At 39.1% G+C, this 72,089-nt stretch overlaps 1 protein-coding gene and 1 long non-coding RNA gene across 4 annotated transcripts; one reads left to right on the forward strand and one right to left on the reverse strand.

Moving 5' to 3' along the window:
* Positions 1-645: 645 nt before the first annotated feature.
* Positions 646-21,450, reverse strand: PGRMC2 (progesterone receptor membrane component 2). Of its 3 annotated transcripts, none has more exons than XM_036932736.2 (3): positions 21,007-21,450; positions 5,818-5,973; positions 646-1,154 (listed from the first exon to the last, which is right to left on the reverse strand). In XM_036932736.2, the coding sequence occupies exons 1-3, from the start codon at positions 21,416-21,418 to the stop codon at positions 1,078-1,080; spliced, it is 645 nt and encodes a 214-aa protein (XP_036788631.2). In that variant the 5' UTR covers positions 21,419-21,450; the 3' UTR covers positions 646-1,077. The 3 variants fall into 3 exon arrangements, with proteins under 3 accessions (XP_036788631.2, XP_036788630.2, XP_036788632.2); XM_036932735.2 differs by lacking the exon at positions 646-1,154 and adding an exon at positions 2,304-4,429 and having other exon boundaries at positions 21,007-21,447; XM_036932737.2 differs by lacking the exon at positions 646-1,154 and adding an exon at positions 4,453-4,584 and having other exon boundaries at positions 21,007-21,449.
* Positions 21,451-21,571: 121 nt separating this feature from the next.
* Positions 21,572-51,704, forward strand: LOC118936021 (uncharacterized). Its single transcript, XR_005034091.2, has 3 exons — positions 21,572-22,034; positions 26,155-26,257; positions 50,887-51,704. It is a non-coding gene; the product is annotated as an uncharacterized LOC118936021 (long non-coding RNA).
* Positions 51,705-72,089: the final 20,385 nt, after the last annotated feature.

Raw genomic sequence — 72,089 nt, forward strand, 5'->3', positions numbered from 1 at the left:
TTTGAGTATGCTCTGGTCCCTAGCTTATTTGGAGAGGGAGATGTTCTTAACACACCATAGTAAATTCAGTGACACAAGTGTGTTATTACAGTGGCATGGAATGGGGACTCCCTGATTCAGTCTGCGGGTATTGAGTCTAAGCCTGAGTCTCTAAGACTGAGCAAATTAGGAGGGCAGTTAACTTGGGAAGGTGTGGCAAAGTGTATAATCCAAACTGACGAATGGAGTCGGTAAGCAGTTAGGGGTGCATTCTGCAAACTACATGCCCTTCCATGTAGCAGGCAGTGCTGTAGGAGCTGATGAAGACGGCCTGAGCCATACCTTGGTTCTTTAGGAAAGATGGAGCCACAGAAGGCCTTTCAGTAGGAAAATCAGGTATTTACACTTTAGATCACCAACAGGGAGGATGAATTTGATGAGAACAAAAAGGGAGTTAAGAAGACAAGTCAGTAGAGTACAGCAGTATCTCTCTGACAGGGAGCATAAGAGCAGGAGCAAGTTTTTGGGAGTGATGATGCATTCATTTTGAGATTCCAGGTAGGGACACCAGCAGTGACTGGATGGATATCTCAAGTCTGAAACTTTAGAGAATACACCGTAATCCTGTATAAATAGAAAGGGACTGGAGAGAGATGTAGGAAAAGGTTAATTTTACTTAATTTTTATTTTCTTAATATTTTTCTGTACATTAAGCATTTATTACTTTTTATAACCAGGCAAAAGAATATTTTAGTTTTTAAATTGTTAACCCAGTTTTCAAACTTTGCTTTCCTACTTTAACCAAATTGGCATTACACCATATACAGAATATCCTGCACTTTCACTAAAAATTATATTTGGGAACAATACTACATAGCCATTAAAATGCTTCCAAAAGAAATATGCAAGTATTTATCAGTCTTCTTACACCAAACTGCATGATTTGGCTTAGTTGGGTACTATGCAGGTACAGTATGATAGAAAAATCTCTTGAGAATAAACCAGTGTTCACAGCATGTCAAGTGCTCTCTTGGAGTCAGCAGGCAGCCCAAATGGTCTCAGTCATTAACAATGGTAGAACAAATGCAAAGCTGATATCTAGCTCAGTCTCTTCAAAGTCTGACTTGCATGAAGAAATACAGGCTTTTTGACATAGCCTGAGGATGATGTCTTGCCTAAAAACAGCAAAGGGAAGTTGGGCGGTCTTTATTTGAAAGCTGCCACAACAAGCAGATCATCATCTGTGATTAATATCATCTACCAAATTGATAGTTGACCTTAACGGAACATACACACTCCCAACGGTGCCTTTCAGCATTTGCCACTTTTAACTCATTAGAAGAAAACTACCACCACCATCACTATAATATCCAATGTCTGTTATTTCCACTATGCTCAGAACTTAAAAATTTTACAAATTCTTTATATAGTATTGCCAGCTTATTCTAAACCATTAAAGCTCTGTATGGTTATTCAATGAGTTAACAAGCCAATGGCATACATTTCTAGCAATTTGCTGCAATTCTCAGTTACCATTAGAGGTAATGGAATACTTGGATAAGGAGAGTCTGATTCAATGGCAAGTTTTCAAGAGAACACTTTTCTCCATGTTCAATGTTAACTTTAGCTAAAGATTGTGGGTAGGCAGGTGTAGTGCTGGATCTGCAGACTTAAAAACAAACAAAAACATGGGTAGACTTACCATCAGGAATAATAAAGGCAGCCTTAGCACCATAGTCAAGGTTTTAAAAACTTGATCTTGTATCTAAATGGGTTCATTTCCTAATGGAAAGAAACTGGCTACTACACACAGTATAGATTTGGGAGACATATGCTAACTTGAAGATGCTATCAAAAGATGAAAGTCTGAATCTTATTTTTAAAAATCACACTTTAGATTTTTATGTGAGGTCTGATTTTTAACTCAGAAACTCTTAAAGTTGTTTAGGGAATGATACAAAAAACCCCCAACAAATACAGGAATTAGACCATTAAATCATTTCAAGTGGATGACATAATTTAACTTGAAAAGATTACTGTGGTCTTCCTAAAATGTGGCTGATAAAGATTACTCAGGGCACTTCTCTGACAATAGAGGTAGTGACCCATTCTCCTTCAACTCTGGCTCAGAGGGTGTTAGGTTTGGATTGGGGATCAAAAATTTGTAGTTCAAGCACCTCAGATAGTTCTAGGTTCAAACAATCAGGCAAGTTAGGGAAATAGTGCCTAAGGGAGGAAACAGCAAAAATACCACAATAGCTCCCATCCCCTTTCTCAAACACTGCCCATCAAACTACCTGAGAATGAGAAACATTCGACTGAAATTGAGGAATTATTTGTAGAACACTGTTTATTTCAAGTCCCAAACACAAAAGTACTCATTTTTCTTAACAGACCGCATAATTTTTTTACTGCATGAATATTTAGGGTTTCTTTATTCACAAGTATAGATTTATTTCTGAACTTTAGGCTCAAATGATTCCTATATAGAAGTATCAGTTTACTACAGAGGACATGTACTTTAACAATTTGTTTAGAAAATACTTTACACACATTTACCAACACTCTTCAGTCTTTACATCCAGTCTTCAGCAGAGATTTGGCTGAAGCTCATCATTTTCTACAAACACTCCAAGACTGCATATAATAGAATGTAATATTTTACATACTTCAGCTTATTATTGCAGTTAAAAGTTCCCCTTTTTTTGATGGCTTCTGCATCATTTATACTCACAAAGCAGGAAAAGTCTTATTCTTCAACTAGTGAGTTGTTAAAAAAACTTTTTTGGTGTTAACTTGTCCTCAACCAAAAACCTGAACAGTCTGGTGATGATAAAATCAAGTAACTGACATACATATAGGGCTTTTAGAAAGGGCTTTTCCAAACTAGCAATGGAAGAATACCTATCATCATAATATCCTTTACTGTTTTGTGTTCAATAACTACCACCTGGAGTGCTATTACTTCTAGTATAATCAGTTGGCATCAAAATATAAAGTAAAAATACGTACATTTTTATATCAATCCTTACCTGAATTACCTCAGATCTCAAGAATGTTCCACAAAGTGGAACATGTCTTCCTACAGTTACAATGAATGTGGTACAATGTGTACGACTTAGTTCACACCAGTGCCTGCTTTTCATTTCTGAGATTGTTCTGTATCTTGAATCAAATGCACAATCTTGACTACCGTGTCATAATGCACTGGCTTACAGTTTGTATATAAAGTCCAACTCAAGCTTATTTGGTTTATTGTACATGCTTTATTAAAACGGTACTGGTATTTACAGTATCTGCAAGTCCCTTCCAAGGCGCTCTCACACACAGACACACCCATACAACACCCATACTACAGCCCCATGAACCCACACCAGTGAGACGTGAGTCAGATTCCTAAACTTAGGCAGCTGTTGGGGGACAGAGGTGTTGATTTGTTTTTCAATTCTTTTGAAAAGACAAAAGCATGGGGGGAATGCATTTGGCCATTACAATGCTAATTAAGTTTGTGTATATTAACATATGGCAGTAACACTGAATATTCCTTTTACATTCTATATACACAGAATGACATCAAGGTTTTACAGTCAACAGAATATTTAAATTTCAGGCTTAATGCTGCTTGTAGTGACTTCTGAATTCACATAGGGGCTTTCCCTAAAAATAATTCAAGTCTATATAAGTGAAATAAGGCACAATTAATATTGATTTGATATAGGGGCAGGGAAGGAATAAACTAGTTTTAAATGTTCTTACTGTTGGGGAATAGCTTTCACTTAAATCCACTTGAAATCCCTTCTAATTTCCAAAGATTTAGAAATAAAGGTTTTTCCTTTTCCCTAACAAAACACAAAAAGAAAGTCTGGGAATTCACATTGTCATGTTTCAGTAGCCTAAACTACTCCAATGGATGTGTGCTCCCACGTCTACTGCCCAGGCCTCCTCTCACCCTCAATGTTAAAACAGAAATACAGCACATGGAACAGCAATCCCTTGCTGTTTTTTTTTTGAGGAGATTTGTACACTTAAGTAGCAAACACATATCTGGTTGTCTCTGATTTAAAAAAAAGAAAAGAAAGTAACCTAATGACTTTCTTACTCTTTAAAAAATCCCTGTCTCCTCCTTTTTAGGATGATGAAGGCCCACCAGACATTACAAACAACTGCAACAAGTGAGTGTGGCAGCAGAAATAAGGTCTAGTATTCAAATCTTCACCGGAGACTCATTTAGCTTGTACACAATATGTTGAATGTTTTTTGCAGCAGGTGAACCAACCCAAGGACGCTGGACATTCTGTGAAAGAGTAAGAGTTGCAGTTCTGAAGGCCCCTGACTTTGGTTGTTTACAAAGTTCAATCCTGTTTATTGTGATCCTTGGTATCTTCTTCATCTGTATATTCTGATGGTTCTTCCCCTGGTTTTAGGAGTCTGCCTACATAATCATATTTTTCTGAAAGATACATCAAAAGGAGATCAAAAGCAATCAAATGTGTTTCACTAGTCCATTATACAGCACAGAAGGTGTTTGCTTCTTTTAGAATTGCACAGAATAAGCCAAAATTTCTCCTATTGCTCACCTTGGCAGGTCTTTGTACTCATGTAAGGCTTGAACAAAAGAAAACAGGATTAGGGAATTTATAAAGCTTAGGGATTGTGCTTTGCAGGGATGTCCCACACTATGGTTCCTAACCAAGAGCACAGCAGCAGAATCGCCTGGAGAGCTTTTTAAAGAATATGCATGTCCAGGACCCACCTCAGACCTACCGATCCCAGGCTTTTGGGTTAGGTCTGGTGACATGTACTCTGACACTGGTCTAACTGTGATGTGCATTGTGAGTCTCAGAATAGTTCTTCAAATTTTATACATATACTGGATTTTGTATAGAACTGAGTTGCAATAAAATACAGGATTAATAGTTTGGATTGGAGAAGATCATAGAAAAAGAAATGGTGACTTTTTTGGTGCTAAGGAAGGTAGGGAAAAGAATACATAAGATGGAAAATCATATGATAAGTAGATCCTGGGGAGATATTCCTGGGGAGAAAATATGGCATATGCTAATAGTCCCCAAGAAAAAAAATCAAATGAAGAAATGAAGTCATTTGTTACTTAATATCCTGTGTTCTTTGAGATCTCAGTGTGAGGCCCCTGTTGGCACCACTATTATTTCTCCTATCAAACTCTCTTCTTAGATCTCTGTAATATTGCTTATTTTTATGTTGCCAGGTGTTTAATTTAGAATATAGTCAGATCTAAGGTGATATGTGTATAGTCATTTCTTGGTTAGGAATTTGAACCTGGGTTAAGTGATTAAATGATAAACCAAGAGGGTAAGAGAGGAGGACAGCTTCATAGGGCAGAACCAGTACAAGTGCCAAGAAGCCAAAAGAACTGTTTCAAGGGATTCATAGGTCATATAAATAGCTGTCCTGAGTGTCACACACGAGGTAATGTCACAAGGGTATACTAAAGGGGATGGCATTTTTTCTTTATGGTTTGAGGGTAAGATCAATAATTTTGGAATAAATTATAACTGTAGTATCAATATTAATCAATTCAGGTTTAAATAAGTCTATATTAAAAAAACTATACTTACTGAATAAGCCTTGTAAGACTAAAGATGTCATAATGTTTGTTAGACTTATAGTCTGTAACAAGTCAATTTTATAATATGGATTTATAAGTAACCATCATATTGATATTTAACTGTTTATCATAAAATAATGATGATGATGAAAACAGGTAACATCCTTAGGCTCTCAAAGAATGGGAAATAGTATACACTTTTTTTGGACATTAATTTAATACTCTGAAAGAACCCAACAAAATGAAGGTACCTTTAAATTGCATTTCCCATTCTCGCACACTCTCCATTTGTACAGCATTCAAATCTGAGAGATCATCATATTCCTCTTTAAGTGCATCTTTATCTAGGCAAAATGTTGCTAGTCCTCTGGAGGCATCCCTTCCAGCAAATATTCCATATGGACCAGCTGGGGAGGGGGGAAAAGAAATTATTTAGATTACCTAAAAATACTTTAGAAAGCCTCAAAGGAAAAAGCTAATAAAATAAACCTCATAATGCCTTATATTTGGTATACAGCCTTAATTTCAAAACATGTACAGATTAGATGGGATGACAAGAAATTTCTTAGAAATCTGCCTTTTGACCAAAGTAAAGCTTTTCACTGAAAATTTAAACCTTAAATTTCAATTATTTCAGATAACACAATTTGTATTCAAAGATGAAGACTGTAAGGTATTGTGGAGAAGAGGAAACTTAGAGAATTAGTTTGCTTAAGGAAAATTATACTTTACTGATTGCTGTTAATTGTGGCATCTATAAATTATCAATTGCCTATGAGCTGCTTTAAGGACTCAAGTGAATTGTGGATCTAAAACAATTTTCTTCCTCCTGTCCAATGCAGGTTGTAACTATGAGAGCAGACTATTATCATCGCTGAGCACCCAGTGGCTAGTTCAGTGACCAGCATGTATAGATGGTCAACAAATACGTGCTGAATGGTTTTATCAGAAATATGACCCATTTTCAAAATAAATATCATCTGTCATAATATACTCAGTTATCTATATAAATTATGAAAAATCATTAAAGAAAATAATGGTTTTCACTTGTCACAGCAAGTGGCTTTAAGGAATAGCTCTTCTGACTGATAGAACCCAATTAGCATTTTGTCCAAGGAACTGGGAAACATCTTCTCTAGAAAGGAATTGCATGATTTATATGCTGACAGAAGCGAGCCATTCTCAAAGTCTGTCCTTGACAGAAGCAACAGTCTTGCTCATTCTCAATGCCTAGCATGCTGCATGTAATGAAGTAGGAACATAAAATATTTCTTTCAAATGAAGAAATTTAGCTGCAATTCCAAATAAGGAAGAACTGTAAATTTTGACCCTTTACTTTAAACAGATTCACTTAGGTAAGCAAAATCTCCACCCAAATATATGATAAAAAAGACACTTCAGTTATTTAAAACACATACTACTAAAGAAAACTGAAACAATTCTAATTTTCTACATAAAGAAATTGGTTAAATAAATTATAGTACATTAAATTAATGGGGTAGTACACACCTTTCAAAAAGAATGAAGTAACTACATATACAGATAAAGAAGTCCGTGATATATTAACCAATAAAAGCAATTCAGAAGTGTATATATATATATATATATACACACACACACACACACACACACATACAGTAATATATACACACACACAGTATGTTACAAAATGATAAAAATATTATTTTTATTAATAAAAATCTTTTAAGAGTTATTGCTATCTTCATCTTAGGCTGCAGAGAAGACCATGTAGATTTTTCTGTGTAAAATATTTCAAGAATTAAGTGCTAATAAAAGAAAGAAAGAATTATGTGCTAACAAATAATTTCCAAAATGCATAATTTCACAAAAGAAAACATTTCTTTCCTGAGTCTGAAAGTTATCCACACACAACAAAAGTAATTTAGAGAAAATAATTTTAAAATCAGAATGACTGGCTTAATTATTACAACAACAGAGTGAGTGGTCAATAGGAGAGCTTATTATCCAGTTAATAGAGTATTGTCTAATGAGAAGTAGAAAAAAACTGGTACCTCCTTGATTCTTCAATGAGCAGAATAATAATTATACCTATATTCATATTTGAAGGCATTTAGGAAATTTAAAAGTATACATCAAAAACTGTACCTCTGAGAGTAGAATTCAAATTCTACTTAAGTAGGTAAAACCTAAATGTGTATGGACATTAATTTGACTTGCAGAAAGCAGTGCACCATAAAGTTGATTGGATGTAAGAAACCCACTCTCTGAAAAGTTTATGGCAATAACCATGGAATCAGAAGCAGCATTAGCAATAAACTTTAATAAGCAGCATTGTTATGTTATTGATATATTAATATGAAAATAATAGTAAAGTACTGCTAGTATCTTTTTATCCTGCTTTTACCATTCTTAAGTATCTTCCATACTGCTACTTAATATTAGGTACTATCACAATTATCATTTAATGGTTATACATTTTCCCACTGAATGAGTATACTTGTAATTAATTCAATCATTCTCCTAGTAATATAAATTTAGGTTACCATTTTACACTTTTAAATTCATCTTCTATTTAAGAAAATAGAACACTATTTACAATTGGCCAACATTTACAGCTTTCCAACCTTGCCCATTATCTCAACTGACACTCAAAAGGGTATTAAGCATTTAAGAGGAAGAAATTCAATAGTCTTTCTATTTACAGAGTAAAATCTTACAGAGTAAGTTCATTAAATTGGCATTAATAATTCTGGAGAAATGTTAACTTTTAAAATTGAGCAAGAACAATCCCTAGGGAAAAGAAAAGTAGCTCACCATACAGTGGCTGTGTCTGTTTTTTGTTTCCTTTTTGCATAACTCCATATGCATTATGGCAATGACTGTTTTCAGGAGATGGAAAGCATAAAAATTGAACTAGTGCGAATTTTTTTCTTTAGAAACAACAATGGTAATACCTATAAACATTATATGGCCTCTTAATGCCAACTAGAGCAATGATTACAAACTTAAAAGAGCAATGAGTCAAACACACAAAAGGAAAAATAAAACTGATCAGGGCTACAACTATAAAATGATAGTTTGAACTTTTTAGAGAATTTTCTAGCACTCTGACTTGTCTTTCCCCACAGTCTTGCAAAGTAGAAGACCATTTTGGGCCTCCCAACTTGGCAGATGAACAGGAGCAGAAGCATTCAGTGACTTGCCTAAAATTACTGACACAATTGAGAAGTATTATTTCCATTTTTTTACTTACCCCAAACATACTACACTTTGAGAAAACAGAAGACCAAAACCCAAAGATGGAATGATAATCCTGAAAAGTGGAATGTTCCACTAACTACAAAATTCCAGGAGAATGGGTATTTTAGAATACATGTTAAATCAAAATGGAAGAGAATAACAAAAAAGCTAGCCACCAACTTTTCCTAGCATTTTACTGCAATATTGACCTCCCTGGCCTGCAAAAGTCAATCTACTTTTGGGTACTTCAGAGTATAAACCATAAAAACATCTAAATGGTAAAATGGAGAGAAGGAAAGATGATCATTATAAAAAACAGCAATCAGAAAACCCTCCATCTTTTGAATATACTAAGAAATACCAGTGAACTCTCTAGTGAAATTTTCTGCCAACTTCCCTAATGAGGCCTCAGTATTGATTGTAAAAACAAAACTTCATAAGAACACGGGTTTTTCTTTCTTTTTTTTTTTAGATGGCTGACTTAGTAAGAGTGAACTTGAGTCAACAATTAATAATCCAAGCCCAAATCTAGACAAAATGTTTTTTAACTCTTGTATCGAAAAGAATGACTCAGTGATTAACATATTTCACCACTCTCTAAACAATATCAAGCTGTCTTTACATGTTTAGAATTTCCCTCAGAAAGCATTTAACTTCTGAAAAAAATATTTTTGGTAACAGTTTTCTTTGCTTTTCCTTTAAGATCATAAAGAACATAACATTAGAACTGGAGATGGAATTGGAGAGGATGCTCAGTGAAGGGATATGAAGTCTAATTAAAGTACATTTTTCAGCATTCATAATACAACCAGAAGCCTATCTGAGAAGGCATCAGGACCTTCCATTCCACTACCCCAATACATCAACATACCTAAATGTTAGTAATTCCAGTATTTTGATAACTATACTTGGCAACCTGTAATACTAAAATAACATAGAGCTATGAAGGAAAGCACATTTTAAATGGTATTAGGTCTTTAGGTATGGTATAATTTACAAAAAAGAGAGGCTAGTTTATATAAACTAATCAGGTTGTTTTAACTACTAAGACTCATTTTGACATTAACTTTCATTAATAACTAGGAGAATTACATTCTGTTGCTTTATCAAAGATAAAAATAAAATGCTGAAATGAAAATGGATTTATGATGTCAAGAAAATTCTTGCTACAAAAATGAAAAACAATTATTCAGCCGAAGTTGATTCTCTTAGATGTACTTAGTAATATTTTAGGATGTCATTTTAAAAACAACTTATTTCAAAGTTATTGTTAAACATGCCAAAATGGCATTATACTAGTTACAATTCAGATTTCATTTTAAGAGTTAACACAACTTGTGGTATAGACTTTTAAAGTTCAAAAACCAGTAAATCTACCATCAGGTAGAATGGGGTAACATATTTTTGAAAAGGCAAAAACATATGGTCATCAAAAAACAGTATTTTGCAAAGTAACTTAACGAACAGAAAATTATAGGAGAAAGTAAAATATCTTATATAACAGATGAGTTTGTGATTACAGAATGACTATGTACTACACATTAGTATTTATGAAGAGGAGAAAATTCCAGAATGAATATTTTAGCTATTTCCATGGTATATAAACCATAGCTCTCAAGACAAACTTTAATTCATTAAAGTTTATAAGCAGCCCAGTTATCTGGCCTGTTTGACAATAGTCTTCAGTGATTACTTAAAGCAAATTTAAAAACATCTTATTGGTATTGAGTAATTTACTCCAAACAAGATTATAATGGGTCTAGGAACAAATGAAGCAAAACGTGACAGTGACTAAATTAAATCCAACTAACAAATATTGTTCTTTTATACTTAGGTCTAGGAAGTCCTCTAAGATTTTTAAGAAGAAGGCAGCATGACAAAACTGAAAGAATATCTCTCAAAAAGCCAAGATAACTGGGTTCTAGAGGCTCCCCCCAACATGTGACACTGGGCAAATTTTAGAGGCCTTGGTATGAAATGGGGAAAGAATTTTACCTGCCTAAAGTTGGGGGCTGAACTAGATAATCTCTTTAATACTGTAATTCTAAGAGTGATTGCAAACTCAGTCTTGCTTCTGAAATTCAAACTAGAAAGCTCTCAGCAATACTATGGGCTGAGCTCATGACCTTGGTCCCAGGGTCCATGGTGGGGTGGGAGCAGGGAAGACAAAAAATTAAAACCCCAGGCCTGTGTTACACATGGGAGTGGAGACTGAGTTTACATAGCCCATGTAAAATCAGAATGCTAAGGTGGAAAAAAGCACAGACTTAAACATCTACTGGAATTTAATAAACAGTAAAGATGACATTGCAAGTGTTGGTAAAAAAAAAAAAAAATTATGTTGGGATAAATGAATAGCCTTCTGTATAAAAAACAAAAGTTGGATCCCCATTTCAGATCTTAAAACAAATTCCAAATGGAACTAAAAACCAAAACTATGAAGTACTAAAGAAACTACAGATTTTAAAAAATAATCTTTGAAGTGCAAAAAGCTGTGTGATACAAAGCCCAGCGGCCATAAAATGAAGATAAGTTTCAATAATAAAACCAAAAATTTTTGCATGGTTTTAAAACACTAAGTAAAAGAGCAAACTAGGAAAAAATTTTGTAGCAAAGGCTGATTCACTTGTTACAGAACACCTAAAATCTGTAAAGAAAAGACCAGTATCATGACAAACTGTGGTGAAGAGTATCTGAGCAGATAATTTGTAGCAATGGAAACATAAATGACTCATTTTTAAGATGTCCAACTGCATCAAGATAAAAAGAAATGTAAATTAAAACAACATTGAGATACCACTTTAACTTCTCAGATCGACAAAGACCAAGACATTTAATATCACATTTTGGGCAAGGGGGTGAGAAATAGGCATTTTCATGTAAGTGTAAATTGGTCCAACTTCTCTGGAGGGCAATTCAGAAATTAGTGCTCAAATTAAAAGTGCCCATATCTTAAGACTAACTTTACTTCTAGAAATTTATTTTATAGGTAATTTTACTCACATGCATAAAATTACATGTACATGAATATTTATAGCAGTAACGTAATAACAATGAAACAAATGTTCATTAATAGTGGGCTGTTATTATATATTCACATAATAGAATATTATGCATAAATTCAAAAGAATGAGATAGCTCTCTTTATATAGGAATACCTTGTCTTATTGTGCTTTGAACACACTGTTTTTTTAACAAATTGAAAGTTTTGTGGCAACCTTGCATGATTCAAGTCTACTGACACTATTTTTCCAACAGCATCCACTCAGTTGTGTCTCTCTGTTACGTATTGGTAATTCTAACAATATTTCAAACTTTTTCATTGCTGTTATATTTGGTATGGTGATCTGTGATCTATACTCTTTGATGTTATTGTGGTGTTACTGCTTTGGGGCACCATCAACCGTGCCCATATAAAACAACAAACTTACTATCATGAGTTCTGACTGCTTCACCAACTGGCCATTTCCCCATCTCCCTCTCCACTCCTGGGGCTTCCCTAGTCCCTGAGACACACAATATTGAAATCAGGCCAATTAATATCTCTACACTGGCCTCTAAGTGTTTAAGTGAAAGGAAGTCAATGGATGCATCAAACTTCACTGCCTTATTTTAAGAAATTGCCACGGCTGCCAAATCACCACCCTGATCTGTCAGCAGCCAACATTAAGGCAAGAATCTCTACCAAAAAAAATAAAAAGATTATGACTTGCTGAAAGCTCAGTTGATGGTTATTTTTTTTTAGCAATAAAGTATTTTTAAATTAAGATCTGTACATTGTTTTTTAGACATAATGCTATTGCACACTTAATAGACTACAGTATAGTGTATACATAACTTTTATAACCAAAATATTCATTTGACTCACTTTATCACAGTATTTACTTTACTGCGGTGCTCTGGAACTGAACCTGCAGTATCTCTGAGGTATGCCTGCACTGATATTAAAATATTGTTAAATGTTTATAGCTAAAATGGGTCTGTTGTTGTAGGGGGAGTACATAGCCACATGCTTGTACCAGTAGAGAATCGCTCTGGAACAGTAATAGTCAGACTAGTTCCTCCCTTTAGGGAGAGGAACATGATGGCTGGGTTGGGGGAAGGAGCCTTGTTTTTCACTATATATCTTTTTACATTTTCTATCTTGAGCATGTATGACTTACTAAAAAAGTTTTATTTGTTTTTTTAACTTCCACAAGGGAGTTAAATGTTTCCTATTTTGAAACATACCCAAAACCACTCTATAGAAACATTTCCACAACCCAGGGATCATGATACATGACAGAAAACATCCCATGAAACAAAAGACAGTAATTGCTGAAGATAAATTTGCAATTACATGACTACATGAAAAAAACAAACCACCATGGAAGAATGAGCTTATACAACAGATATGAGAACTGGTATCCCAAGAATAAGATAAAGAGAAGCATATTAAAGAACTATAGTATAATTGTTTAAATTAAAAAATGGAGAGCATATAAAGACTAATAGACATACAGGATAGAATGAAAAGTTAATATGTATCTATTAAGAGTTCTAGAGGAAGGAATAAAGACAATGGGGGAGGCAATAATTCAAGAGATAATGGGTTCACATTTTTTAAAATAAATAAATAACACACATTCCCAGATTTTACTACTCTGGGACATTGTAAAAAAAAAAATCAGATCCCCACCTGGACAAATCCTAGTCAAAGAGCAGAACACCAAAGACAAAGGGAAAAAAGTCTCAACTATAACCAAAAAGAAAAAACAGATTCATCGAAGGAATAATAAATAAACCAAACACAGACTTACAGAAAACAGTGGCATAATAATATTGAAGATTTGAAGTAAAACAACAATCTAAAATTTTATATCCTAAACCTACCCTATTATTCCTGAGTGAGAACAGATACAGAATTTTTTTTCTACCAATTAAAAAAACCTACAGGATATACCTCACTAACATGAAAACTGAACCTTGAGCAAGGGAATGAGATGCAAGAAATGACAATGAATAAAGAAAATGATAACTATGTTGATAATTTAAATGACTATTTAAAAAAAGGTAATAATTTAAATGACAACCACTTAAAAAAAAAAGCTAATAATAATTTAACCAATTTAGAAGTAGTATTTGAAAATATACAGTAGAACTAGAAGCCTAATAGCAATAACAAAGAAAATAGGATAGGGAAGTAATTAGAGTTAAGCTTTCTAAGCAGGGCTACAACACATGACTGTGTACTACACAATTCCAAGGGACACCATCCACATTTGTATTCATGGTAGTTTTACCCATTAAAAATATTCTATCAAATGGCAGTAAAGTGTCTTCAAGAGACTTTTTTTTCTAATTCACACCAAAATGTTTTGCTAGCATTCTTATATTGTTCAGAAGGATAGTGTCCATGGAAAAAACTTAAGGAAATCACCACAATAATAGAAATAGAATGCATTCAAATCAGTAGAGGAGAAAAAGTGTAAGGAATTTAAAAAATCAATGAGAAAAAAAGGTGGGGGGAAAAAGAGGCAAGGAAAAATATGCCAAAGAAGAGTTATTAAGGTAGCAGAAATTAATCTGAATATACTAGTAATGACAAAACATAAACTGATTAAGCTGTTAAAAGGAATAGTGTCAATATTAAATTTAATGAAAAAATCCAGCTATGTGTTGTCATATAAGGGGAAAATAAAACATAACACAGACTTGTTTATAAAGTAAAAGGATGAAGCAGATGACAGGATATTGTACACAGAAAACTAAAAAATCCACCAAAAAACTACTAGAACTAATAAGTGAATTCAGCAAAGTTGCAGGATATAAGATTAATACATAGAAATCTGTTATATTCCTATATACTAACAACGAACTAGCAGAAAAAGAAATCAGGAAAACAACTCCATTTATAACTGCATCAAAAAGAATAAAATATCTAGGAATAAACCTAACCAAGGAGGTTAAAGACCTTTACTCTGAAAACTACAAGACATTCAGGAGAGAAATAAAAGAAGATACCAATAAATGGAACTATATCCCATGCTCATGGATAGGAAGAATTAATATTGTCAAAATGGCCATCCTGTCCAAAGCAATTTACAGATTCAGTGCAATGCCTATCAAAATACCAACAGCAGTCTTCATGAACTGGAACAAATAGTTCTAAAATTTACATGGAACCACAAAAGACCCTGAATAGCCAAAGCAATCCTGAAAAGGAAGAACAAAGCTGGGGAGTTTATGCTCTCTGACTTCAAGTTCAGAATAGAAAGTGCAGATATAAACCCATGCATCTATGGTTAATATGATAAAGGAGTCATGAATATACAATGGAGAAAAGACAGCCTCTTCAATAACTGGTGTTGGCAAAACTGGACAGCTACATGTTATGAGAACGAAACTGGATTATTGTCTAACTCCATATACAAAAGTAAACTTGAAATGGATCAAAGATGTGACTGTAAGTCATGAAACCATAAAACCTTTAGAAGAAAATGTAGGCAAAACTCTTATGAATGTAAGCATGAGCCATTTTTTCCTAGACACATCCCCTTGGGAAAGGGAAACAAAATAAAAAATGAACAAGTGGGACTACATCAAACTAAAAAGCTCCTGTACAGCAAAGGACACCATCAGCAGAACAAAAAGGCATCCTACAATATGGGAGAATATATTCATAAATTTCTCATCTGATAAGGGGTTAACATCCAAAATACATAAAGAACTCATACACCTCAACACCCAATTAAAAAATGGGTGGAGGGCCTGAACAGATACTACTTCTACAAAGAAATACAAATAGCCAACAGGCACACGAAAATATGCTCCACATTGCTAATCATCAGGGAAATGAAAATTAAAACCACAAATTTTGAGATATCACCTCACTCCAGTTAGAATGGCCACTACCCACCCAAAAGACAAGAAACAACAAATGCTGGCAAGGATGCAGAGAAATGGGAACCTTCCTGCACTGCTGGTGGAAATGTAAATTAGTGCAGCCACTGTAGAAAGCAGTATGGAGGTTCCTCAAAAAACTAACAATAGAAATACCATTTGACCCAGTAATTCTACTCCTAGGAATTTACCCAGAGAAAACAAAATCCCCAATTCAAATAGATATATGCACCTCTATATCGCCACACTATTTGCAAAAGCCAAGATATGGAAGCAACCTAAGTGTCCATCCATCAATAGATGAATGGATAAAGATGTGGTACCTGTACACAGTGGAATATTAGTCAGCCATGAAAAGAAAAGAAATCCTCCTATCTGCAGCAACAGAGATGTATCTAGAGGGTATTATACTCAGTGAAATAAGGCAGGCAGAGAAAGACAAATACCACATGATTTCACTTATTTGTGGAATATAAAAACAAAGCAAAACAGAAAGAACAAAACAACAGTAGACTCATAGACACTGAGAAGTGACTAGTGATTACCATGGAGGAGGGGTTGGGACATGCACGGTGGGGAAGGGGATAAAGGGCACACTCATTTGCATTCACAATGTAAGTTCACCACAGGGACTGTTGAACCACTGTGATGTACATTTGGAATAAACCTAAGATTGTATATTAACAATACTTAAAAAAAAAAAGTAAAAGAATGGAAAAAGAAACAATGAGGTAATACTAATCAAATGAAGGCTGGAGTCAAATCTGAAAAAGTCAATGAAAGTTAAGGATAGTTCTTTCTCTGTCAAATAACACAATATGATCAATTCCAGATCTGGTGCTAGATGGCTTCCAAACTAAACTAACTTATTATATTAGTAAATAAATAAGGTAATTACCTAATTTAAATAAAGTCCTTTATTATCACGTTATGTATTCCATTCATTTCTTTCATAACATATTTAATTATGTATTATAATTATGTTGAATGCTGTTTATTATCTTTCTTCCTCAATACACCATAACTCCATTGAGGGTAGGGACAATCTATTTGAAGACTCTAACTCTCCTTTCTCACAACATCTTATTTAAGTAATACTGTAATGAAATCTAGGCAATTCCTTCCTAGTATTTAAAAATGGAGCTAAAATCCTCTATTAAAGAACTTGAGACAAGACGTAGGTTCTAAAGAGTACAGTCGTTATTTAAATGATGTGTGTCACCAGTACACAAAGAGGAGTGGCCTATGTCACAGATTGTTGAAAGAACTATGGAAAGAACTAGATGGCTAATTTCAGGTGTTTTTAAATCTACTCATTTTTTCCAGCTTAAGGAACATCTGGTCTCATACATGCTTTACGTGATCCTCTTATTCTTTGTATTAGTATTTAACACAAATATGATTCCCTCAAAGATCAAAAACAATGGAATGATGCTGAACTCAGAGAAGCCAAGCAAATAGGTATTGTAGAAATAACTAGAATAAATTTGAGCAGAGTATCAGAATTCATCAGAAAATTTAGCTGATCCTTTTATCTTACTGGCAGGTAATGGATGTGTATGGGTAATGCCAAACAGACCCAGCTGGCTTCAAAATAAGAAGCTGAGCTGAGAGCTAAGTAGTGTCAAGAGGACATCCATGAAGGAAGTCAGGTTGGGCCTGGTCTATATGTTCCAATTCCTGCTTCAACTGCAATTCTGCAGCTATAAATAAAAGTTAACATATTGAAGATAAAGTTAAAAAAGGAGGAAAAATACTTGAAAGGTATATGTGCTCCTCTCCCCAATGTCAATTACTAAGCATCTCATGGGGTACTTTTTTATATATGACTTCTTTTTCTTTTTAGTGGAATTTAAAAGTAAGTTGGAGAAAATACAGCTTTGGTATACGTCAAAAAGTAGTCTGTATGAGGAATAAAGAATAAATAAAAACACTGTTTTGGTAGAATTGCACTGAAGTGATATCAACTCAAATTATTAAAAATTACACTGTTTTGAATCTTCCTAATCTATTATCACTCTGGAAACATGTGAAATTATGTTGTGATACAAAGGGAAGGGATGGCCTATGAAGACCATTAGACTGGGTTTGATTTCTAGCTTTACCACTTACTAGTTATGTGACTTTGGGCAAAATCTGAGTTTCAGTTTCCACATCCATAAAATGGGAATATTACTTATCTCTCAGGGCGGTTTGAAAATTAAATGAAATAAAGTTCAATAAGCGGAGTGTCCTCCTCCTACCTGACCTCCAGAATCAATGCTGTTGAAAAGAACTATCTGGGAACATGGAAATATCCTATAAAGTGCAGTGCCTAATATGGTAGCCCTGTGGCTACTGAGCACTTAAAATGCGGTGTGACTGAGGAACTCAATTTTTAATATTTAAATTAATTAAAAATTTAAGACACGTGGGGTTGTGGCTAGCATATTTGACAGCACAACGTAAGGCACAAAAGTGTGTTTCTTTGAGGCTTTAATTCCTTAAGGGAATCCTGAGAAGGTATAAAAAACAACAGTAAACTTTATACCAGAATGTAGTTTACCTGAAATAATGTACATAGGCTTTGTGGTCAAATATATCTGAATGTGAATGCCACGACTGTGTGACCCAGGCCCACTGACCCAAAATAAATAAACCTTAGACTTCCACCTGAAGGGCAGAAATACTTGCTAATCTCACTGAGCCACTGTGAAGATGACAAATTAACGGATCTGATGCAATGTAGTAGATGCTTAACAAACCTGGTTCCCTTTCTCCTCCCATATTCATTGTTTCTCACACTACCACTTTTCTCATGTTGGCCAAGTGCCTGAACTGTTACTAAATTTAATACTGACAAATGTAGCCAGCTGTTTGCCAACACGTGTTTACTCCACTGAACTGTCAATATTTAACTTTTTAAGAACCTGAACTTTAAAAATGGAAGACTAAAAAGAAAAGAATCTTCAGCATAAAAAAACCTCACAAAACAATCTTTAACTCTATAACCATTTTTGTGAAATGGGAGTAGGTAATGGCTAGGCATGGAAACTAGGTTTTCTGGCTCCCTTTGCTCATTCTTTCAAGCTAAGATTCTCAGATAAGGATTACTGCTTCTGAAATACTCTGCCACAGAACTTCTTAATTGATTTGAATACGAAAATAAAAATTAAAACCCACAGTGAACTTACATCTGTTTCATAGCCATTTAGCTTCAAGACTTTTGGGAAGGGCTTTATCTTCTATTAATGTGAAGTATCGACAGATCCCAAGCCCATAGATCATCTGGCTACCTTAAAGGTTCCTTTCATTTATGAACTATTACGAGTATCTCTGTTAGGTTGTTGATCAATAAATACCTAGAATAAGTAACTGAATATTACTCTGAGGCTGTTCATTAGAACCTGAGAATTGGTGGAAGCCAACCTAAAACTGACTTCTCTGTTGTTAATGGAGCAGCCCCCCCCACTGCTTGAGCAACACAAAGGCTCTACATTACACCTAGGACTTTCATCTTAATTTTTAATTTCTGTTGCAGAACATTTGTCACTGAGGCTGGTAAACTGTGTCTGGTTATCTCCTGTACTATTTTCACATAGTGGCAAGGCATAATGTGTTAGGACTAAGAGGCTTCTTTGCACTAATACTTTGCTTCATTGTCAGTTTAGACAGGGGCTACAAAAGTATATCTTTTAGTGGGGAGATCTATATTAAAAATCTAAAATTTTACAGTTTCTCATCAATGAACACACTTGTTAATATCAATGGGGGACAAACTTTAGGTACAATATATTGTGTAAATTCTTAACTGAAAAAAAACTAATTTGACTTGTCCATTTAAATACTGTACTTTGGCCCTAGTCTCTTGTTCCACATACTCCTAAGTAAACAAAAGAAGTATTAACCATCTCAGCTGATCTAAGTGGGTAGACATCTGGTTTTCACATTTACATAACCAGAAATAAATTATAAGCTATCTATGACTTATCTAGATTGAATGTAGATATACATGCAAAAATACAAGCACCTCAAAAATAGTTCACGGAAAATCTCCGATTTCTTACCTCTACTCCAATTAACAAACAACAAACCAAAGCACTTCTAAAATACCTTCTAGGCACCAAGCACTGAAATCAGATCAGAAGTGTATATTTGCAATGGTCAATAAATCTCAGATACTAACAGGTTAAATCAAGGAGGACACTAATTTGTTTTTAAACTTGCCAACCCCCTTGACTTTAAACCTTGGATGTACTCTTTCGAATATAACAGGTTACTCTAGGTCTCTAAGTTTATTATTTATTCTTTATTGTAGTCACATTTTTAAATCTTAGAATTACTACATAACCAGGATGTACAATGTTGCTCAATTTCATGGTGTACCAACAGGTTCCATGAGTTTGAACTGAGGTTTATTAGCATAATCCAAAATGTATGCTATAGCTACATTGCAAAAGAAAGGCTTCTAAACCAACTACCCTACCTACATGGTTCTGGGGTGTAGGGGAATGAGTTTACAGGTCTTTTAAATTTTCTTCTCCCAGAAAATACAGTAAAGTCCTTATCAACGCGTATTTGAATACTTGCCTTCCTACTACCAAAAAACAAAAGAAAAAAAACTAGCTAGGCATGCCTGCTGGTTCTATGTGCTCCTCCTCCCACAAACTGAGGGCGAACAGCCTTGTCCGTCTTTACTAAGATCTGCATTCTGGCCTGTCCTCATCCCACAAATATTGCTAATCTTGGACAGCATCTCCAAATTAAAAGTGTTCTTTAAAAAAAAGGGAAGGGGGTGTGTGAAGTATTGCTGATATGTCCAGACTTTACCGACTAGAGAGAGTCGGGACTAGAAACAACTTTGCATCTAAACGTGGCCTTATGGGGAGTAGTAGAGGAAAAGGGGGAATCAGGAAAAGGGGCAAAAAAAGGGTAAAGAAAGGAAAGCTGTGAATTACAGGGCCTAAAACTTTAAGTGCCTACTTTAGAATAATCTTCCCTCCTTCTGCCTCCACTCGTTCAGGGTTCAGAAAGCTCAGGGAAGGTTGAGGGCCACCGTGACTGGCGACAACTATTTTGAAAAACTCTGCACAATAAAAGGCTTTGAGGTGAAACAGGATGAAGAAAGACGAAAGCGGAGAGCTGGCTCCTGGGGCGACGTTGGGACCCCGACTTCGGGGAAAAGCTGGGGGTGCCCACGGCTACGGGCGCGAGGGGGGCGGGCCATGCCCTGTGCTGCAGCCGAGGCGCAGGGGTCCAGGCGTCGCATGCCCGGGCAAACTGAACCGGTGCCTCCCCATCAGATGGGGGCTGCGCTTGAGGGGGGTCCTCCCCCTCCCCTTCCAACGCCTCCTCACCCGGGCCGTAGAACTTGCTGCCTTTGGTCACGTCGAAGACTTTCCCATTGACCGCGAGCAGGATGCGCGGGGTGCGGGACCCGTCGTACTGGCGCAGCTGCTCCAAGCTGAAGTCCCGCTTCTTCATACGAGGCAGAGAGGCGGCGGGGCTCTCCTCGCCCGTCCCGGCCCTGGCCCCAGTACCCCGCCGCCCCCAGCGCACCCACAGCCGGTAGGCCCCCAGAAGCACCAGCGCCACCAGCGCCACGTTCAGCAGCATCTCCCCGCCCCCCGTCAGAAGCGCCAACGCCGCTGCCACCCAGCCACCCCCTTCTGCTCCTGCGCCGCCCGGGCTCTCGCTGCCGCCGTCGCTGCTGCTCTCGCTGCCACTCCCCAGGGTGCCTAGCTTCACGTCCCCATCACCCGCCGCCATCACTGCCCGTCAGCGCCTTCCTCCTTCTCCCCGCCCCCTGCACTCCCCAACCCCACGGCTAGCCCCGCCCACCTTGGGCCTCTTAGCCAATAATGTGAGCGGAGGGGGTGGAGTCGGGCCTGCTCCTGATTGGGTGTTGGCGGGGAAACGTCGTCTTGGATCTCTCCCTCCCCCTACCTTGTTTCGCTGGCCGCCCGCGCGCGCGATGCCCCGCCCACTTCGCCCCACACTGCCTTGCTCTCTCGCTCTTTGCTAGAAGTAGAAGAACGGGGTGGGCCTGAAGATGCGGCGCCAGACGCGCGCGCGCATGGGCAGGGCGACACTACAGCGCATGCGCGGCGCTCGGAGCGCCACGCGCTCTCCTCTCCTCTGTAACCTCTCCGAGGGGCGCGCTCCTTCTAGACCCCACACTGCGCATGCGCCCGGGAACCGCTTCCCTTCCCGGACCTGGGTTCGCGTCTGCAAACTCCCGCCTCTTCGCTTTCGCTCCGCCGGGGAGCTTCACGTGCGCGGTAGCTGCGGTGGAGGCTGGCCCAGTCGAGCGCCCTTATGCGGGGGCGTGTTCGTGGCTTATGCGAGTCCGCGACAGTCCTAACTGCTGTCGCAAACCTATGAGGTGTGTCTCTTTCTACCCTGGTCGCTGTCGCCCCGGTTCAGAAACCGGGAGGGTGGGCGCAGAGACAGAAGTACCGCCCAGAAGTTTTGGCGACGAGCTGGAGTCTTCTTGGTGCGGAGAGAAGGCACGGAGCCCCCACTGGGGTTGTTTGGCATCCGTGATTACGTGCGGTCTGCTCAGGCACCAAGCAACCACTCTCCGGTGGTTTTGGTCAAGGATGCTCTTGTAGAATTTTCTCCCAGGTTTTAGACTAAAGGCGTTATTTCTTAAATCATAATCTCTGCGGCGGTAGGGAAGTGGACAGGATGAGGTGGGCCTTCTGTTCGCTCATTCAGCTTTATAGTTTCCTTATATCTACCTGGTTCTTTCAGAGTCTAATTAGCCTCCTGAGTCCTTTAAATTCCGGAGTAAATGTCACCTCTGAAGGCTCATAACGGGCCCTTTCACCTCAGCACTCAACTCATTTGACGTGGTCTCACTCCCTACCTAGTCCGTTTTCTTACGTCTTTGAGTCCCACTCCCCAGCCCCCACCCCAAGAATTAACCTGCTGTGAACTACTGGCGTGATGAAGGAATGCACATATATCAAAGGAGTAACAGTTTTCGTTTATTCTTCCGGAACCCATGGAATGGAGGAGAAATATGGGCGAGCAGTGGGAATTTACGGTATGAACTAAAGAGTGCTTCGTAGGGAAACAGCAGGTAGTCCATTTTGGCTTTAAGTAGTGAAGAGGGGCAAAGTCTAGAAAACTAGTTTGTAGTCTTTAGTATCAAGGGATAGACTTGGACTTTTACCGTTTTTGGTGGAGGCACTGAAAATACTGAAGGGACAGTGACAGGATCAAAAGTTCTCTAGAGAGATTAAACACGAGGTTATGAAGGACTGGAGTGGGGAAAAGAATTGGAAACCAGTTAGTAGGCTAATATGTTTGTGCAAGAAGTCAGGAAAGTCAGAAATAATGGTGGCATTAGGGTAGGGGTCTGCCAGCTTTTCTGTAAAGGTCCAAACAGTATCTTAATATGTCTGCTATAATTACTCAACTCTAACTTGTGAGAAAGCAGCCATAGATGATGATACTTAAAGGAATGAGTATGGCTGTGTTCCAATAAAACTTTATTTATAGACACTGAAATATTAGTATAGTTTTGGGTATTAAAAATATTCTTTTGGTAGTTTTCAATCATTTAAAAACATAAAACCATATTTTGCTTTTTGGAGGACAGAAACAGCCTTCAAGCATAGTTTGCTGAACCCTGCTTTAAAGGTAGTTTCTTGAGGCCAAGTGAACAGGATTTACTTGGAAATAAGTAAATTACCATATAATGTACCCACTTCTAATCTGGAATACTTTGGAAGTGAAAGGGGGCACTATTACAGTGGGAGAATAGCAGTAAAATCAGATTATCCCAGGCAAATCTGAATGATTGGCATTTTAAGGTTAATGTTTAGTTAAAGCTGTTTATAAAGACTTGGTAATGGGAAATGGAGGTGCCAGTGTGGACATAGGAAGATTGGGAAGAAACTGATTGGGGGAGAAGAGGCTATTCCAGTCCCAAGTGGCATACCGTTGGGATGACATCAGTAGGCAGAGGCTTCATAACAGACCTCTGCTTTTATCTTACTGATCAGAGCTGGGTCATAGCTAGTCCCTAAAACAGTAACTGACAAAGAGCATGGGACTACCATGATTAGTTGCTGTTTATCTGGCCTTTGGCAGTTCTTATGTAGGACTATGGTTTTAGCCATTGCTAGGCATTTAGCTTCTATGTTCCCTTCCCACTAATGTCAGTTGCACACCCCAGGCAGTGACACCAAAAACCCTCTTTCCCTCCACTCCCCACATACTCCTTAGAGAGATGATACTGGTTGAGAACCACTGGCTTAGCCTCCTTTAAGGACTCCTTTGAGTTCCTACATTAAGGACTTCTCCTGTATACTGATTTCCTTTACTCCAAGGATTACCTTGGAGCTGAATTATGTGTGTGTAGGTTTCTTTTCCCTGATTGGTTTGGAGGGAAGAAAGGAAATGAGCAGTACTGCAGTTCTGCAGTTATCTTAGGGTGGAGAATGCTGGGTAGGTAACCAACATTGCCATGGAAGTTAAAACGTTAAACATTTTCTTGTATACCTTTGGTAAAATAAATATTTCAACTTCTCTACACCTGAAGCCTTTCCATTTTTTTTATTTTTTTGAGTCCTGTGAGCAACTTGTTCTCATTCTAAGCCCCTTGAACTGTTCTAGGAGGGAGTTCTTTCTTTTCTCCCCCTTAGGTAACAATCTCTCTCAGTAGCACACTCTTGTTTTGAGTACTTCAATAACCTGGCTGGTGACTTGCTCTGTGGTTGCCTCCTTTGTTCCTACATTAAGGACTTCTCCTGTACTGATTTCCTTTACTCAACCATGTATCTCCAGTGGTACTCAGCTATTTAAAGGAGACTCAGAACTCACAGCACTGAAAGGCCTCCATAAATCCACAAATGGTTTGCCTGTCTTCCCTTTCCACAGCAAACCTAATGCACTTTATCTTTTAGGCCTAACACGTACCCTCTATTGCAATGAAATGATTCCTTTACAAGGTCCATTCTCCAATTGCTGTGTTCATTGCCTACTCTGTGACTTTAGCTATTTCCTTACTGAGAGTGCCTTTCTCTCCTTTCGAACCATCTGAATTCTGTTACCTTCCAATTCCTTCTCTAATTATACCTCTGTCCCAGGTCTGTGACTATATCAGCCCGTACTGTTCTCTTTCTTCTTTGAGTTTCTATACATTCCTTACTTACACCACCCATTTTGGCCTTTTATTATGCTCTTCTTGACACTCTCCTTTGGATCCTAAATATTCCCCTTTTGTTTCTAGATGTTTCTTTAATGATTCCTTTCTACCTTCTTTTCTTCTTATATCCATCCCTATTTTTCCCAGAGGTAATCTGTAGGCATCTATTATCAAATACATTTTTTTCTTGTTATTCTTTTTCCCTTGCCATTTTATCTACTTACTGATTTACTTGTCATCTCTACAGAAGATGTGCCTCTCTAGCCTTGACCTCTCTCTGGGAGGTACTAGTACTTGCCACCATATTATTTCCATTTCTTTTTCCACACCAATGGTAAATATGCATTGCCCATCTCCTTTGAACTCAGCATGGCCAATGGGATATGACTGAAAGTGAATCTCTTGTCATTTCCGAGCAAAAGCTTTAAGAACCCATGCACAATTTCTTGTGTTCCTCTCCTTTTGGCACAATGTCAGAGTCTTTTTGATATACTGTATAACAAACGACCCCAAATCTTAATGACTAAAAACAGTAACCATTTTATTATCTCTAATGGTTTTGTGGGTTGAATGGGCTCATGGGCAGTTGTCTAATCTTTCTTGGGGTCTCATGTGATTTCAGCCAGGTATTATCTGGAGCTGGAGTCATTTGGAGGCTTGACTGGGATGCTAGAATGGCTGAGCCTTTCTTCTTCCCAGTGTTATCCCAGGGCATTGTTTCACATCGCTTCTCCAGTATAGTAGCCTGACATTACATGGTGGACTCTCAAAAGTTTCCAGGTGTTTGTAAGTCTTAGGTCTAGATATAACACATTTTATTGGTTATTTAGCAGTCACAGGGTCAGCTCAGTATCAAGGGAAGGGGAAATAAACTCTACCTCCTGATGGGATCAAGGGGAAGAGGGACAAAGAATTTGTGGCCTTTTTTGATCTACCACCCCAACAATGTTTCAAATAGTGGCATCTTCCATCAGCCAGGGTCCTAGAGTCAGGAAAAAGTAGAAGAGGGATGTCAGTTAACACATAGGGTTGTATGAATGAGAAATGCATCTCTACTATTCTAAAACACTGAGATATTTGGGGTTTGGTAGCAAACAAAGCTTAATCTGTATTAACAGAAAAAAAACTGGTACCAGAAGTAGAACACTGCTGTAACAAAACCTAGAATGTGTGGCATTGATATAAGTGAATTTGTTACAAATGTTAATGTTGTTTGTAGGCAGCATCCAGCTCTGATTTACTTAGGAATCTCCCAGCAAATCTAGCTCAGAAACTTGAGCTCAATAAATATTTTTTAAATGAGAAAGATTGTGTCTTATAATTCTGTTCTATTTCTCCATTTTAGGGGAAAACACTTCCTTGTCACATCAGATGTTTCTGTATGGAGCGGGTGCCACTAACTAACACTTGACACTCTATTCCAGTGCTACTAGCAAGTTTCCTGATGTGTAAGTTTGGCATGTATAGCCCACCTTCTTCTTCTCCCATTTCTCATGGGAGCCAGGCCACCCACAGAAAGTATGCTTTCTACTCTGCTCCTTCATACCACAAGTTTCACATGGCCTGCCCATTCCAAGAGAAGCTCAGGGTAAGCTTAACAGGATAGGCCTTCTGTGGGAAGGGGAGCTTCAGTTTTGGGAGCTAAGTTCACTGCCAATGAATGATAAAACCTGTTGTTTGAACTTTAATTCACGCGAGCAAAAGAGTTCATTGTTGGACCTTAGTAATTTTGGACTTTAACACAAAGTTGGTACTGTTTACTTTCTGCTGTAATTCAGAAGAGCAAGATAACTTAATATCTGAGCTTTTCATTTCTCCTTGTAGAGTTCACATGGGGGGGCGTGTCATAATCAAATTGACATCTTTTTGGCTTTTAATTTTTAGAGTATGTTACCATTTGATCTTTTTTTTAGAATTTCTGATAATGTTGAACAAGGTGGTGGGTCATAATTTGAGATGGCAATAGAACAGGTTGTGAATTACAGGCTTGTGTACAGAAGAGCATTGGAGTTAATTTAATTGATGTATGGTTCTGACTCATCCAGGACATTCTGGGAACAAAATATATACCAGTGGCCCCAGGAGATCCCACCAAAGAGGTGTTATCAGTATTGGAGAAATGGCCTTATGCAGATATGAGCAGGACTACTCTGACTGCTGAGTTCCTACCCAAGGGGAATAGCTATTTCCCAAGTGGATCTCAGTAGGTAAGCTGAAAGGGTTAAGGCAGTGGTCTTCATACATTTTGCTGACAAAGCCCTCAAAATAATTTTTAAGTTGACATATAAAAAAAGTTTTTGTCCTATGTTTAGTTGCAAAAATGTAATTTATGGTGTAGTGTAAATTCAAATATTTCCAAAAAGAAAGGGTTCTGTTGCCTAACAGTGCACTTAATGAAATCACATCCTGTACAAATTGCATACTCCACCATTATCCATTTTTACACAAATTTTGCATTACTTTTTCTCTCTTTTCTATTTTCATTCTACTTCCCCACAAAAGTTTAAAAATATATTTTATTTGCAAATATGTTTTATTGCTTCCTCTATCATTCTTTTTTTATTTAATAAAAACTTGTTTTTTTATTTTAAAGATTTCTATGACCAGAAGGTTCTAATTGTCAAAAATTTCTTTTGGTTGTATTGAGTTATTATAGTTACTATTAATACATAATTGATCAACACTACATTATAAACTTTTATACATAACTACTAGAGAGAAGTAAAATTTTATTGGAAATATGTCTCTTAATGAAATGCATGGAACTCTTCTCCTAAATTAGTTCATGAACTATAGGTGAATGTAGTGTTTTGCTAGATGACAAAGGGAAAAACATGTTGGGGGACTAATAGATACAGGGCTTACAAAAGATGAATGAATTATTATTGTTAAGTGCATTATTTACAATAGAAAACTATCTAAATCTAAGTTTATTACATAAAAGAGGAATGAATAATGAGGTAAGAAATGGTTACAAGTGACAAGGAACAGAAGTGTTTGGGTAAAAAATATAGATTTACCATATTCATAATCTTTAGGCAGAAATTAATGAAAATATTCTCTTCAATGAGTGTATAATTGCAAAAATATGAAACATTACCTTACTTCTGTTGTATGTTCCTTTTACATGCAACATTAATCTGTTGGAAGGAAATGTGGAATTTTCAACATGCTTTTCCTTGAAATCTGAAATATGCAACTGAGACATAGGAGAATGAGATTTTACACCAAAGATCTTACACTCTTTTTCATTACTGAGCAGGTGTGCCTTATAGCTGACTGGTATTTCCCAGAATGTTTTCCACAAGTCTTCCATATTTGAATTCTGAGATATATGGAGCATGAAGCCATGCTTTGAATCTGTTACCCAGATGAACAGGTGCTTAGGCTTCTTCAATATTTCTCTTTGCTATCTCAACAGTATTCTTTGACATCATCAGGGAATGAAAGAATAAATGGTGTAAGACAAAAATGATCATATCTCCTACCACACTACTTTATATCTGAACTCAAAACACCCAGCACAGACCAAAATACCCAATTTCTAGCACCATGCCTTTTTTCACAGGAATATTTGTAAGGAAAGCAAGGAAATCCTTCTGTAGGCTTATCATGCCTTGATTAAATTAAATATTAGCATCAATATTTAGAATTGTTCCTTTGTATGGTGCTTTGTAGACTTTTCCATGCAGGAACAATTTGCCAGAGTAAGATCAGGGATGGATGGGAGGATGCCTCTCTCTTATAAATGTGAAAAGAATGATTTTTTTCTTTTAATTGAAGTATGGTTGATATACAATCATGTTGGTTTCAAATGTTCAACACAGTGGTTCAATAGTTATGTATATTATTAAATCCTCAACCCCTCTAATGTGATTATTTATCAATATAGAAAGCTGTTACAGAATCATTGACTGTATTCTCCATTCTGTACTACTGTCCCCATGATGAATTTATATTGTGATTGCAAATTATTACACCCCTTTATCTTCCTCACCCTCCCCTCCACCTGCTCCAACCCCTCTGCCTTGGTAACCACTAATTACTTCTCAGTGTCTATGAGTCTACTGCTATTTTATTCATTTTATTTTGTTTTTATATTCCACAAATAAGTGAAATCATATGGTATTTCTCTTTCTTTGCCTGGCTTATTTCACTGAGCATATAACCCTCTAGATCCATCCATGTTGCTACAAATGGGAGGATTTCTTTTCTTTTTAGGGTTGAATATTACTCCATTGTGTGCATGTACCACATCTTTATCCATTCATCTATTGATAGACACTTAGGTTGCTTCTGTATCTTGGCTATTGTAAATAGTGTGGTGATAAACATAGAGGTGCATATATCTTTACGAATCAGGGATTTTGTTTTCTTTGGGTAAATTCCTAGGAGTGGAATTACTGAGTCAAATGATATTTCTATTGTTAGTTTTTTGAGGAACCTCCATACTGCTTTCCACAGTGGCTGCACCAATTTACATTCCTACCAACAGTGTAGGAGGGTTCCCATTTTTCCACATCCTTGGTAGCACTTGTTATTTCTTGTCTTTTGGGTAGTGGCCATTCTAACTGGTGTGAGGGTGATATCTCATTGTGGTTTTAATTCGCAGTTCCCTTATGATTAGTAACGTGTGGCATCTTTAAAAGAATGATTTTTAAAGGGATTTAGAAAAATAGAATTGCGACGTTTCAACCTCAGTCATATTTCAGGTAGCTCAATTTTAGGAAAGCGTAGGTAAAGGTGAATAAATGCAACTGATTTCCTTAAAATTATCTGTGCCTGTGTTCTCTTTGGAATGTGCTTGTTGAATCCCAGCATAGACTTACTCTGGTTTGAAGACTGCTTGGTTAAGAGAGTAAAATTAGGTGGGGAATATGGTGTAATTGAAGGGAGTTCTGTTAACATTCCTGGCCTCTTGGCCTTTCCCCATTGAGTGAGATGTTAGAACTGTGTGGGAAAGGTCAGCCCTTGGCCAGTGTTACTCCTGGAGCCAGTCTGCCATCAGGAATCTTGCCTTCTGGTCTGCTCCTTGTGCTACAGTTATTGTAGGGATGGGTCTTTACAGGGGGCAGAGGAGAGAATTTCCATTGTCCTGTTGTGCCAGTCAGAGTGACTCTGGTAAGTCTGCCTAGACCCACGGTTTAGTGTTGGGAACCCATTTGTGACATGCCACCTTATCTCCAGCATCAACTTTATTGTAAGAGTGATAGTTGCTGTCTACTCTTCTGCCTGTTCTTCAGTTGTTCATAACTTGGTAGGAAGAGGGTATCATTTACTGAGTCCCCTAAACCCTGAACACTCTCAATCCTGAACAGTGCTGTGCATATTGATGCAATAAACACTGTGAATCCTGCTTGCTTTTTTTTCTAATAATGTTTAGTATATATTTCATAAATTTGTGGATAGTCATAAGTATATTTTGTTTTCAAAATCTTATTTCCTAAGGGACTGTCACTGGGCAATTATATAAAACATCAGAAGAGTTAAGTTTAGGAGAAAGATAATTGCTCTGTAGTGTTCAACAGTTAATTCTTTAAAACATCTCCAGAGTTTCACAAAAGGTTAATGAATACATTAAGGGGTTAACTAAGGAAATCAAGCTTGCCATTCTGTTTCTCCTTGTGCTATAAGTTATCTAATCTACTAAGTCTTGATTTTAACACATCCATAAAACAATGATATAAAATATGGCCATCATATGAGAAAATAAGACTGTAAAGCAAAATAAGAAAGTGAAAACTAAATATAGATTCTGGGCCTATAGATCTCTAATATTGCAAGGAAATGCCACTTTTCAAAGACACAAAAACCTATGCTTTGTAAGCACTTGGGTGTTTAGAAAATGAGCTGCCTTTCAGATGGCTTCCCCCCCCACCAAAAAAAAAAAAAAAATCAGAAGCTTAAAGCTTTAGTTTAACACAAAATGAACAGTTCTCGAATCCTTTACAATAATTGGTGTGGATACTTCAAGTATTGTCATACACTGGCAGAAATTTTGATGGTATTTAATTTTGTTATTGAAAGGAAGTTCTCTAGAACAATGATTTTTAGCAGCAATCAAGTATGGGAATTTCTGATGAGAAGACCCAAAAGATCACAGCTTTGATACTTGTTTTTTCTCTTGCCTCCAACATCCAATCTAACATCAAGTCCTATTGACTTTACCTCCAAAATATTATCTCATATCTGACCACTTCTCACTGTGTTTATTGCTACCCTCCTAGTACAAGCCTCTGTTTTCACTCTTGACTTCCTAGAGTTCATTCTCTATTAGCCATTTAACGATATAAATCAGACTTCCCAACCTAAACCTCACTAATATCTCTCCCCTGAAATTAGAATAAAATCTAAACTCCTTCATGTTCTGTGTGATCTTTTGTATACCTACCCTCTGATCACTCTCAAATCACCTTCCTTGCTCATTATGCTCCAGCCATACTGCTTTTTTATTTTTAAATATTCCAAGCACATTCCTATTTTGGAGATTTTGATTTGCTTTTCACATGGACAGGAATTCTTCCCAAGGCCTGGATTCTCTGTCCCCAGGTTTTCTCATGGCTGACTGAGAAAGTGCTTACTACTTAGGTCTCAGCTCAAATGTCTGCCCCCTGAGAGTAGCTTTATCCTGACCATGTATCTAAAGAGCACTCACCCTCTTTCCTTCAACTTTAATCATTCCCTATCTTGCTTTATTTTCTTTATAGCATTCAGCGCTACCTGAAATTGCCTTATTTTTACATGTTTATTATCAGTTCTTGTGCTAACCCATAGTAGAATGTGGTAGTATGATGGTGGGGTTTCCCTGTCTTGTTCCCCACTATTTCCTCACCACTTAGTATGAAGTTTGCCATTTGGTGTGAGGCTATTAAATATTTGCTGAATGTGTGAATGAATCAAGGTCCATATGTATCCTGGGAAGTCTTCCCAAGAGGCCTTTACCACAGAAATGTGCCATAGTTCAGCATTGTGGCCCTTTGTTTTGAGTGCTGAGACGTCTGCTTTTGCCAGCATATAAGGGTTTTTTCCTCCAGGGCAGAACTTACATTAACCAAGATATAAGATTGACATATAAAATCCCTATGGCAATTATTAGTTTCAGTGAACAGTATAATCATTATATGGATCCAGACTTGTACTAATATGATCTGTTGTGGTTTTCTGCCTATGGGCTAACTAACATACATAAGGCAGAGAATTAAATAAAAAACTTTTTGGGAACACATGGAATACAAGAAAGGGCAATCAGGTAGATGGCTTGTATAGTTAAAGATATTCATGTATTTGACAGATATTTGTAGATCTCTGACTATGTTTGTGTTCTGTGTTAGGTACTGAAGAATCTAGAAGGAATCATATCATGTACCAGCCCTTATGGATTTGCAGTCTAGTCGAAGAGGCAGACAATACATAGACAATTACAGATCACTGTCAAAAGTCCTCTTTTTTGGGGATGCCAGGGTGATATGGGAAGACATAGAAGGGAAACTGAGCCTTGGGTTACTGAGGTGAGCTTCCCAGTAGGTGGGGTGTTTTAGCTGAGCTTGAGGAGTTAGCAGGCAGAACCAGGAAAGGCATGGGGGCAGGATACTCCTGGCAGAAGCTGCAGCCTGAGCAAAGGTCTGGAACCTGGGAGAGCAGAGCACTCTTAAGAACTACAAGCAGTTCAATGTGGCTGTGATGGAGTTTGAGGTTGGGGCAGGGTGGAGTGAGAAGGCTGGTGATAAGAATCCTGGACTTAGGTTTGGACTTTATCCCTATAAAGAGTAAAAGGGAGCCACTGAAAGTTTTTGTTTTGGTGGAGAGGCAGAGTTCATCTTTCAGATTGCTGCAGCACAGTTTAGTGCTTTGCATTCCTTTTTTCCATAGAATTTTCTACAACATCTGGATAAAGGCCACACTCCTTCTTGAACACATGACCCTTCCTTTATCCACGCCCTAGCCTCATACCTCCTGCTCTCCATCTCATGCTCTGTGCTTTAGACTTGCCAAACTTCTCAGTTTCCAGAATTTGCTCCCCACTCCTGCTAGTACCCTCACCCACCCCACCTCCAAAAAATGTTATTGGATTATTCTTCCGAACTACAAAAGCAATACATATTCTTTGCAACAAGCCAAACAACACAGTTGCAAAGAAAAAGTTAAAACTTTCTTCTTTCCTTTCACCACCACACACACATATATATATATATATATATATATATATATATATATACAGTGTGCTTTAAAACATTATGTGCTAGCTTACTATGCAGATGGACAGTTACTGTGAAGGGGTATGTAGGGGGGACTTGGTGAAGTGGGGAGCCTAATAAACATAATGTTCTTCATGTAATTGTAGATTAATGATACCAAAATAAAAAACAAAACAAAACGAAAAAAACATTATGTGCTAAATGCTCTGGTATATCTAATAAATGTACCCACCAACCCCAAACAGAATATTATGTGCATCATTCCAGTACCTGCTGGATGCCAGACCCTATGCTTTATCTCATTTACCACAGAACTACTATTTGAGGTAGACAAGGAACTGAGATGTATCGACTTGCCCAAGGTTGGAGTTTGAACTTGAGCAATGTGACTCTCTAGTCCACACTGCTAGCCACTGCCTTTTACTATCTCCCAAATCATTCTATTTTTGTTCTTCTTAAATAATGATACAGTATTTATATGCATGTCCACAATTTATTCAATCATTCCCCTATTTATGAATGTTGTTTTTTTCACTGCTACTTAAAATGCCTTAATGTGTAATTTTCCAAAGTGGGATTTAAGGTCATAGGGCATACTTATTTTTATTATATACTGCCAAGTTATGTTCCAAGGATTATGTATCATCTTTACACCCTTCAACAATGTAGGACAGTATCTGTTTTCCTATAGTCTCACTATCCCTGATGATACCGATATTTTTAGGCTTTGGGGTTTTTTGGTACTGTTGTCAGTAAAAACAGTGCACCTTTTGTTTTGATTTGCATGTTTCCTGACTACAGATGAAGTTGAGAACTTTTCTATATGTTTTGAGCAACTTGTTCCATGATTTGTCTATTCACCTCCTCTCCTGCTCATTTTTTCTACTGGATTTCCTGACCTTGATCATTTGGGGGGTGGGGGTATGTTTACAGTAGTAGTAATGTTAACCCTTTTTCTGACATATGTTCAAGTATTTTCTCCTGTGTTCACCTTTTTATTTTTTAAAAATGTTCTTTACCTCATAGAAATGTTTAAATTTTACGTGGTCACATTTGTTGGTCTTTCTCTTCATGGCTTTTGGGCTTCCTGGAATTGACAGGTTTTAGGCATCTTTCTCCATTAAGGACAGACTGGAAAAGTTGGCCAAGACCTTCCTTGGAGGGTGCTTGATGGCTTTATGACTTTTGTATCAAGTTCTTCTACCTTTGCTGCTACCTCCCAATTTCCTTCTGAGGGACCTGTTATTTCTTGGGACTTTTGTTACATTCAGGCAAACCCTTTCTGGCCTGGGAGTCATTTGTCACTTACGAAAGTGTATTTGCATGTCTTTCCTCTTATTCACTGTGTGCTAATTTTCTGTTTCTCTCTCCTGGGAGTAAGAATCAATCACCACGGGGTCATCTATTTTATGTTTTGAGTTTGGGGCCATCTTCAGCCTCTTAAGTTCTTAAGATTTTTATATGCAGTTTAGAGTAAAGATAGGCCCTTGATACAAGACTCTTGGGTGATGAAGATAAATTTTTAACAGGGAGGCTGTGAGCATAAGAGTGAGTTTGACTGTCTTTGATAACGGCTGTATAGTCCGGGGGAGGTTGTTACAAGTGTCAGGGCCCTTTTCCATAAAATGGAAATGATAATAATACTGCTCTGAGGCTACATTTTGACAGTACAGGGGAGGCCTCTAACAGTTAATTTTGGTGTTTCTTTCTGGTCATATTTCAATAATATTTTAATTAGGTTAGATCTTCACATATTAGCTTGGTACCCCTTTTGGCAACACAAACTCTCCTTGCTGTCAGCCCATAAAAGAAGGATAAAATTTCTTGGCCTCAAAGACTTGAATCCTTTTTGAGTCTCTGGAATGAACAGCCCATATTTCATTATTGAAAAGAGAAACATTTAAACTCTTAGTGGAAATTAAATTTGAGGGCATTTTGCACAAACCATGGCTTAGGACCAAGGATCCAAGATCTAGCATGCATGGGTTTGGGGTGGACATTAGGGAGACAAGTCTGGCCAGCATTTTGGTGGATTTCAAAATGTGCATAGAATTTATTCAAGTCTTCATTAATGGACTTCTAGAAAAGAAGGTCAGGAGGGACCTAGCGTCATTGCCCAGGCCTGCCCCCTGCCCTCATCTGGTGATCATGGAACCAGTCAGTGAAGGCAGTTTGTCGAGTAGCTCAACTGATAGCATTCTCAGATAGTAACTAAATTTAGGACATCTGGGACTGAGAAGCTAAGTAGGAGAAGTGATCTCAGGAGAACTTATGTTTGACCGTGTGATCTGCTTCATTCTTTGCCTCCCACCTCCTCCTTTGAGGCAGTATAGACCTGCTTAGATGTAGACCTTCTGAGATCTAGATCCAGTAGACAAGAGAAAGGACTAAACCAGCTCCTAGCTTATATATAAGTCTTGCTGTCATTCAAGCTTAGGCCTTGAAGGGTTCAGACTTTATGCAGGAATTCAAATTAATAATATGTTAAAAGCTGTGTATAAGACAATGTGCAGGATGGTGAATGTGTTTGTATAGGAGAGACAGAGAGAGATGGGGATAGAGAGAGGGTGTCTTGCCAATGGGTTTCAGCCCTGGGCAAGTTCACTATGGATTCAATGTGACCACAGAAATGACAGTAGAATGTTCTTGGGGTGAAAGGGTTATACCCAACTTTATTTTCATGGTGGCAGATTAATCACTAGAATCTCATCCGTTCAGAGCGAGTCTGCATGCAGCAAGCCAATCTCTGCCTGCGCATCCATCCTTTGGGCCTCTGTCCTCGGTGCTGCCACCACTCCAGCCTCTGCTCTGCTCTCCTGCAGCCTTGCAGCCATGCCACCTTGTTGCCCAGAGCACTGGGCGGGGCTCTCTATATAGAGTCAGTAAGGATGCATCGCCCACATGTGTGTAGTGAGCTAGCCAACCAGGGCCAGGTGAGAATCCTGGCCACAGGAACCTTCACTTTATCCACTGAGGGAGAAGGAGCTGTAAAAGTAAGGCAGCATTCTTGCCCTCAGGTAGCAGAGGTCCCTAACTCAAATGTGTAGGAGACCAGGCACATTAAGTTAGTCAAGTGCCTTGTGGAAATTTGAACCAGGTGTTGCTAGATATTTTTGATTTTTCAAGAGAAGCTAGAAAAATTTTTATGGAAATCTGCTGATTCTTAAATATTAAAAACTGTACAGGATGTATGTAATTTGGGGGTGGGGGCATTATATCCTGTGTAGTCCAAACTGTAGGCCAAAGAAAGCACATCTGTGGACTTTGTAGTCTCCAGGCCTCGAGTTTCAACTTACCATGGAGTAATCAAATATCTTCTTGACAGCAGAGTAACTGAAAATCCTGTTGGCCTACAGGAATGACTCTCAGTGTGTGTTTGTCAGAGTAGGGGAGACAACAGGGCATTAGAGTCTGAAGGGAGATTTTCTAAATCTACACAGATTCTGATACTTTGCCAGCTCAGATGCTCCCCACTTCCCTCCATGGTGAAAGTTGCAGCATTGTAAACACCTGCTCCTCTTGTAAGTCCTGAGCTTCCCTCAGACATGCAGTGAAGGAGAGAAGAAGCTGTTTCACAGGTCTAGAGTGCTGGGGTTTATAAACTGCTTTCACATCTGTCCTTTCATCAGGTCCTTACAACATTGTGCAATAGGTATGACAGGTATTGTCTCCGTTTAGAGCTGCTAAAAAGGCTGAGTGAGTTTAAGTGATTTGCCTAAGATCATGCAGCTTGTAAGGGATAAACATGAGACCAGATACCTAATCTTATAATTTCTAGACAGGAGTTTTTCCTCCCATACATAGTTTTGTGTATTTATATGTATTTATTTATCTGTGCTGCAGTTAATTCTTGATAGACCTGAGGTGATTCCCTTCACTGAGACCTGTGACTGTTTTTTGCCGTGTCCTGTGACCGAATCCCAGCTGTCTCCTTCCTGGCTTTGTATGCTGCCTGGGGCTCTAGATCTTCTTCCTTTTGCCTGCTGTGAAACCCAAATACCAGTCACCCTTCTTGGGACCCTGTCCATTACCAGCTCTGCTCCTGGGCTCTTCAGGGGTCCCAGGTTCCCACTTCTGGCCTGTCTTGCCACACACTAAGCCTCATGGGGACACTGTGAGTCCAAAGCTATCCCCAGTACAGGTGATTTGTGCCCTAGACATTGGTTATCTGGAACTGGACTGAGCACGCTGGCTTATCTTACATAGGCTGCTGAGCAGCTGCTAAAGCAGTGACTTCCCGATGCATGACAAACTTGGGTGATGAATAATGTACATTACTAGAGGAGCTAGAATTTATAATTCTTCAAATATTCTTCCTAGTCCAGTTTAAAAGGCAGCAGTCATGCATTGGATGGCACTGTCAGAAGAATTTTAGTAGTTTGAGGTCTCCAGTGTCTATTAAATACTACTTGGAGGAACTCTGGAATGTGCAGGGTCTGGGTGGACATTGTGGCTGTCTCTGACACTGTCTTTTGAAGGGGTCATTTCATTCCTGTCTGGAAACTTGCCAGGAAAGGATGGTGGGAGAACTGGTTGTTGCTGGGTATCCAGGTATATACAGCAGGGCTCTGCATGTAAAGAGTATAAAAAGCATTGAGTCTTCTCTTTCCTCATCTTCTCCCCAGACTGTCACTGTGATGGTGACTAACACAGAGAGAGACACACAAGAGTGAGAGAGACAGAGAGACAAAGGGAGAGACTGAAAGAGAGGGAGAGGGAGGGAGCTACCTAGTGAATCTGAAAGTGCTGCTATGGGTAGTCATAGAGGAAATGGAGACGTTGCCTTTTGCCAGAACCTCCTGTAGACCAGGATTGACTTTAATTACTGGTTTTTATCAGGGAGTGCAGATCACCAGGGGGAAGGGTGTGTTTCAGCCTTATCTCAGATGCTTCCTTACTTTACTTGACTTAATTCAGAAACTATACAACCATTTAGGGTGTAGCTTGTACTTCCTTTGCATGTGATGGAAGTTTTATTTTAAGTCCATAACCTTTTTTGCTATTTTTCTACAGTAAGAATAATCAAATGAGAGTTGTAAACCCTTTTGGGGCCATTTTTACATAATGAAACAGTAAAGCCAGGCCTCCCTCCCTCCCTCCCTCCCTCTCTTTCTCTCTCTCTCTATATCTCAAATTCAGAGGCAGAAGAACCAGATTTTTATAGGAGGAAAATGAATTCTTGTACATTGTCACATATTGCTCAAGGCCTTTTTCAATTTAATAATAAATATTTTAAAAGCAAAAGGGGGCCTATTGATATGTTGATATCTGACCTCTTCCAACAGAGATACAGAGTGCAAAGTATTTCTTAGACTATTTGAAAAACATAGTGTAACTCTGGGGAGAGGAAATCTGGGGACAAAATACCTCTAAAACTGAATCAGTCAAAGGGAGAAATAAAGTTTAAAACCCGTTTATTGCTTACAAATGCAGTCCTTGGCTATCTCTTTCCTGCTCTGACAGAAGCAGGCAAGACCTCCCCCTAACCTCTCAGGTTCAGATAAGTCCTTTGATGCCCAGGTAATTACCCATTGATATGGAGATGAACTTCTCTCCACTCCTGAGGAACGCCTGTTGATATGCAGATGCACTAAAGTCAGGTGAGATATTCTGGAAATATTACAATTTTACCCACAGGCTACCCCTCCAGAAATCTTGCCTTACAGTCTACTCTTTCCCCCTCTTCCGCAGTGGTCCCTGGGTGAGAAAACTGGAGCATTGTGACTAGACTAATGACATACAATAGCAACAACAATAAAATAATGATAATCCTCAAGCCAGAGAATTGAGCTAGGTTGAAAGTCCTATGCAGATTAAGTCCATAGCTCACCCATTCCAGCAGGCAGTAACTGAAGAGGTAGAGGGTTCAGAGCAATCATCACACAGCAGTTGCAGCCAGGGGGCACATCCAGGCCATAAGAACTGTAGGAGAAAATATTCTTAAGGGTGATAAGATACATGTTTTAATGACACCAGCATAGGCAAATCTTGTCCATCAGGTAGGATACATGCAAAAGAGTGGTCCTGTGATAGGACAGTGTCAGGAATGGGATCTAGTCCTGGTTTAGTATACCAGACTTTCACCTCCTTTGCTGGGGGAGTTACAGATGGGTTGATATATAGGGCTATGGGAGGTACATGCTCTGGCCATAAAGAGAAAACAAAACTTCCCCTTAAGATGCTATTACGTCCTGGACATTTTGGGTACACTACTGTGATCTTTGGGGACCACTCTGCTGTTACTCCAGGAATTCACACAAGGCCAGCTTCCAGGCCTTTTCCCCAAAGTGCCAGAAGGGCCAGCCATCGCTGGTCCATGTGTCAAAATGTCCAGGGCCACATCCACTCAACGGTGTCTCCAGGGTTTGATGAAGTAGGGGTGGGCAGCAAGATGTTGCTCTGCTGGCCATATCCTGGCTTTAGTAACTCTTCTTTGGTTTGCACACACAGTTGTATAGGAGAGGCAGCAAGATGTGTTAGCATATCCATAGGGCTCAAAGCTCCTTTATGTAGCTTCTCATTCAAATGCTGTAGCACTGTCCATAGGCAAACTGACCAGCCCATAGACTATTGGTGTCCTACTTCAGGCCAGATTTCAACAAACTATTGTACCTTTCTATCATGCCTACACCAGTAGGGTTATATGGTACTTGAAATTTCTACTTTATTCCTAATTGCTGCATCCATACTTATAATGCATGTCCAGTAAAGTGGGTGCCTTGATTGCTGTCAATCACCTGTGGCTGGCTGTAGACTGCAAAGAGATGTTCTAGGACCCTCTTGGTGGTTTGTTGATCTGCACGATGTGCAGGAAAAGCAACCAATAGTCCAGTAGCCATGTGCACACAAGTCATGGCATACTGATATCCTTTATATGGGCAGAGGCCCAATATAGTCTATATGCCACTTGGCAAGGGCTATTGGCCCCCTTACTATTGTTTTGTGTTGCTGTGGGACTCAGAGTAAGTCCCTCTTAGAGCACACAAGGCACTCCTTCCGAGCTCTGCTGACTTCTTCAAAGGTCAATGGCAAGCCCCACCGACAGGCTACAGCCCACATTTGTTCTTGCCTCACATACAACAAATGCTGGTGTAGCCATTGGGCCACATCAGAGGCAGGCTTCCTTCTAGCCAGTGCACCTGGACCAATGTGTCTGCTTCATCATTCCCTGGGGATGCCAAAGGCAAATGACCAGTCACATGAAGTATGGTAACAGTCTTAGTCTGACCAGAGGCCCATAGGTCTTGCCACAACTCTTGCCCCCAAAGGGGCTGGTGACCAACCATCCAGCTGCCATAGTACCATGTTGGTAGCCTCAGGGTCAAGCCCCAATAGATGGCCCAGCTGTCAGTACAGACAACTATGGGGGAAAGCTCCTGGGTGATCACGAACCATACTGCCTGCAACTCAGCCCATTGACTACTTTTCTCCTCTTCATCCTCCATCCATACTGTCTCAGTCTTAGGATGGAAAGCCACATCCCTCCACCTCAGGGGCTGCCCATGACTGGAGCAGTCTGTATACAAAGCATCTTAAGGTATAGGGGCTTTTCCCTTCAGATAAGGACTCTTGGCTACCAATGGCTCAAAAGCAAGTTCTTCCTGCTTTCCACTGGTATAGGTTATGGGCCCCCAATAAGCTTTGGAGTTCTCCACTTAAGGGGCTAGTAGAGAGGGCACTGCACTGCTGTAAATATGCACCCCATTTGGCCAGTGTAGGTGTCTGTGCCATGCCACTCTGTGGCCTTTGGGTCCAGTCTCGCACCTACCCCGCAATGGGATAGGTGGTTTTTACCTTGGTCGGAGCTCTTCCAGCAGTGGGCTCCATAGCCAGTAAGGTGTGATACACAGGAGCCAGTTGCTTCTCTATCAAGGTGTACTGGACCTCTGCTCCTTTCCATAGTTGTGATCAGAATACAGTAGGTTGATGTGTCTGTTCAGGCCGCTGCCAAAGACCCCATCCATAACCATCTTCGGTTACATGAACATCTAGCTCACAGGGCCTTGATGAGTCCATTACACTTGAGGCCTGTATGGCCTTGACTGCCCACTTAGTAGCAGTAAAAGCAGCTGCACATGTCTCCTTCTAGTCCCACCTGATGCCCTTTTGTACCAACCGGTATAAGGGCTTCAGAATTTGTACCAAGTGCAGGACTCTCCAGTAGTCCAAGAGACCCAAAGCTCTTGTGTAATACTGCCACAGTGGGAGGGGTGGGGAAAGCCTCGACCTTATCTATGACTGCTTCAAGAACAACTTTCATTTTACCTGATCCAACAACCCCCAAGAATTTCACAGACAAACCAGGTCTCTGAACCTTGGTGCTATTCACAGCCCATCCTTTTTTCCTGTAGATTTTGCAACAGTCTAGGAACTGCCCCTTCTAAATCTGAAAGACAATCAGATGTGAGCATAATATTATCAATGTAGTGATACAACCCCCACTGTTTGTGGTTTCTTCCATGTGGCCAAGTCCTGGGCTACAAGTCCATGACAGATGGTGTAACTGTGGAGGTACCCCTGTGGAAGGACAGTGAATGTCCACTGCCAGCCTTCCCATGTGAAGGTAAACTGTTCCTGACTTTCCTGAGCTGTATCAATAGAGAAGAAAGCGTTAGCAAGGTCTACTATATAATGGATATGTTCCCACCTCACAGCTGAGGACATCTACAATTTCTGCTATAGAGGTGACGGCTGCATGCAAAGGGGGTGTGACTTTATTCAATTCCTTGTAGTCCACGGTCATATGCCAGGAGCCATCCGGCTTTTTCACTGGCCACACTGGGGAATTAAAAGGACTATGAGTGGGCTTTATGATGCCTACCTTCTCCAAATCCTGTAGAGTTCCTCCAATTTCCTGTGTCCCCCAGGCAATTTATACTGCTTAGTATTTGTCACCCACCAAGGTACAGGCAGAGCTACTGGTGGGTGCTTAGCATGCCCCCTCAGAACTGCATTTATCACACGTACACTCAGTCTGAACTCACGTGCAGTGGTGTGTAACCACAGGCCCTGCAGAATATCCACCCCCAAAATATATTCAGGGATGGGAGAAATGTACACGGTATACTCCTTTGGGGGTAAACACTCTATCCCCAGTGAGATTTGGGCTTTCTTCAGTCTAATTGCCTTACTCCTATAGCCATCCATCACAGCAGGGGTCCCGGGAAAACATTCAGGGTTGCCATAAATCAGAGAACACTCAGCTCCTTTGTCCACCAGTGCCAGGACATGTACATTCACAGGGGACCAATGAGTTGCTAATTCTACATGTGGCCTCTGGTCCCCACCATGTTCCCCAAGGTGGTATCCTTGACCACCCCCTCAGTTGAACCACGATGCCCAGTCATCCTCCTGTGGCGGGGAGGGCTCAGGCAAATCCTGAGTACTGACTCCTAGAAAGTTTTGCAGGGACACTGGCCAGGCATGAGGTCTTGACTTGTCCTTCTCTCTTTGGGTCCCTAGTGACTACTCTTGTCCCCCACATAGGGCAACCCATATGTGAGGCTACTCGTACTCTAGCAGATCTGGTGGTGGGGGGTGTTGAAACAACAAGGGCACGGAAGGAAGTACTGGCTACGGTATGAGGCATGAGGTCCTGACTTTTTCTGTGTCCTCAACCTCAGCAGCTGGAACTGCTGCTCTGGTTTTAATTAGTGCCACAGTTCTAAAAAGATTCTATTGGGCTGTCCATCAATTTTTGTCTTTCACTGCCCTGGCCTTTATCACATCAACCCACATCTGGGCCCTTGAGACCTTCACAGGGCCTTTTGCACTTCTTTCAGTCGTAGCCAGTACTTCCTTCCGTGCTCTTATTGTTTCAACCCCCACCACCACCAGATCTGCTAAAGTACAAGTAGCCTCACATACAGGTTGCCCTATGTGGGGGACAAGAGTAGTCACTAGGGACCCAAAGAGAGACGTGGGAGCTGTATGCAGCACCGGATTTCTCATTCCTACAGTGAACACCTCCTCATCGGGGCCCTGGGGGTCCATATTATAAATGATATTTTTCATACCCAGTTCCTGCAATACCTGTTGGAGCTCTGTATACATTTTCCAACTACTGGGTAAATATGGTAAATCACCCTGATTAGGCCAAACTACCCTGATGGCAGCTGTCAGCCATTCCAGGAGTGATTCCCTGTGTGTGAAGGGTATTTTGCAACCGCTCCCAGAGGGAAGGGTGAGTCATCAGGGAAGCCATTCTACTCATCTCAGCACCTGATGTAACAATGTTTTCCATCCCCATATCCCAGAGACATAAAAGCCATGTAGGCAGAGATTCTGATGGCTTCTGCCTATACTGGACACTCATGTCCACCAGCTCATCCTGGGTATAGGGACAGAGCATGGAGTGCTCCACAACCTGGGGAAGGGGTGCTGAGGAGCCCATGGTTGTTTCGTTTTTATTTTCTTAATTACAGCTGGGTGGGCCTTTAAAACAGGAGAGGATGGTGCCTTGGACAGTGGCCTTGGTAGCAGATCGGCCTATGGCCACACCTGCCCCTCCTCTCCCCCTGGCTCCTCCTCCATCTCTGGGGCTGAAGGTACCACTCTTTCCTCCCCCACGGCCTCCTGCAATGCGGCTTTTCCTGCCACCACCACCCCCCTCGCAGCTGCTAAGGGATCTTCCAGGATCATGACCTGCCTTTTCAGTAACTGTCTCTCTTCCTTAATGGCGTCCCATAGGTTATCACCCAGCTCCTCCAAGCAGTGCTGAAGTGTGTCTCGCTTCTGCCTAAGTCCCTCTCCTTGCTAACCCTCTTGAGAATCCTCTTTCTCTTGTAAAACATTTTCCATTATCTTAACGAAAAGAGACCCTACAATGCCAGCCATTACATGGCTGCCTAGGGTCTCCAAGCAGTCTTCCAACTCACAGAGGACTAATTCTGCAGCTTCTGGTGTTTACACCTTTTCCCAGTTCTGGGGAAGGCCCCACCCCTCTAGGAGGTACTTTAACCTAGACCAATTCCCCACTAGGGGCTCCCAAATTGGAAGCCTCACAGCTGGGGAGGATAATAACAGGTGAAGCTGCATCCTCTGCTGCTGCATACACTGGGGCCTCCCCACCATCCACAGGCGGGATTCCGAGCATCTTCTCACCATCTCTAGGAGCAGCCCTCCCATAGGTCACACACATTTTAACAGATTTTGGGTTCAGAGATCCTGCTGACTACCACAGATGTGACTTTGGGGAGAGGAAATCCTGAGGCAAAATACTGCTAAAACCTAAGTCAGTCAAAGGGAGAAATAAAGTTTAAAACCTGTTTATTGCTTACAAACTGCAGTCCGGGGCTCTTTACTGCTCTGGCAGAAGCTAGCAAGACCTCCTTCAACTTCTCAGGTTCAGATAAGCCCTTGGTTGCCCAGGTAATTACCCATTGATATGGAGATGAACTGCTCTCCACCCCTGAGGAGTGCCTGTTGATATGTAGATGCACTAAAGGCAGGTGCTATATTCCAGAAATATACAATTTTACCCACATGTAGGAAGATATGTCAGAGTTTCCTCAGTGACTACAAAGGATGTCCTTTCTCTTTTTGCTTTAATATAGAGTTGATGGATAGCAAGTGAGGGCTTTGGGTGGCCTGTAATAATAATAGCAGCTAATTTATACAGTTATGTGCCAGACCTGTTCATGTATGTGTGTAATCCTTGTAATAACATATGGGTTACTTACTATTATTAATAATACCATTTTACACACGAGGAAACTGAGGCCCAGTGAGGTTAAGCAACTCTCCTAGGTCACTCAGTTACAAACTTACCATTTGCACCAGTCTGTACCATATGGACTTTGCTGACATTCTGTTGCAGGGCTGAACCGAGGATCAGTATTCTCCAGTGCTGGAACCTGTACTGAAGCTGGTCCATAGGCCCGTTCTGTTGTGTGGGATGTGGCTGCCATCTCTCAGCAATCTTCCTATATTGCAACAGCCGGTGTTTATTGACCACATACTATGTTCCGAGTAATGTGGGGAGTGCTTTATGTACATTATCTCACCAAATTCTCCCCAAAATCTTATGAAGTATGGGCTATTTCACCTCTACTTTACTTATGAGGAAACTGAGACCAAGAGAAGTTAAGTTACTTGCTCAAGGTCAACAGTTAATAGGTGCAGGGCTAAGATTTACCACTGTGCTATCTTGCTCTCCTGCTCAGGATTTGGGCTCCTAACTTCTTTGTGCTCCTGGAAAAGTCTCTGTTAGTACACATTTTCTGCATGTCATGACTGTTTTGCTAGGAACTTTCTGAAGTGAAGGGTTAAGAGTACTTTCAGAAAGAAAACCTTGGCTTAATAGGGAATCTGGAAGAGGAGAGGTGACAAGGACTTTTCCCTTCAGTGGGATATGAGCAAACATACGATAGTGTGTCCCCATAGGGAAAGGAGAAAATTGACTATTAAAATAGGAAATCTCAAATATTCATGATAGTTGGTTACATTTTGGCCTTCATGCTTAATCAACAATTAGCATTTGGTTCTATTTTATATAGTATTCAATGTATATTTCCCCTTTATGTGGTCATTTGGCTGCTGTTGATGCCTCAAACATTACAGCTGCTTACTACAGCCAAAAAGCTCTAGCACAGTAACTTGAAAATAGACTCAATTCATCTATATCAACAATGCCAATTATATAAAATGAAAGTATAAATATATAATGTTAGATTCTATATGAGAATAATAAACATTCAATTCTGGTATTTTCTCCAAATTGTCTTATTTCAACATACTGTAAAGTCTTACTCTCTGTCAGTTTCCTTGTTAGGTGCTGGGGCTAGAAGGATAAATAACCATGGAACTTGTCTTCAAGTAATGTGCAGCCCCTAGGGAGACAACTGAAAACACAAAGGACGGGATGCAATCCAGGGCAGAAGTGGAGTAAAGATGCTGGCCAGGAAGATCTCTTGGAGGAGATGATCCTCGAGTGTTTAGTGTATCACACTGATGGGGAGGGGTTGGTCACAGAGTAAATGGGCTCTGGAGTCAAGAGAGAATCCAAGTCCTGGCTTTACCACTGATTAGCTTTTTGACCTTGAGCCTTGATATGATTTCTCTAGGCATTTGTTTCCTGAAGTGTAAGGTACTTTCAGGTTCATAGGTAGTTATGGGATTTGGATGAGAAGCACTTGGAATACTTACACAGGTAGTCTTAAAACAATGTAAGCACTCAATTCATGAGAGCTGTTATTTTATAATGTATAACATGAAAGCATTCTCAACTTCAAATAGAATGGACTTAAAGTTCATGGACTTTGCAAAATTTAACTTAACTCCTCATATATTAACCACTTGTCTAGCCTTTCTACTTCCTAGAATTCTTCCAAAATTCCTCCCTTTCCAAATCTGCTGCTTATAGTACTTGGGCAACTATAGGGAAATACCACGTGGGGAGATGTTATCTGGGCTAAGGTGGTGTGATGTCACAGAACTATCTTTCCCCTACATGAGTTTCATTTAAAGCTGATGGGTGTATCCTAGATGAGAGTTTGAAGAAATCTGACTGACTTTTGGGTAAGAGTAAATTCTAGAATTAAAATAGATTTTGTTCTTTTCTTTTTTTTCATTAGGAACAAAAGTAAAACCCAATCAGTATCCTCAAAATAAGAATAATATCAAAACTGAAACCAAAATATAAAAAGAGAAATTTCTAATTGATTACAACTTAATTCTAAATTTTTTTGTGAAAATATTAATCAGAAAAGTTGTCATCTAGGATCCCTGCCATCCTTTGTAAAATAAAGTGGAAAAAAAAAGCCATCTTGGATTTCAGTACAAATTTCAAACATCATATTTTTAAAATTTGGGAGAGATGAGTAAGTTTAGTTTTCCCACTGGCCCGGACTGGAGCACCTTTCTTTTGCACAGCTCTGTCTCCACTAACAAATGCTCTGCAAGCAGATTGTTTAGTCAGCTGTGATCAAACAAGAAAATCCTCAGGCATGCCAGACAGTACAGTGCAAGCTCAGTGAAGCCTGCCAGAGAACAGCCTCATTGAGGACCCTCAGGTGGTAGGGTCTGTCTGTCTGTCTGCTTGCACGCAGGTACAGAGCAGCAAGGCTGCAAGTCCTGTGGTTTCTCTTTGGGGTCTGTATCCTTTCCTTTCTCTGCCATTTCCCTCTTGGCCATGATTATCCCAGCCGTCACAGGGCTGGTCTCTAGCCCCTCCTTCTGATATTAGTTGTTTCCAGTCATTCTCAAGCCCTCAGACTCTCCTTTCTGGAGCCTGGATCCTCTGTGTGATAATTCTCCCTGTCCTATCTCTGGGCATTCGTTCTTCCTTCTCTCAAAATGATCATTATGAAAGGATCATGAGGCCCAGATGGGATGGTTTCAACTATACATTGCTGCTGGAGAGCCCTGGTGTCCTGGGGAAAGGGTGCCTGGGACTAACTGTAGCACACTTTGGAGGCCCACCTGCCCCAGCCCACCTGTCCCACACAGCAGGTCCTGCCCACTCCTCTTTCTAGCATCCTTACTCCCTCAACTCTAACCTCTCCCATCTCTCTGCTTCAGAGACTTCTGTTGCATATTTTAAGTTTTTCAGAATGTCCAGTGCTATTTTAATAAACACATGATTCTAATTACATACTGTATAAAATACTTTTTCTGGAATTGGGATATGACTCTCAATGCTTCTCATAGATATTTCCATGTCTAGTAAAGTTTATTAGAAAGAGATATATTAATGGACTATATAGTATCTTTTAATAAAAGCAAGTAGTAAACTGACTTGGCAAAAAACTGACTTTTTGACAAAATAGCGATGGGTGAATAGCTAATAATGCATTAACTATTGCTATTTCTTATTTATTTCAACCATATTAAAATAAAAATAAAGGAAATAAATATAGAAAAACTTCACTTATAATCCTAGCTCCATGTAATTACTGTTATCTTCCTCGGTTCTCTTCTAGGCTGACACCGTGACACCGTGTATTTATAAAGCTGCTGGATGGGTTTCCTTATGCACTTCTGTTGTATAGGAATTCTTGTGAAAAGTTGTATTCCATTTGAGGATTATACTTCAAACTGGCTCTTAATGGTCTCCACATTTAACCAGCTGCATTAACCAGCTTCAGTCTGTTATCTCAGAACTCTGGCTGCACCAATGTAGTATTGAGATGTATCTTTTTTTTTTTGGTGGTGATGGTGGGGCTATGACTTTAGTGTCAGCACATTAGAAGAACAGCTGTGTGATACTAGATTTTCATTGTGTGTTTTATTGTACATAGGGCATGTGGGTATTAATAGGCCTTTACACCTAAGAGTTGAATTCCCTCTTTATCTTTGATTTCTGTGTCCTGTTGACATCATGGAAAGGTCTCAGTTCAAGATAGGCAATGGGTTGGGCCTGAAGTAAGGATCTACCTTATCCTCCAAGAGGGACAGTAATGCATACTCCCAGACTCAAGACAGTAACAGCTTCTGCTGGCCTCTCCCTCTTCCTAGTTTTCTTTCTGAAATTGCAGATGTCCTATCTTGGTGTTTATGAAACTTTCCTGATTACAAAAATCATCTCAAGTGCAGATGAAAAATACAGTTTCCTGGGCCCTTTCTAGACCTATTGAATTAGAATTCTGAGGGACAGCTTGTTTTAAACTGGCACTGTGGTAACTTGTACAGTCCAGGCAATAAACAGTAGTTTATTTGAAGCCGATTCATAGCTGCTGGCTCACACATTTGCTTAGCCCACATTCAAAGAGACGTGGCCAGCAATTCCATCCTTGGGCAACCAACAGCTGGGCATACATTCTGGCCTTATCCCACTCCAAATATAGCTGTGGCCATGGCTATGTGAAAAGTAGCACAGGAGAGCAGGCCATGTGGAAGATAATCTTTCCCACCCAATGTCATTATACAGAAGACTACCACAGCCTTACGTCTGCTCAGTGAAGACGAAGAAATACAAAAGTGGGCTTATTTTCTCTGTGTCACTTACGACTTTGGAGTTTTGTTCCTCACTGAAATTATAATTATGTACAGGGTTGGGTGTGTGCGTGCGTGTGTGTGTGTGTGTGTGTGTGTGTGTGTGTGTGTGTGTACTTAAGAGTTTTTCCTTATGCTTTTTTCATGTGGTTGTTGGTTTATTTTTAGTTCAGTTTATACACTGAAAAATAGCTCCCTCACTAATCCCAGTGGTATTAATTTGAAAGATAAGCTGAATTTATGCAACTTTATGTCATTGTCCAGGTCTGGAGTGGTATACCTTGACGTAGGCTGGTCCCAAAATGGGGATTTTGAGTTTACACTCACTTCCCAGTTCCCTCCCCTTGCCCTGGGGAATCAGAGCCCTCTCTACCCTCCCCACCCCCATTCCACACTAATATACCATGCTCCACAATCATCTTTCCCTCCTTTTTAAATTCTCCTCCTGAGTCAAAAGATAAAATAGAATATCAATAAAGCACGACCCACTAACTCTCGTCTTTCAGATTTAGCAATCTCAGCTAGCTGATAGAAAGAAAGGAATGGATGAAACGAACTCATGCCAAAGTGGGAATGACTTATTGATGACTTCACTGCATTAACAAACCATTCCAAAGACATTTATATTTTAAGACAATGCATGTTAAACTAAAAGAATAAGTCTGAGATACAGGCTATCAGGCAGCTTTAAAGGAGAGTGAAGGGAAATTTTGGGCAGAGGGATCTTCAAATCACACTACAAGGGCTGTAGCTCACTCTGTTACCTGAGGTCAGCCATTGCTCTTGGAAATTTGTTGATACAGTGTTCAGCCAAGAAGGCCAGGGAAACGTGCTTGGGACTGGTTAAAGTGCAAGTTCAGGCCTTTCTCCCTATCCTCTTGGTCTCTCTCTCATCTCGAGTAGGTCATGATATGTTTGTACTCTGCACAGTAGGTTGTTAAAGGAGCAAACAGATCACTTGCCAGTACAGGGCCTAGCCCAGCAGAGGGAGCATCTCTTCCCCACAGATCCAGAAACTTCACAAACCTGCAGTCAGGCTCATTACATTTTCATTATTTAAGGCTGCTGACTTGTGGACCAAGTGGTGCCAGTTAAGGCCCTTTCATGTACACAGAATCAAGGACCTTTGGCACAGGCTGTTTATCACTGTGTGTAAAGGTGAAAAATTGACTGGAAGACAATATGGTATTTTATTTTCCCCTGTGTCAGTTGGAAGTTTAGTTTCCATGTCTTTCTGTGCTACTGACATAATAAATCCAAATCCAACTGGCAGGCTTTTTTTCTTCATTGAAGTATTCTGCATTAGGAAATGAAAATATTTTACAGAGTAAATGCAAAATGACTAATAGAGCATTTCCCCATTGTATCCCCATCTATAAATTTAGATTCAAAGCTCAGTCATTCATCAGTTTGTGTGTTTGAAAAGCTTCTTGTTTGGGATCCTTAGGCATCGCGACTGCTTGGTGATTTTCACTCTTGGCGACAGACCTATGGAGACAAGGCTGGACGTGGCTCTCTTGAATTTTTTTCCCTTCTTCCCAACCCATTTAATACTTCATATTAAATAAAAATCTGAAATGTTGGTAACTGAACTTTGATGGGCCTGATTTCCATCTACAAGTTGCATTGAATGATAGTGAAGAAGCTTTTGGGCTCAAGGTCAGTGATTAAATATTCCAAGAGCTCTATTTTCCTCAGTGCCTTTGTATTTAGTGTAGTGCTTTGAGTGACTTTTTTGAGTTAGAATGTTTTAATTACTTACTCTTCAACTATATTGAAAGAAGCAAGATAATTTTATTATGAAATAGTGAAGATTTCACAGTTTATCAGTAATAATGATACTTCCCAGGTGTCAGGCTCTGTGCTAAAGGTTTTATGTGTATCACGTCTAGTTCTCACAATCACCTCATGAATAGTTGCTATTTTTTCTTTTTTTTTTCTTTCTTCAGGTAGGAAACTGAAGTATGGGGAGTTTTGGTGACTTCAACAAGACTTAACTGGCTAATGGTGCTTCTGGGCAGCATTTCTGCACAGTATTCGTGCCCAGCCACGGAGCCACACTGCCTATGCGGCAATAACAGAAAGCCTGGTCAGATATACTGCTCCAGGGTTTCTGGGATTCTCAGAATGGGGCCAGAGAGAACATTTGCCTTATCCATAGCACTTGAATTTCTATTTGTAATGATATTAAAGTTAAAATTCTCAAAGTCCAAATGAGGTTATTCATTTCCATAAATTTATTGCTACTTTGAAAATATTGTCAGTTAGACTATTAAACCTGGTAGGGAATTTAGGGATTATACTAAAGAGATCACTTCACACAATCTCTTTGTTTTTCACATAAGGAAACTGAGGTTACATGACTTGCTTAAGTCATAGAGCAGGTCTGGTGCTGTAAGATGACGTTATTTTACATGGAATGAAATGTACACATCTCAAGTGAATAATTTGAGTTTCAACAAATGCGCGTGCCTATGTTACCAATTTAAAAGCCAAAATACACATCTTTCCATTATTCCTGAACCTTCCTTTGTGCTGTGCACTTCTCTGAAAACATTTGCCCTTGTTCATGTGTGCGTGTTAATAAGAATTCAAGTGTTTATATTTCATATATATTCACAGATTTCACAGCTGTCAGCAATGAAACACCTTAGTGTGTATGGATGTGTATATTTCCATAAAGACAGAAATTTTCTGTTTTTCACAAATCCCCATGCTCTTTGTTTTTTTATTTTTCTGACTTATCACACTATTTTATTCAGAGATCACAAAGGCAAGTGATTGAAGCATTCTAAAATGTTTAGCACTCAACAGTTTACACCACAGTTCTGTTCAGTAAAACTGTCATCTTCAACTATACTTTTATCATCCATTCCAGATAAGTTTATCACTTAAATACAGTGTGCTACAATTAATTTTTCAGACTAAGATCAAGATAGAATAAAATTACAAATACCTTCTGTGTATGGGAATCTAAAAGGATTTTAAAAATTATTCTTGAAAAGCTAATTTATTAGAATCTTTAATTGAAACTACATGTTTTAGTAAGTTTTTTTCCTCCTAAAGTCATTTAAAAATTTTTGATATCATTAATCACTTGAGCAATATTATGGTTACTAGATCACCCCTTATCAAGTCCCCACCACATACACATTTACCTCACTGTCCATCAGTGTAGTAGGATGCTATAGAGTCACTACTCTTGTCTGTGCTATACTGCCTTCCTCGTGCCTGCCCCCCTACGTTACATGTACTAATCGTAATGCCCCTTATTCCCCTTCTCCCTCCCTTCCCAACCATCCTCCCCAGTCCCTTTCCCTTTGGCAACTTTTGGTCCATTCTTGGGTTCTGTGAGTCTGCTGCTGTTGTGTTCCTTCAGTTTTTGCTTTGTTCTTATGCTCCACAGATGAGTGAAATCATTTGGTACTTGTCTTTCTCTGCCTGCCTTATTTCACTGAGCATAATACCCTCTAGCTCCATCCATGTTGTTGCAAATGGTAGGATTTGTTTTCTTCTTATGGCTGAGTAATATTCCATTGCCTATATGTACCACATCTTTATCCATTCATCTACTGGTAGACACTTAGATTGCTTCCATTTCTTTGCTATTGTAAACAGTGCTGCAATAAACGTAGGGGTGCGTATATCTTTTTGAACCTGGTATCTTGTTTTCTTTGGGTTAATTCCTAGGAGTGGAATTCCTGGGTCAAATGGCATTTCTATTTTTAGTTTTTTGAGGAAACTCCATATTGCTTTCCACAGTGGGTGAATGAGTTTACATTCCCACCTGCAGTGTAGGAGGGTTCCCCTTTCCCCACAACCTCACCAACATTTGTTGTTCTTTGTCTTTTGGATATTGGCCATCCTAACTGGCATGAGGTGATATCTCATTGTGGTTTTAATTTGCATTTCTCTGATTATTGGTGATGTGGAGCATCTTTTCATGTGCCTGTTGGCCATTTCAATTTCTTCTTTGGAGAAGTGTCTGTTCAGAACCTCTAACCATTTTTTAATTGGATTATTTGCTTTTTGATTGTTGAGGTGCATGAGTTCTTAATGTATTTTGGATGTTGACCCTTTACCAGATATGTCATTTATGAATATATTCTCCCATACTGTAGGATGCCTTTTTGTTCTGCTGATGGTGTCCTTTGCTGTACAGAAGGTTTTTGGCTTTATATAGTCTCACTTGTTCATTTTTGCTTTTGTTTCCCTTGCCTGGGGAGATATGTTCATGAAGAAGTTGCTCATGTTTATGTCCACGAGATTTTTGCCTGTGTTTTTTTCTAAGAGTTTTATGGATTCATGACTTGCACTCTGTTCTTTGCTCCATTTCAAACTTGTTTTTGTATTTTTGTATATGGGGTTAGAAAATGATCCAGTTTCATTCTCTTACATGTAGTTGTCCAGTTTTGCCAACACCAGCTGTTAAAGAGGCTGTCATTTCCCCATTGTGTATCCATGGCTCCTTTATCATGTATTAATTGACCATATATGTTTGGGTTAATATCTGGACTCTGTATTCTGTTCCACTGGTCTGTGGGTCTGTTCTTGTGCCAGTACCAAATTGTCTTGATTACTGTGGCTTTGTAGTAGAGCTTGAAGTTGTGAAGTGAGATCCTCCCCTGCTTTATTGTTCCGTCTCAAGATTGCTTTGGGTATTTGGGGTCTTTTGTGGTTCTATATGAATTTTAGAACTATTTGTTCCAGTTCGCTGAAGAATGTTGTTGTTATTTTGATAGTAATTGCATTGAATCTATAGATTGCTTTAGGCAGGATGGCCATTTTGACAATATTAATTATTCCTAGCCAAGAGCATGGGATGAATTTCCATTTTTTAATGTCCTCTTTAATTTCTCTTAAGAGTGTCTTATAGTTTTCAGGGTATAGGTCTTTCACTTCCTTGATTAGGTTTATTCCTACGTATTTTGTTCTTTTTGATGCAATTGTGAATGGAATTGTTTTCCTGATTTCTCTTTCTGCTAGTTCTTCATTAGTGTATAGGAAGGAACAGATTTCAGTGTATTAATTTTGTATCCTGCGACTTTGCTGAATTCAGATATTCTAGTAGTTTTATTTTAATTAATTAATTAATTAATTTTTTTGTAGATAATTATTTTTTATTGAAGGGTAGTTGACACACAGTATTACATTACATTAGTTTCAGGTGTACAACATAGTGATTCAACATTTATATACATGACAATTCTAGGTACCAGCTATCACCATACCAAGCTGTTACAATATCTTGACTATATTCCTTATGCTATACATTACATCCCAGTTACTTATTTATTTTACCATTGGAAGTGTGTACTTTTTTTTTTTTTTGTTAGGGCATCTCTCATATTTATTGATCAAATGGTTGTTAACAACAATAAAATACTGTATAGGGGAGTCAATGCTCAATGCACAATCATTAATCCACCCCAAGCCTAATTTTCATCAGTCTCCAATCTTCTGAGGCATAACAAACAAGTTCTTACATGGAGAACAAATTCTTACATAGTGAATAAGTTACATAGTGAACAGTACAAGGGCAGTCATCACAGAAACTTTCGGTTTTGCTCATGCATTATGAACTATAAACAGTCAGTTCAAATATGAATACTCATTTGATTTTTATACTTAATTTATATGTGGATACCACATTACTCTCTTTATTATTACTATTTTTAATAAAATGCTGAAGTGGTGGGTAGATACAAGATAAAGGTAGAACACATAGTTTAGTGTTGTAAGGGAGCAAATGTAGATGATCAGGTGTGTGCCTGTAGACTATGTGTTAATCCAAGCTAGACAAGGGCAATAAAACATCCACATATGCAGAAGATTTCTCTCAGAACAGGGGGGGTGAGGTTTCTAAGCCTCACCTCTGTTGATCCCCAATTTCTCACCTGATGGCCCCCCTGCGACTGTGCCTGTCTTAGGTTGTTCCTCCCTTGAGGAATCTTACCCGTTTCTGGCTAACCAGTCATCTTCCGGGGCCATACAGGGAAATGTAAAGTTGGTAAGTGAGAGAGAAGCCTTATTGTTTGAAATGGTTAGCTTTTTGTTTCTTTGCATATTTATGCCCTGTAGCTTCTATGCCCAGCATTTGTCTTGAGGTATCTTTACCACTTGGAAGAATTATGATACTCGGTAAATTCGATATGAGGCACGAATTCTATTTAAGGGATGTAATTAGGAAGGAAGAAGAAAAGCTATAGAAGTAGCAGGCGGAAGAAAACATGGGAAGATTATTTCTTTGATATATCTTCTTGTAGAGTAACTTCAGCATGTATAGGTTTTAAGCTACTACTTAAATTGCACACACACATTAACATAATAGGAGTATAGTTACATAACCAAAGCATATCTGTAATTCCCAGCCATCTCCAGTGAAACCAAGAAAACCAGTTAGGCACCTTAGGCATTTGTGAAAACTTATCTATGATATGGTGGATATTGTCCAACTGAACTTGAACAGTCTGAGAGAAATCAGACAAATTAAAACAACCCATTCCTGGGGAATGTTCACATCCCTTATGTTCTTTTAACAGTAAATAGTCTGTAGTTGTAAGATTTTGGAGCGCTATAATTTGCACTTCTCCTAATTCTTGGTTGAGTTCCAACAGTCTAGATCCAGTCAAATTTGTTGTTTTACTGTATGTACAGGCCAGCTTAGATATCTCCTTCATTCCCATGGCAAGTCCAGGAGCTGGTGGGATGAGTGCATCTACAGCTGTAGCAGTGTGTGGATCTTTGTTGGGGTTTTTTGATGATCATCTTCTGGCATGAGTCTTCCAGAGAGTACTGATGTTGGAAGTTCTTTTTCATATCGTATCTTAGTTCATTTTCGGGGTAGCCCAATTAGGCATTGATCCTCTGTATAAACACAAACAGACCCTTTGCCTACACTTTTATATGCCCTTTATACCCTTGTGTAGAACTCATTGGAGGTTACCACACAGGAACTGCCCTTTTTTTTTTGTTTGTTTGTATTTTTTGTTTTTGGTATCACTAATCTACACTTACATGATGAATATTATGTTTACTAGGCTCTCCTCTATAACAGGTCTCCCCTATAAACCCCTTTACAGTCACTGTCTATCAGCATAGCAAAATGTTGTAGAATCACTACTTGCCTTCTCTGTGTTGTACAGCCCTCCCTTTTCTCCTACTCCCCCATGTATGCTAATCTTAATACCCCCGTACTTCTCCCCACCCCTTATCCCTCCCTACCCACCCATCCTCCCCAGTCCCTTTCCCTTTGGTACCTGTTAGTCCATTCTTGAGTTCTGTGATTCTGCTGCTGTTTTGTTCCTTCAGTTTTTCCTTTGTTCTTATATTCCACAGATAAGTGAAATCATTTGCTATTTCTCTTTCTCCGCATGGCTTGTTTCACTGAGCATAATACCCTCCAGCTCCATCCATGTTGCTGCAAATGGTTGGATTAGCCCTTTTCTTATGGCTGAGTAGTATTCCATTGTGTATATGTACCACATCTTCTTTATCCATTCATCTATCGATGGACATTTAGGTTGCTTCCAATTCTTGGCTATTGTAAATAGTGCTGCGATAAACATAGGGGTGCACTGATCTTTCTCATACTTGATTGCTGCATTCTTAGGGTAAATTCCTAGGAGTTCAATTCCTGGGTCAAATGGTAAGTCTGTTTTGAGCATTTTGATGTACCTCTATACTGCTTTCCACAATGGTTGAACTAACTTACATTCCCACCAGCAGTGTAGGAGGGTTCCCCTTTCTCCACAGCCTTGCCAACATTTGTTGTTGTTTGTCTTTTGGATGGCAGCCATCCTTACTGGTGTGAGGTGATACCTCATTGTAGTTTTAATTTGCATTTCTCTGATAATTAGCGATGTGGAGCATCTTTTCATGTGTCTGTTGGCCGTCTGTATTTCTTTTTTGGAGAACTGTTCAGTTCCTCTGCCCATTTTTTATTTGGGTTATTTGTTTTTTGTTTGTTGAGGCGTGTGAGCTCTTTATATATTCTGGATGTCAAGCCTTTATCGGATGTGTCATTTTCAAATATATTCTCCCATACTGTAGGGTTCCATTTTGTTCTATTGATGGTGTCTTTTGCTGTACAGAAGCTTTTGAGCTTAATATAGTCCCACTTACTCATTTTTGCTGTTGTTTTCCTTGCCTGGGGAGATATGTTCAAGAAGAGGTCACTCATGTTTATGTCTAAGAGGTTTGTGCCTATGTTTTCTTCCAAGAGTTTAATGCTTTCATGACTTACATTCAGGTCTTTGATCCATTTTGAGTTTACTTTTGTATATGGGGTTAGTCAATGGTCCAGTTTCATTCTCCTACATGTAGCTGTCCAGTTTTGCCAGCACCACCTGTTGAAGAGACTGTCATTTCCCCATTGTATGTCCATGGCTCCTTTATCAAATATTAATTGACCATATATGTCTGGGTTAATGTCTGGATTGTCTAGTCTGTTCCATTGGTCTGTGGCTCTGTTCTTGTGCCAGTACCAAATTGTCTTGATTACTATGGCTTTATAGTAGAGCTTGAAGTTGGGGAGTGAGATCCCCCCTACTTTATTCTTCTTTCTCAGGATTGCTTTGGCTATTCAGGGTCTTTGGTGTTTCCATATGAATTTTTGAGTTATTTGTTCCAGTTCATTGAAGAATGTTGCTGGTAGTTTCATAGGGATTGCATCAAATCTGTATATTGCTTTGGGCAGGATGGCCATTTTGACTATATTAATTCTTCCTAGCCACGAGCATGGGATGAGTTTCCATCTGTTAGTGTCCCCTTTAATTTCTCTTAATAGTGACTTGTAGTTTTCAGAGTATAAGTCTTTCACTTCTTTGGTTAGGTTTATTCCTAGGTATTTTATTTTTTTTGATGCAATTGTGAATGGAGTTGTTTTCCTGAATTCTCTTTCTGTCGTTTCATTGTTAGTGTATAGGAAAGCCACTGATTTCTGTGTGTTGATTTTGTATCCTGCAACTTTGCTGTATTCCGATATCAGTTCTAGTAGTTTTGGGGTTGAGTCTTTAGGGTTTTTTATGTACAGTATCATGTCATCTGCAAATAGTGACAGTTTAATTTCTTCTTTACCAATCTGGATTCCTTGTATTTCTTTGTTTTGTCTGATTGCCGTGGCTAGGACCTCCAGTACTATGTTAAATAACAGTGGAGAGAGTGAGCATCACTGTCTAGTTCCCAATCTCAGAGGAAATGCTTTCAGCTTCTCGCTGTTTAATATAATGTTGGCTGTGGGTTTATCATAGATGGCCTTTATTATGTTGAGGTACTTGCCCTCTATTCCCATTTTGCTGAGAGTTTTTATCCTGAATGGATGTTGAACTTTGTCAAATGCTTTTTCAGCATCTGTGGAGATGATCATGTGGTTTTTGTCTTTCTTTTTGTTGATGTGGTGGATGATGTTGATGGACTTTCGAATGTTGTAACATCCTTGCATCCCTGGGATGAATCCCACTTGTTCATGGTGTATGATCCTTTTGATGTATTTTTGAATTCGGTTTGCTAATATTTTGTTGAGTATTTTTGCATCCACGTTCATCAGGGATATTGGTGTGTAGTTTTCTTTTTTGGTGGGGTCTTTGCCTGGTTTTGGTATTAGGGTGATGTTAGCTTCATAGAATGAGTTTGGGAGTATCCCCTCCTCCTCTATTTTTTGGAAAACTCTAAGGAGAATGGGTATTATGTCTTCCCTGTATGTCTGATAAAATTCCGAGGTAAATCCATCTGGCCCGGGGATTTTGTTCTTTGGTAGTTTTTTGTTTACTGCTTCAATTTTGTTGCTGGTAATTGGTCTGTTTAGATTTTCTGTTTCTTTCTGGGTCAATCTTGGAAGGTTGTATTTTTCTAGGAAGTTGTCCATTTCTCCTAGGTTTCCCAGCTTGTTAGCATATAGGTTTTCATAGTATTCTCTAATAATTCTTTGTATTTCTGTGGGGTCCTTCGTCATTTTTCCTTTCTCGTTTCTGATACTGTTGATTTGTGTTGACTCTCTTTTCTTCTTATTGAGTCTGGCTAGAGGCTTATCTATTTTGTTTATTTTCTCAAATAACCAGCTCTTGGTTTCATTGATTTTTGCTATTGTTTTATTCTTCTCAATTTTGTTTATTTCTTCTCTGATCTTCATTATGTCCCTCCTTCTGCTGACCTTAGGCTTCATTTGTTCTTCTTTTTCCAATTTCGATAATTGTGACATTAGACCATTCATTTGGGCTTGTTCTTCCTTTTTTAAATATGCTTGGATTGCTATATACTTTCCTCTTAAGACTGCTTTTGCTGCGTCCCACAGAAGTTGGGGCTTAGTGTTGTTGTTGTCATTTGTTTCCATATATTGCTGGATCTCCATTTTGGTCATTGATCCATTGATTATTTAGGAGCGTGTTGTTAAGCCTCCATGTGTTTGTGAGCCTCTTTTCTTTCTTTGTACAGTTTATTTCTAGTTTTATGCCTTTGTGGTCTGAAAAGTTGGTTGGTAGGATTTCAATCTTTTGGAATTTTCTGAGGCTCTTTTTGTGGCCTAGTATGTGGTCTATTCTGGAGAATGTTCCATGTGCACTTGAGAAGAATGTATATCCTGTTGCTTTTGGATGTAGAGTTCTATAGATGTCTATTAGGTCCATCTGCTCTATTGTGTTGTTCAGTGCTTCCATGTCCTTACTTATTTTCTGCCCGGTGGATCTATCCTTTGGGTTGAGTGGTGTGTTGAATTCTCCTATAATGAATGCATTGCAGTGTATTTTCCCCCTTTTTCTGTTAGTATTTGTTTCACATATGCTGGTGCTCCTGTGTTGGGTGCATATATATTTAGAATGGTTATATCCTCTTGTTGGACTGAGCCCTTTATCATTATGTAGTGTCCTTCTTTATCTCTTGTTACTTTCTTTGTTTTGAAGTCTATTTTGTCTGATATTAGTACTGCAACCCCTGTTTTCTTCTCGCTGTTGTTTGCTTAAAATATGTTTTTCCATCCCTTGACTTTTAGTCTGTACATGTCTTTGGGTTTGAGGTGAGTTTCTTGTAAGCAGCATATAGATGGGTCTTGCTTTTTTATCCATTCTGTTACTCTATGTCTTTTGATTGGTGCATTCAGCCCATTAACATTTAGGGTGACTATTGAAAGATATGTACTTATTGCCATTGCAGGCTTTAAATTCGTGGTTACCAAAGGTTCAAGGTTAGCCTCTTTAGTATCTTACTGCCTAACTTAGCTCGCTTATTGAGCTGTTATATACACTGTCTGGAGTTTCTTTTCTTCTCTCCCTTCTTATTCCTCCTCCTCGATTCTTCATATGTTGGGTGTTTTGTCCTGTGCTCTTTCTAGGAGTGCTCTCATCTAGAGCAGTCCCTGTAAGATGTTCTGTAGAGGTGGTTTGTGGGAAGCAAATTCCCTCAGCTTTTGTTTGTCTGGGAATTGTTTAATCCCACCATCATATTTGAATGATAGTCGTGCTGGATACAGTATCCTTGGTTCAAGGCCCTTCTGTTTCATTGTATTAAATATATCATGCCATTCTCTTCTGGCCTGTAGGGTTTCTGTTGAGAAATCTGATGTTAGCCTGATGGATTTTCCTTTATAGGTGACCTTTTTCTCTCTAACTGCCTTTAAAACTCTTTCCTTGTCCTTGATCTTTGCAATTTTAATAATATGTGTCTTGGTGTTGTCCTCCTTGGATCCTTTCTGTTGGGGGTTCTGTGTATTTCCGTGGTCTGTTCGGTTATTTCCTCCCCCAGTTTGGGGAAGTTTTCAGCAATTATTTCTTCTAAGATGCTTTCCATCTCTTTTCCTCTCTCTTCTTCTTCTGGAACCCCTATAATACGGATATTGTTCCTTTTGGGTTGGTCACACAGTTCTCTTAATATTGTTTCATTCCTGGAGATCCTTTTGTCTCTCTCTCTGTCAGCTTCTATGCGTTCCTGTTCTCTGATTTCAATTCCATCAATGGCCTCTTGCATTCTATCCATTCTGCTTATAAACACTTCCAGAGTTTGTTTCATTTCTGCGATCTCCTTTCTGGCATCTGTGATCTCCCTCCAGACTTCATCCCATTTCTCTTGCGTATTTCTCTGCATCTCTGTCAGCATGTTTATGATTCTTATTTTGAATTCTTTTTCAGGAAGACTGGTTAGGTCTGTCTCCTTCTCTGGTGTTGTCTCTGTGATCTTTGTCTGCCTGTAGCTTTGCCTTTTCATGGTGATAGGAATAGTTTGCAGAGCTGGGACGAGTGACGGCTGGAAAAACTTCCCTTCTTGTTGGTTTGTGGCCCTCCTCTCCTGGGAGAACAGCGACCTCTAGTGGCTTGTGCTGCGCAGCTGCGCGCAGACAGGGTTTCTGCTTCCTGCCCAGCTGCTATGGAGTTTATCTCCGCTGTTGCTGTGGGCGTGGCCTGGCTCGGGCAGCTACTCCAAAGTGGTGCAGTCGCGTTGGAGGGGTAGCGGCTGGTAGGCTATTTATTTCCGTAAGGGGCCTCCCTGCTGTCTGCAGCCCAGGGGTTAGGGTGCCCAGAGATCCCCGGATTCCCTACCTCTGGATTAAGTGTCCCACCCTGTCCCTTTAAGACTTCCAAAAAGCACCCGCCAAAACAAAAGAACAACCACCAAAAAAAAAAAAATTTGTTAATTAAAAAAAAAGAAAATAGGTGGCTGCTCGTTTTTCTTTATTCTCTGGCGCCAGCCTCAGGCATCTGCTCACCAGTCTTGCTGCTCTGTTTCCCCCTTGTTGGGGTCCCTATCCCTTTAAGACTTCCAAAAAGCGCTCGCCAAAACAAAAGAAAACGAACAAAAAAAAAAAGTGGTCACTCGGTTTTCTTATGTCCTCCGGCGCTAGGCCTCTGGTGCCCGCTCACTGTTCTAACTGCCCTGTTTCTCTAGTATTGGGGTCCCTATCCCTTTAAGACTTCCAAAAAGCGCTTGCCAAAACAAAACAACAACAACAACAAAAAAATTGTTCATGCGCTTTTCTTATGTCCTCCAGCGCCAGGCCTCTGGTGCCTGCTCACTGTTCTTGCTGCCCTGTTTCCCTAGTATTGGGGTCCCTATCCCTTTAAGACTTCCAAAAACACTCGCCAAAACAAAATAGCAAAAAAAAAAAAAAATTGGTCATGCGCCTTTCTTATGTGCTCCGGCACCCAGCCTCCGGTGCCCGCTCACTGTTCTTGCTGCCTTGTTTTCCTAGTATCCAGGGCCCCCTGGGTACTTACTGTGTCTGCACTCTGGCTCGGATGGCTGGGGCTGGGTGTTCGGCAGTCCTGGGCTCCGTCTCCCTCCCGCTCTGCCTATTCTTCTCCCGCCGGGAGTTGGGGGGATGGGCGCTCGGCTCCCGCCAGGCCGGGGCTTGTATCTTACCCCCTTCACGAGGCGCTGGGTTCTCTCAGGTGCGGATGTGGTCTGGATATTGTCCTGTGTCCTCTGGTCTTTATTCTAGGAAGGGTTGTCTTTGTTATATTTTCATAGATACATGTGGTTTTGGGAGGAGATTTCCGCTGCCCTACTCACGCCACCATCTTCTGCCCCTCCCACATGTTTTCCTCTAGTAGTTTTAGAGTGGAGTCTTTATGGTTTTTTATGTGCCGTATGATGTTATCTGCAAATAGTGACAGTTTGACTTCCTCCTTACCAATCTGGATGCCTTGTATTTCTTTGTTTTGTCTGATTGCCATGGCTAGGACCCCAGTAGTATGTTGAATAAATGTGGGGAGAGTGGGCATCCCTATCTTGTTCTCCATCTTAGGTGAAAAGCTTTCAGCTTCTCGCTGTTAAGTATGATGTTGGCTGTGGGTTTGTCTTATATGGCCTTTATTATGTTGAAGTACTTGCCCTCTATACCCATTTTGTTGAGAGTTTTTATCATGAATGGATGTTGAATTTTGTTGAATGATTTTTCAGCATCTATGGAAGATGATCTTGTGGTTTTTGTCCTTTTTGTTGATGTGGTGGATGATGTTGATGGATTTTTGGATGTTGTACCATCCTTGCATCCCTGAGATGAATCCCATTTGATCATGGTGTATGATCCTCTTGATGTATTTTTTAATTCTGTTTGCTGATGTTTTGTTGAGTATTTTTGCATCTATGTTCATCAGAGATAGTGATCTGTAAGTTTCATTTTTTGTGGTGTCTTTGCCTGGTTTTGGTATTAGAGTGATGCTGGCCTCATAGAATGAGTTTGGAAGTATTCCCTCCTCTTCAATTTTTTGGAAAGCTTTAAGGAGAATGGGTTTTATGTCTTCCCTAAATGTGTGATAAAATTGAGTGGTGTATTCACCTGTCATGCGGTTTGTTCTTTGGTGGTTTTTTTATTACAGATTCGATTTCGTTGCTGGTATTTGATTTGTTTAGATTTTTTGTTTCTTCCATGGTCAGTCTTGGAAGGTTGTATTTTTCTAGAAAGTTGTCCATTTCTTCTAGGTTATCCAGTTTGTTAGCATATAGATTTTTATAGTATTCTCATTATTTTGTATGTCTGTGGTGTCTGATTTTTCCTTTCTCATTTCTAATTCTGTTTATGTGTGTAGATTCTCTTTTTCTCTTAGTAAGTCTGGCTAGGGGTTTATCTGTTTTGTTTATTTTCTCAAAGAACCAGCTCTTGGTTTCATTGATTTTTTTTCTATTGTTTCATTCTTCTCAATTTTATTTATTTTTTCTCTACCTTTATTATGTCCTTCCTTCTGCTGAATTTGGGCCTCATTTGTTCTTCTTTTCCAATTTCAATAATTGTGACTTTAGACTATTCATTTGGGATTGTTCTTTCTTCTTTAAATATGCCTTGATTGCTATATACTTTCCTCTTAGAACTGCCTTCGCTGTATCCCACAGAAGTTGAGGTGTTGTGCTGTTGTTATCATTTATCTCCATATATTGCTTGATCTCTGATTTAATTTGGTCGTTGATCCAGTGATTATTTAGGAGCATGTTTTTCAGCCTCCATGTGTTTTGATAGTCTTTTTGTTTTCTTTGTACAATTTATTTCTAGTTTTATACCTTTGTGATCTGAGGAGTTGGTTGGTAAAATTTCAATCTTTTTGAATTTACTGAGGCTCTTTTGTGGCCTAGTATGTGGTCTATTCTGGAAAATGTTCCATGTGCACTTGAGAAGAATGTGTATCCTGCTACTTTTGGGTGTAGAGTTCTGTAGATGTCTGTTCGGTCATTCTGTTCTAGAATGTTGTTCAGTGCCTCTGTGTTCTTACTTATCTTCTGTCTGGTTGATCTGTCCTTTGGAGTGAGTGGTGTGTTGAAGTCAACTAAAATAAATGCATTGCATTCTGTTTCCTCCTTTACTTCTGTTAGTATTTGTTTCACATATGTCGGTACTTCTATGTTGCGTGCATAGATATTTATAATGGTTATATCCTCTTGTTGGACTGAGCCCTTTGTCATTATGTAATGTCCTTCTTTATCTCTTCTTACTTTCTTTGTTTTGAAGTCTATTTTGTCTGATACAAGTACTGCAACTCATGTTTTTTTCTCCCTATTGTTTGCATGAAATATCTTTTTCCATCCCCTCACTTTCAGTCTGTGTATGTGTTTGGGTTTGAGTTGAGTCTCTTGTATGCAGCATATAGCTGGATCTTGCTTTTTTATCCATTCTGTTACTCTTTGTCTTTTAATTGGTGCATTCAGTCCATTTACATTTAGGGTGATTATTGAAAGATATGTACTGGTTGCCATTGCAGGCTTTGGATTTGTGGTTACCAAATGTTCAAGGGTAGCTTCTTTACTATCTGACTGTCTTACTTTAACTCACATATTATGCTATTATAAACACAGTCTGATGATTCTTTATTTCTTTCCCTTCTTTTTCTTCCTACTTCACTATTTATATGTTAGGTGTTTTATTCTGTACTCTTTTGTGTTTCCCTTGACTGCCTTTGTGGATAAGTGATTTTACTTTTTGCCCTTAATTAGTATTTGGTTGGTCTGCTTTCTTTGCTGTGATTTTATTTTCTCTGTTGACATATATTTAGCCTTAGGAGTACTTCCATCTAGAGCAGTCCCTTTAATATACCCTGTAGAGGTGGTTTGTGAGAGACAAATTCCCTCTACTTTGGTTTATCTGGAAATTGTTTAATTCCTCCTTCAAATTTAAATGATTATCTTGCTGGATACAGTATTCTTGGTTCAAGACCCTTCTGTTTCATTCCATTAGTTATATCATGCCATTCTCTTCTGGCCTTCAAGGTTTATGTTGAGAAGTCTGATGATAGCTTGATGGGTTTTCCTTTGTAGGTGAACTTTTTTCTCTGTCTGGCTGCTTTTAATACCCTGTCCTTGTCTTTGATCTTTGTCATTTTAATTATTATGTTTTGATGTTGTCCTTCTTGGGTCCCTTGTGTTGGGCGATCTGTGGGCTTCCATGGTTTGAGAGAGTAGTTCCTTCCACAGCTTTGGGAAGTTTTCAGCAATTATTTCTTCAAAGACACTTTCTATCTCCTTTTCTCCCTCTTCTTCTGGTACCCGTAATATGCGAGTATTGTTCCACTTGGATTGTTCACACAGTTCTCTTAATATTTTTTCATTCCTATAGATCCTTTTATCTCTCTCTGCCTCAGCTTCTCTGTATTCCTCTCTTCTCTGATTTGTATTCCATTAACAGTCTCTTGCACCTCATCCAATCTGCTCTTAAGTCCTTCCATTGATTGTTTCACTTCTGTTATCTCCCTCTGGACCTCATCCCTTAGCTCTTGCATATTTCTCTGCAGGTCCATCAGCATTGTTATGACTTTTATTTTGAATTCTTTTTCTGGAAGATTGGTTATATCTAACTCGTCAGGCCCTCTCTCTGCTGTTTGAGTGATTTTGGATTGAACCAGATTCTTCTGCCTTTTTAATGCAATAGAAGTGATCATCGGCAAGTTGCATGTATGTCAGCTGGGAGAAGAAAGTCCCTTCCTGCTTGCTGGTCACCTTGCCCTTCTCTGCTGCCTGTGCCAGTTACCCGCACACAGGGAGCAATCTCTGGGTTAGTTCCCTGAGCTGCTGTGAGTCAGGCAGACCTCGGGATAGCCTCAGTGGTTGCAGGTGTGCAGCGTGTGTTTTGCGAAAATGGCACCCCTTCATACCTTCTGGACTTTGCACTGGTTCCTCTGTCTGTGCCGGGCAGCTGTTCATAGGGAGCAGCCTCTGGGTCTGTTCCAGTTACCTGCATGCTTGGAGAAGACTGTGTGGTTGTTGTGGATGGGGCTACTCCCCACTCATCTGCAGCAATGCTGGGATAGCTGGTTTGCTTGCAGTGCCAGTGGGGGGGAAATGAACGGCAGACTGCTTATCATCGTGAGGGGCTTCGTAGTTGTGTTGTCACCCAGGGGGTTAGGTCGCCTGTAGTTCCTTAGGATTCCCAGCCTGCTGGGCTGAGTGTGCCAGGACAATTTTGTCCACTTATTAAAACCTTGTCCCTTTAAGACTTTTAAAGTGCCCACTTTTCTTTTGTACCAGGGGAGCTGGCTGTGGGGACCCTCTTGTACTCTCTGTCTCAGATTTTACTTTTCCATTTCTCTAATATCCAGTGCACCATGCAATGTGTGTCTGTGTTCCCGGTGCAGATTACTAGGGCTGGTTATTTAGCAGTCATGTGCTTCCACTCCTTCCCCACTCTGATTCTTTTCTTCCCCCTGCTGTACTGGGGTAGGGGTAGTGCTCGGGTCCCACCGGGTCATGTCTTTGTATCTTACCCTTTTCGTAAGATGCTGATTTCTCACAGATGTAGATGTAGCCTGGCTGTTGTACTGTAGCTTCTCGTCTCTGTTTTAGGAATAGTTGTATTTGCTACATTTTCAAAATATATATGGTTTTGAGAGGAGATTTCCACCACTCTACTCACGCTGCCATCTTGAGCGCCCCCCCAGACCCTGCATTCTTAGGGTAAATTCCTAGGAGTGGAATTGCTGGGTCAAATGGTATTTCTATTTTTGGTTTTTTGAGGAAGCTCCATACTGCTTTCCACAGTGGTTGAACTATTTTATATTCCCATGAGCAGTATAGGAGGGTTGCCCTTTCTCTGCATCCTCACCAGCATTTGTTCCTAGTCTTTTCTATGTTGGCCATCCTGACTGGTGTGAGGTGATATTTCATTGTGGTTTTAATTTGCATTTCCCTCATAATTAGTGATGTGGAGCATCTTTTCATGTGCCTGTTGGCCATCTGAATTTCCTCTTCGGAGGAGTTCTGTTCATATCCTCCGCCCATTTTTTAGCAGGGTTATTTGCTTTTTGTGTCTTGAGGTGTGTGAATTCCTCTTATGTTTTGTGTGTTAACCCCTTGTTGGATATGTCACTTACAAATATATTCTCCCATACTGTAGGATGCCTTTTTGTTTTGCTGATGGTGTGCTTTGCTGTACAGAAGCTTTTTAGCATGATATAGTCCCATTTGTTCATTTTTTACTTTGTTTACCTTGCCTGAGGAGATGCATTCAGGAAAAAGTTGCTCATGTTTATATTTAAGAGATTTTGGCCTATGTTTTCTTGTGAAAGTTTTATGGTTTCATGACTTACATTCAGGTCTTCATTCCATTTCAAATTTAATTTTGTGTATGAGGTTAGACAGTAATCCAGTTTCATTCTCTGGCATGTAGGTGTCCAGTTTTGCCAACACCAACTCTTGAAGAGGCTGTCATTTCCCCACTGTATATCCATGACTCCTTTATCATATTAATTGACCATATATGGTTGGGTTTATATCTGGACTCTCTAGTTTGTTCCATTGGTCTATGGGTCTGTTCTTGTGGCAGTACCAATTGTCTTGATTACTGTGGCTTTGTAGTACAGCTTCAAGTCAGGGAGTGTAATTCCCCCTGTTTTATTCTTCCTTCTCAGAACTGCTTTGGCTATTTGGGATCTTTTTGGTTCCATATGAATTTTAGAACTATTTTCTCTGGTTCTTTGAAGAATACTGTTGGTATTTTGATAAGATGAGTATTCTCTCATTGAATTTGTAGGTTGCTTTAGGCAGGATGGCCATTTTGACAATATTAGTTCTTCCTATTCATGACCATGGGATATGTTTCCAATTATTTGTATATTCTTTAATTTCTCTCATGAGTGTCTTGTAGTTTTCAGAGTATAGGTCTTTCACTTCCTACGATAGGTTTATTCCTAGCTACTTTATTCTTTGTGATGCAGTTGTGAATGGAACTGTTTTTATGATGTCTCTTTCTGCTAGTTCATCGTTAATGTATAGAAATGCAACAGATTTCTGTGTATTAATTTTGTATCGCACAACTTTGCTGAATTTGGATATTAGATCTAGTAGTTTTGGAGTGGATTCTTTATGGTTTTTTATGTATAATATCATGTCATCTGCTAACAGGGACAGTTTACCTTCTTCCTTCCCAATCTGGATGCCTTTTATTTCTTTGTGTTGTCTGATTTCCGTGGCTAGGACCTTCAGAACTATGTTGAATTAAAGTGGGAGAGTAAAAGTCCTTGTCTTGTTCCTAATCTTAAAGGAAAAGCTTTCAGCATCTCACTCTCACTGTTAAGTATGATGTTAGCTGTGGGTTTGTCATATATGCCTTTGTTATGTTGAGGTACTTGCACTCTATACCCATTTTGTTGAGAGTTTTTATCATGAATGGATGTTGAATTTTGTCAAATGCTTTTTCAGCATCTATGGAGATGATCATGTGGTTTTTGTCCTTTTTGTTGATGTGTTGTATGATATTGATGGATTTTCGAATGTTGTAATATCCTTGCATCTGTGGGATAAATCTTACTTGATCATGATGGAATATCTTTTTGATTTTTTAAAATTTGGTTTGCTAATATCTTGTTGAGTATTTTTGCATGTATGTTCATCAGGGATATTGATCTGTAATTTTATTTTTTGGTGGTGTCTTTGCCTGGTTTTGTTATTAGAGTGATACTGGCCTCATAGAATGAGTTTGGGAGTATTCCCTCCTCTTCTACTTTTTGGGAAACTTTAAGGAGGATGGGTATTAGGTCTTCACTAAATGTTTGATAAAATTCAACAGTGAAACCATCTGGTACAGGGTTTTTTTCCTTTGGTAGTGTTTTGATTACCAATTCTATTTCCTTGCAGGTAATTGGTCTATTCATATTTTCTGTTTCTTCCTGGGTTAGCTTTGGAAGGTTTTATTTTTCTAGAATGTTTCTTTCTAGGTTATCTAGTTTGTTAGCACATAATTTTTCATAGTATTCTCTCAGAATTCTTTGTATTTCTGTGGTGTCCATAGTGATTTGTCTTTTCTCATTTCTGATTTTGTTTATGTGTGTAGATTCTCTTTTTTTCTAGATAAGTCTGGCTTGGGGTTCATCTGTTTTGTTTATTTTTCTCAAAGAACCAGGTCCTGCTTTCTTTGATTCTTTCTATTGTTTTATTGTTTTCGATTTTATTTATTTATGCTCTAAACTTATTATATCCCTCCTTTTACTCCCCATATTCTTCTTACCCTTTACAAACCAGTTCCTAATTGCTGAAATTGCTAATTGGTGTTCCTTGTTTAAAATTATCACTCAGTTGGTCTTTAGCCTGACATAAGCATCATTACATCCAAGATTATTCTTCATTCGTTTGATGCTCAAGCTTCCCAGACACATTTATTGGGAAAGTACTTTTTTTTAACTAAGCAGTTTTTATATTAAAATCCTCGAATTTATGTAAGAATCAGACATACTAAAACCAGTGCATCTAAGCATGGTAAGTTTCATTTGCTGTTTTAACTTTGTGTTATCAGAAAAGCTTTCCAACTGAGTTACTGGTGACTCAGCACAGCGCCATCTGTCAGCGTAGCTCCTTTCTCATCCTTCTCTTTGTGTGTTTGGTTTGCTCCTCAGGCTTGGTGAATGGTGTATGTGCATATGTGTGTGTGAGAGAGCTGTTGTCTGCACATAGTCCCAATATACTGATGAGCAGTTTTCAAAATGGACCATTTAAGTCTGACATCTAAAACTTAATTTTTGTTTTGTTTTATAGAATTATTCTAAAACCCATATGAAATAGTCCCAAAGGAAATAAAGTAATTTCTAAAGATATGTTCATATTAGTGATGGTGTAATTATAAAAGGTGGAAATAACTGAAATGTCCAGTAGGGAAATGATTACGTGGTAGAGAACTATGTAGTTACTAAAAATGATTTGATATGTTACCAAATTGGTACATGGAAATGTTTAAATAAGACAATATTAAGGGAAAAAGAGTTCATAAACTTTCAAGTACTACATAAATAGTAATTTGCACCTTTGTAAAAAATATGCCATCTTAAAAGAAATTGGTTATGAAACTTTTATGCATGAAAATAATTTTAATTATGGTTTATAGGGTCTTTGCTCTAAAAAAAGGTTTTATTTTGAAATAATTTCAAACTACAGAAAAGTAACAATGATACCAAGCACTCCCCCTGGCCCTATATACCCTTTACTTCTAGTCACTGGTTTTTCTTTTTTTTTGAGAGGGCATCTCTCATATTTATTGATCAAATGGTTGTTAACAACAATTAAAATTCTGTATAGGGGACTCAATGCTCAATGCACAATCATTAATCCACCCCAAGCCTAATTCTCGTCAGTCTCCAATCTTCTGAAGCATAATGAACAAGTTCTTACATGGTGAACAAATTCTTACATAGTGAATAAGTTCTTACATGGTGGACAGTACAAGGGCAGTCATTACAGAAACTTTCGGTTTTGATCACACATCATGAACTATAAAGAATCAGGTCAAATATGAATATTCGTTTGATTTTTATACTTGATTTATATGTGAATCCCACATTTTTCCCTTATTATTATTATTATTTTTTAAATAAAATGCTGAAGTGGTAGGTAGATGCAAGATAAAGGTAGAAAACATAGTTTAGTGTTGTAAGGGAGCAAATGTAGATGATCAGGTGTGTGCTTGTAGACTATGTGTTAATCCAAGCTAGACAAGGGCAATAAAACATCCACGGATGCAGAAGATTTCTCTCAAAACGGGGGTGAGGTTCTAAGCCTCACCTCTGTTGATCCCCAATTTCTCACCTGATGGCCCCCCTGCGACTGTGCCTGTCTTAGGTTGTTCCTCCCTTGAGGAATCTTACCCGTCTCTGGCTAACCAGTCATCTTCCGGGGCCATACAGGGAAATGTGAAGTTGGTAAGTGAGAGAGAAGCCTTATTGTTTGAAAAAGTTAGCTTTTTACTTCTTTGCATATTTATGCCCTGTGGCTTCTATGCCCAGCATTTGTCTTGAGGTATCTTTACCACTTGGAAGAATTATGATACTCGGTAAATTTGATATGAGGCACGAATTCTATTTAAGGGTTGTAATTAGGAAGGAAGAAGAAAAGCTATAGAAGTAGCAGGCGGAAGAAAACATGGGAAGATTGATTATTTCTTTGATATATCTTCTTGTAGAGTAACTTCAGCATGTATAGGTTTTAAGCTACTACTTAAATTGCACACACACATTAACATAATAGGAGTATAGTTACATAACCAAAGCATATCTGTAATTACCAGCCATCTGCAGTGAAACCAAGAAAACCAGTTAGGCACCTTAGGCATTTGTGAAAACTTATCTATGATATGGTGGATATTGTCCAACTGAACTTGAACAGTCTGAGAGAAATCAGACAAATTAAAACAACCCATTCCTGGGGACTGTTCACATGCCATATGTTCTTTTAACAATAAATAGTTTGTAGTTGTGTTAATCCAAGCTAGACAAGGGCAATAAAACATCCACGGATGCAGAAGATTTCTCTCAAAACGGGGGTGAGGTTCTAAGCCTCACCTCTGTTGATCCCCAATTTCTCACCTGATGGCCCCCCTGCAACTGTGCCTGTCTTAGGTTGTTCCTCCCTTGAGGAATCTTACCCGTCTCTGGCTAACCAGTCATCTTCCGGGGCCATACAGGGAAATGTAAAGTTGGTAAGTGAGAGAGAGGCAATATTGTTTGAAAAGGTTAGCTTTTTACTTCTTTGCAGATTTATGCTCTGCGGCTTTTATGCCCAGTATTTGTCTTGAGGTATCTTTATCACTTGGAAGAATTATGATACTCGGTAAATTTGATATGAGGCACGAATTCTATTTAAGGGTTGTAATTAGGAAGGAAGAAGAAATGCTATAGAAGTAGCAGACGGAAGAAAACATGGGAAGATTAATTATTTCTTTGACATAGCTTCTTGTAGAGTAACTTAAGCATGTATAGGTTTTAAA

The sequence above is a fragment of the Manis pentadactyla genome, chromosome 5 (genome assembly GCF_030020395.1).
Source record: "Manis pentadactyla isolate mManPen7 chromosome 5, mManPen7.hap1, whole genome shotgun sequence".
Classification (NCBI taxonomy): Eukaryota; Metazoa; Chordata; class Mammalia; order Pholidota; family Manidae; genus Manis; species Manis pentadactyla.

Coding starts and splice junctions, on each gene's coding strand:
- PGRMC2 (XM_036932735.2), bottom strand. CDS start 21,418: ATGGCGGCGGGTGATGGGGACGTGAAGCTAGGCACCCTGGGGAGTGGC. Junction 5,974..21,006: donor CAGCAAGTTCTACGGCCCGG/GTGAGGAGGCGT, acceptor CCCCCTCCCCAG/CTGGTCCATATGGAATATTT. Junction 4,430..5,817: donor ATGGGAAATGCAATTTAAAG/GTACCTTCATTT, acceptor TGTATCTTTCAG/AAAAATATGATTATGTAGGC.